General features: G+C 44.3%; 3 protein-coding genes and 1 gene segment (V, D, J or C); 3 read left to right on the top strand and 1 right to left on the bottom strand.

The window, feature by feature from the left end:
* The first annotated feature begins 259 nt into the window (after positions 1 to 259).
* On the top strand, positions 260 to 14,997 carry LOC148140014 (zinc-binding protein A33-like). Of its 2 annotated transcripts, XM_087979190.1 has the most exons (6): positions 260 to 481; positions 2,994 to 3,089; positions 3,622 to 3,855; positions 9,078 to 9,100; positions 9,193 to 9,308; positions 12,699 to 14,997. In XM_087979190.1, exons 1-6 carry the CDS (start codon positions 299 to 301, stop codon positions 13,316 to 13,318), a joined length of 1,272 nt encoding a protein of 423 aa, XP_087835316.1. In that variant the 5' UTR covers positions 260 to 298; the 3' UTR covers positions 13,319 to 14,997. The 2 variants fall into 2 exon arrangements, with proteins under 2 accessions (XP_087835316.1, XP_087835317.1); XM_087979191.1 differs by lacking the exon at positions 2,994 to 3,089.
* Positions 14,998 to 21,951: 6,954 nt separating this feature from the next.
* On the top strand, positions 21,952 to 30,740 carry LOC122541566 (zinc-binding protein A33-like). The gene is made up of 6 exons (XM_087978827.1): positions 21,952 to 22,485; positions 23,723 to 23,812; positions 23,933 to 24,166; positions 27,688 to 27,710; positions 27,797 to 27,906; positions 30,135 to 30,740. Exons 1-6 carry the CDS (start codon positions 21,952 to 21,954, stop codon positions 30,680 to 30,682), a joined length of 1,539 nt encoding a protein of 512 aa, XP_087834953.1. The 3' UTR covers positions 30,683 to 30,740.
* Positions 30,741 to 45,842: 15,102 nt separating this feature from the next.
* LOC122541565 (nuclear factor 7, ovary-like) lies at positions 45,843 to 54,600 on the bottom strand. Its single transcript, XM_043678396.2, has 7 exons — positions 54,148 to 54,600; positions 52,815 to 52,907; positions 52,472 to 52,705; positions 50,210 to 50,232; positions 50,001 to 50,107; positions 46,183 to 46,719; positions 45,843 to 46,088 (listed from the first exon to the last, which is right to left on the bottom strand). The coding sequence occupies exons 1-7, from the start codon at positions 54,598 to 54,600 to the stop codon at positions 46,075 to 46,077; spliced, it is 1,461 nt and encodes a 486-aa protein (XP_043534331.1). The 3' UTR covers positions 45,843 to 46,074.
* Positions 54,601 to 66,578: 11,978 nt separating this feature from the next.
* LOC122541490 (Ig gamma-2A chain C region-like) overlaps positions 66,579 to 71,448 on the top strand; it is a 15,296-nt gene continuing 10,426 nt past the window's right edge. Inside the window, 3 exon segments of the C gene segment in view lie at positions 66,579 to 66,756; positions 68,642 to 69,019; positions 71,432 to 71,448. The exon segment at positions 71,432 to 71,448 is cut by the window's right edge and continues 301 nt beyond it. Coding sequence covers positions 66,720 to 66,756; positions 68,642 to 69,019; positions 71,432 to 71,448 — 432 coding nt within the window.

Raw genomic sequence — 71,448 nt, forward strand, 5'->3', positions numbered from 1 at the left:
TTCTGACTTTTGTCCCTCCAGTGTCTTCTGGCCCTTTCTGATATCAGTTTTTTTATGTTCTTTTTACACAGTCATAGGAAAACATGCTCAGGTCGGGCAGAGTTGGATGCCAACATCCCTCAGGGCAATTAATGAACCAGTCTGGTTTTTCAACAATCTATTTATATTAATCACTACTCCCTCCCTTTTCTGGGCTGTGTCTTACAATGTTGCTGTGGCAATCAGAGACAGGAACTTAAAAGAGTGTTTTACTTTTCAGTGGGGACCATTTCACTTGGAGCCAGAGCAACCCTTTGAGATGGCCAACATATGGGAGAAGCTAAAAAGTGAACAACGGAAGGAGCTGTGCAGTGTCCACAAGGAGAAGGTGAAGCTATTTTGTAAAACTGACAATCAGCCCATGTGTGTTGTTTGTCAAAGTTCAAAAAGCCACCAAAGCCATGAGCTGCTGCCTCTGGAAGAAGCGACTGAAGAATTTAAGGTGAGGAGTTATCTCGTCAAATAGAGAAACAGAATGTAATTGTCATTGACTTGGATTGAGTGTCACTCAGTGCTAAAGGCAGTCCTGATAATGCATTTATATTTCTTTAGTTATTCTGTCACTCCATGGGCTGTCACATGTATCATTGCTACAAGGAGCAAGGCTAGAGATGTTGACGAGTTAGACTGGTGTCAGTCAATTAGCCCTCCAAATGCAAAGCCAAATCTCTTTTTACAGTATGTTTCAGATTAGAAGTGGTTATTATCAGCACATACCTTTTACCAAAGCCTCTCAATCAGTTCAAAATTTCAAGCAAATGCAATAACAGTGAGCAGGAAACTGAACAGGTTCAATCCTCTGGCCATTTTCTGAGTTAATAAGCAAACGCCTTCGAAGTTTAATAAGGAAAAAGTGATGCCATTGCAATCTGTATGAATGCACCATGGCCCAAATGAAAAAGACGTAACAAAACTCTTCCCATTTTAAAGAGGTGCAAGCTTCAAAACTCTAATCATTAAAAAAAGGAAATTTACCCAATTAATTAACAAAGTTGCCACATCTGAAACTGAACACCATCAGATGAAGCAAAGAATAGTGCAAGGATGTAAAAGGTGCAATGGTGTAAATAGTGCAAGGATGTAAAAATGAAAGGGAAGGAAGTCCAACTGATTGTGAGGGGTGACATATGTGGAGAGATTGAATCGATTAGGACTGTACTGATTGGAGTTTAGAAGGAGTTTTCAAATAAATTCTAAAATTCTAACAGAATGACACAGAGTAAACACAGGAAGGATGTTCCCAATGACAGGGGAACCCAGAACCAGGGTCACAGTTTAAGGATATGGGATAAGCCATTTAGGACTGAGATAAGGAGAAAATTCTTTTGCCAGAGAGTGGTGAACCACAGAAATTTTGAATATTTTGGTCAAAATTTTGAATACTTTCAAGAAGGGCTTAGATATAGTTCATAGAGCTAAAGGTGTAGGAGAAAGTGGGAAATTATCAGCCATGATTGAATAACTGAACAGACTCGTGGCTGAATGGCCAGTTTCTGTTCCTATGTCTTATGGTCTTACTGGATAAATGGCCTACTCTTGTTCCTATTTTCTTTGTTTCTATGAAACATTTAAAAAGAGATAACAGATAGAAGTAATGTTAAATGACTGAAGTTAAAAAAAATAACAGCAGAAAGAGACAACAGAAGAAATAGAGAAAGAAACAGCTGAGAATGCTTCCTGAAGGTGTCAGCTTATTGTGCAATTGTGAAATAGTGATAAAGGGGAAAAACAGGTACAGTGGGGAGGTGGAGAGATAGGAAGATGTATCTGTTAGTCCAAAGCATTCCTGAGCTTAGAGATATGGGAAATTGCAACGGATGAGAAGGTGAGAAACCCTTCATGGGTGAGTGAGTCAAACTGGATTCAATCAGTGATAAAACTAGATATCCTCTGACCCTAGGAAGGAATCTTCAGCACCTCTTATCGAGAGATGAATACAATCTGCAACACATTTTCACCGAGGTACAGGAACTGAAGGAAGCCAATGAAATGGGAAGGCTGGGTGGAATGAACTTGTTGGAAGAAACTAAGGGATTAAATCAATAATCACAATTCCACAAGCAGTACTTTGATGAATTTGTTAATAAAACAATCTCATCAGCCTATGGTTATTGCTGTAACTTTAGAAATATTCAGGGTATGAAAATAAATCAGATTTTAAAGACAGACATTTTTGGCTCATCTCCCCCAATTCCTGGGTCCATGTTCAGATGAGTGTGAGAAAAAAAAAACAAGTTAATTCACTCAAGTAAAACAAAGAACTGCAGATGCTAGAGATCAGCAGCAAACAAAAGCTGAAATTGTTGGAGAATCTCAACAGGTCCGTCTGCATCTGTGGAGAGAGAAAGAGTTAATGTTTTGAATCCAGTATAGTATTGCTGAAACCTTAATTGTGTTTCACTTTCCACAGATTCTGCCAGACCTGCTGATGTTTTATTCTTATTTCAGATCTCCAGAATCTGCAGTATTTTGTTTTTATTTAGGTTCCACCATTCATTAGACTTGTTCTGGAATGGAAGGACTGTCCTTTGAAGACAGTTTGGGAAAACTGGGCCTATGTTCTCTCGAGTTTTGAAGAATGAGAAGTGATCTCATTGATACTCACAAACTACTGAAAGAGATAGGAGGCTAAGATGACTCCCCTGTTGGGACAGCACAGAACCGGGGATCAGCTAAAAATAAGGGGGATGCCACTCCAATCCAACATGAGGAGAATTTTTATTTTTACTCAGAGGGTTGTGAGCCTTTGGAATTCTCTCCCTCATTTTAAGGTTAGGCCCTCTTCTCCAGATGTCAGAAACTAGCATTTCTCTCCATCTACCCTCTCCAAACCATGATCAACTTAAAGATTTCAGTTGGATCACAGCTTAATCTTCCATTGAAATGAAAGCTAAGAATTATTGTTACTGAATGGTGTTTGATCTTTGGGTGTTTGTGTAACGTATTTTGACCAGGAGGAACTTCGAAGCTTACTGAAGCCGGTCCAGGACAAGAAGAAAGAATGTGATGCTGTAAGAAATGACTATAAGAGGACGTTAAGCCACATTCAGGTACTTTCTTTTATGATATGCATCACTTTTTGTTTGTCTTTGAAAAGTTGTATGCAGCTCAATCTGCAATGTGAGCCCCTTTTGATGGAATGATCACTTTGTCTCTGTCAACCAGGCATAATCCAGTAACGCAGCTAATGTTCTGGGGAACTGGGTTCAAGTCCTATCATGGCAGATAGTGGAATTTGAGTTCAATAATGACCTGGAAATAAAAGTCCAATAATGACTGTGAATCCATCGTCAATTGTTGGTTCACTAATGCCCTTTAAAGAAGGAAACTGCCATCCTTACCTAGTCTGGCCGACATGTGACTCCAGGCCCACAGCAATGTGGTTGATTCTTAACTATCCTCTCGTATGGGTTATATGTGCTGATGTAACCAGCGATGGCCTCATTCTGAGAATGAATTAAAAAAAATATAGATTTCACATCCGAAAGGAATATTTTTCTCTCTTCTGTTCTTACAAAAAGAATTGCATCACCTTTTTCGCAATTGCTAATTTTCTTCTCAAATTCATCTTTGTTCTCAAAGGATCAAGGTGTAAAGACAGAGAAACAGATTAAAGCTGAATTTGAAAAACTTCACCGGTTTCTCCGTGAGGAAGAGAGGATTGTGTTGAAAGATCTGAAACTAGAAAAAGAGGAAAAATGTCGGGAGATGAAGGAAAGGATTGAGGAGATTACAAAAGAAATCTCATCACTTTCAGTCACTGTTCAGGATATTGAACAAGAGCTGAGGGAACAGGACAGCATTAAGTTCTTAACGGTAAACTGTTTATTTGTCTTTGTACTTTCTTTGACACTATCTTTGAGACTGTGCAGGTTGTGCCACCAAAACCAAGGAGACTGTTTCCTATTTTACTGCACAAAATCAAATTCAGTCAGGTCCATGCTAGGGTTCAGAACTGAAAGTCACAGACCTGAAATGTTAACATTGCATGATATGACTTACTGAGTATCTCCAGCAGCTTTCTACAGTGCATTGCTTACATAGTTGTGTACACAGTTTGGATGCTGGAATCAATGGAACAATTTCAACATTCACAGTTTGATCAGTGAAGCTAATATACAAGAGGATTGCGCTGAAGTATTGGGCAATATTAATGATCTTTGGTAGGAGGAATAAGGTGGGCAAATATTCCTCAGAAAGTAAGGTTAGAAGTGGGAAGTCAAAGCCAACATGCACAGGATATCAAGGGGTTATGGGATAGTGTGAGATGATGGAATTGAGAAAAAACATCATTTATCTAATTCAATCGTGGAGCCAGTTTGATGGGCCAAATTGTCTACTCCTGCTCCTATTTTCACGTGGTTTTATCTGAAGGGATATATGTGTAGTACTTAAATGTGACTTAACAAAGGCTCCACTGAGACCACAGAGATTTAATAGAACTTCTCTACTTCACAACTTTACTTCCTTAAGTTAAAAGTCACACAACACCAGGTTATAGTCCAACAGGTTTAATTGGAAGCACACTAGCTTTCAGAGCGTCACTCCTTCATCAGGTGATAGTCTGACCTGATGAAGGAGCGGCGCTCCGAAAGCTAGTGTGCTTCCAATTAAACCTGTTGGACTATAACCTGGTGTTGTGTGATTTTTAACTCAATACACTCCAGTCCAACACCGGCATCTCCAAATCATGATTACTTCCTTAAGTTTGCCTTCTTAACTTGGGTTCCTTGACTACATTTAGAATCTTCAGGCTGGGATTTTCCCATTGGAGTCTTCTTAGATAATCATCTCTGGAATGTTCCCATACCAATGTGTTAATTGTCAGAGGGATGAATAAATGTGACGGTTAAATGCGTATTGATTGGGCAATGTGTGATGCAAAGGTGCTGAAGGATGGCCCTTTAGCATTGCCCACTGTGGATAGAATCCTTTTGTGTTTTATATATTTTCCCTCCTGTTTCCTTAGTTACAAATAACATCTGTGAAGCTCTGTGTTCCATCTTGAACAATGTGGTTGATATTTACCTGCTCTCATCTCTGCTCTACTCAACAGCCTTGGTTTTTCTCTCTGTGCTGTTGGACTGACCCTTTCTCTATGTCCTCCCTTACTCCAACTATTTCATTGATAAAGAGCATCTACAGGCAACGCAGAAGGCTCAGAAATGAATGATGAGGATGATACCAGAAAGGAGAGGGGATACTGATCAGGAAAGATTTAACAGACTGGGTCAGCTCAGAAAGAAAAGACTGGGCACAATTTGATAGAGGCCTTCAAGATCTTTATGGATTTCATTGGATAGATGGAGAAAAGATGTTGCCGCTTGTGAAAAAGACCAGCATTTTGGTTGATAAATATAATGACAAATAACCCTCGTGACAATTCAAGGAGAATCTTGCTTTGTCAGTGAGCAAACAGAATGTGAAATTTTCTACACGTGCAGTAACTAAGATGAAGATTACAGATACATTCAGAGGGGAAGCTAGATTGCAGATGAGGGAGACACAGGACTGGGCAATGTAATGCTGATGTTAGGTCAGGAAGGGTGACAGAAGATTCCCATGGAGCAGTCCTTTCAATATTGCTGGATCAAAATCCTGAAAATCCCTCCATAACAATGTTGTAAGTCTACGTATACCATATGGACTGCAATGATTCATGATGTGGAGCAGCTGGTATTGGACTGGGGTGGACAAAGTTAAAACTCACAGAACACCGGGTTATAGTTCAACAGGTTTATTTGGAAGCACCAGCTTTTGGAGCTCTGATAGCCAGTGCTTCCAAATAAAGCTGCTGGACTACAACCTAGTGTTGTGTGATTTTTAACTTTGTAATGATTCAAGAATACAGGTCACCATTACTTTCTCAAGGGGAAACGAAGGATGGGCAATAAATGCTCGCCCAGCCAGGAACACCCACATCCCATGAGTGAATAAAGATGAAAAAAGCAGAGACACCTGAATGGCTGAGATGGGCTGAATGGGCTACTTGTTTGCTATAATTATTCTGTTGCTATTAGCAATCTGGTTGGAATGCAGCTCTGTGACTTCTGTCTTACAGTAGGATTGAGGAATTTGTATTATTTTCACAATGCAGTGAGGATGGGGCCAGACCTGTTCTTGCAGTTTACCCAGAACTACTTAGGACAGACAGCACACAAACAGGTAATCTGCACCACAGGCCTCCTCTGGTATTTATGCTGCAATTAAACAGCTCCCTTTTTTCTCATTTTCCTATTTCCTCCAGCTCTATTCCCTTTACACTCTTTTCCCTTTACTTTGAAAATCGATTCACCTCAACAACTTGCTGGGCCAGGGAGTTCCCGATTCCTGTCATTCTCTGGGCCGCAAACCACTTTGGGAATTCCCAATTGGATTTCTTGGTGACTCCCTCATAATGATGACCTTTGTCGTCTCTTCATACAGACATGCAGCCTCTGAGTCGACAGATTTTTCTTTAAAAAGTTGCACTTTTTAATCTAATTCTTTGATAGTTTTGGTCAGCTCTCAGTTGTCTCTTGCCCTCGGGGCCTTGTCCTATTTATCTTTTAGTAGGACTTTTGCAGTTTTAGAACCACCCTGCCTTTGAAGTGGCTGATTTGTGACACAGTCAGTTCTGTCCTTGGATTGAAGGGACAACTTTTGGCCAAGTTCAAGATATGCCAGTTTTTTTGAAAGGTTTCTCTCCCTGAAGTTGAGCTGATTTCTCACCAAATTTTCCCAAACTCTTTTCATTGATAACTTCCCCTGCCCCTGTGGTGTCTCTCATGTCTGATTTCCAGCCAACTTCACCAAACACCATTTCTGAAACCACTGGCCAATCAGCGGCTATCTAGAATGCATCGGCATCACTTGTGCCCATGCCATCTTTAAAAGGCTGTTGTGCACCCAGACCAAGCTCCCCCCATTTGGAGCTGCCCTGAACACTGAGCTGAAATGGCCCCGAGCGTGGAAGGATGGGGGAGAGCAGTGCCCACTCGGTGACGAGGGACCTGGAGTTCCTGCTACACAGCCTGTTACACACGTAGGATATCTCCTGCCGCCCAGACCAGCAGGGAAGGCTGCCATACCAGACCATGGCCAGCCTGCTCCGAGGTTGCCACATGGGTCAGTGCAGTCTCAGTTGTCTGGAGGATTACCAGCATTGTAGGAAAATGCTCAGTAACCTTCGTCACTCTGCCACCACTCTGCCCGTGTAATTATGATACCTCGCAGTCACTCTGTCTCTGCTACTGCACCTACTTCCCACCAAGGCTCATGCTCCACCCCTCTCAGTATTGCCTGTAACATCTTCCATACTCACCCTTATCAAAGATGTGGATGTGCCAGTGCTGGACTGCAGTGCACAAAGTCACAAGTTACATGACACCAGGTCATAGTCCAAATAAACCTGTTGCACTATAACCTGGTGTTGTGTGACTTCTGAATTGTCCACCCTCTTCCAACCCAACCCCCAGTGCAACTAAGTCTGCACATCATCTGTGCTGCGTACTCACTCACTTGGAACACCTCCCTCCCTGCAGCAACATACCTGTATTATCCACTTTCATCTCCTGTCATACCTGCCTCTGTCTTATTCGAGGAGGTAAAACAGCCCACAGTGGGGAACAAAGACGGTAAGTGGGCTGCTCATCGTTCAGCTCCTCACCCATTATGAGGAGAGGATTCTGACTGTGACCATCCCTGGGTAGGGCCCAGTCTGGTATTGGAGACTTGACATTCTGCGATGGGATCACCTGACCAAACGCGATTGTCCCTTGATCTGGCTGAGACCTGCTGGAAACCATGAAAAGCTTCTGGGATTTGTGTCTGTGATACATAGCACTGCAAGACAGCAGTGATATGAATGTGAGATCTCTGGCTGAGGGGCTGATGCACCAAGGGACAAGGTGAGGCAATACAAGGGAGGGATGTTGTGAGGATCAAGGTAAGTGCAGAGTGACTGAGAATTGTGACAGTGAGCAAAAAGCCTGGAAATGCAGCCTGGTGCAGTTCATGAGCTGGATGTGTATTCCTGAACACACAGTGTACTTGTTGCAGCATTACAATGAGAGTTACCAGTGCACCCTGAGGTGCAGCATTGAAGTGCTGAACCATCCTGGAAGTGGATCGGAGATGTGCCACGAGCGTTCTTAGAAGCAGGCATATGTCGTATGCCAACATCCGTGGATATAGGGTATGTGTGGCCGATGCCTATGAAGCTTGCCATGAGATGTTGGTGTCTCTTATCCAACATAGAGGTCATTCATGAGCTGAACCTAGGAGCAAGTGAGGACTGCAGATGCTGGAGATGACAATTGAGACTGTGGTGTTGGAAAAGCACAGCAGATCAGGCAGCATCCGAGGAGCAGAAGAATTGACATTTCGGGCATTTGCCATTCATTCCTGATGTAGGGCCCGAAACATCGATTCTCCTGCTCCTCGGATGCTCCTTGACCTGCTGTGCTTTTCCAGCTCCACACTCTTGATGGTGAGATGAATCTGCCAAGTGTTTGCCCGGGTCTCCTTGCTGTGTGTTCCTGACCTTGATCTTGTTTGGTGTGTTTGGTAGGATGGGGGGCTTAATATTAATGAGGACAGTTGTGCCATGAACAAAGGTGGTTAACAAGCATTAACCCCCCACCCCCCCCCCACCCCCCCAGTCAATTACCTCCTCACTGCTGCCTGGGCAAAGCAATAACATGTTGTACCATTGCTGCCAACATCAGTATGGGCCTCCCTGGAATTATCGCATTATCGAATTATCGGTCCATGCCCACATCATTCATGCCACTGTAAGATTGCCCCCTCTGTCTTTAAGCTGCAGGTTCTGGAGTCAATCCCACAGCAGCACTGTCGAAGGAGGATTCATGATGCGGTTCACTAAGTTATTGATCCGTCTGCAAGTTCTTCCAATCATCCCCAAAAGGAAACAAAGTGTGTATATAGAAACCAAGCAAATTAATTAAAATGTACTCTTTTATGGAACCCATTCTGTTATACCTGTATAATAAAATGTCTTTGTACCATGAATATTAATTGCTATTCTTGTTCCACAGAAAATTCTGGAATCAAAGGAAAGGTATAATTTTACACCTTTGTTTTAAGATTTTTTTTCATGATTCCTTTCTCACCCTGGAATGACCCAACACTGACCTTTGTCTCCTGTTTCAGAGTGAAGCAAACTCTCCCAGAGCCACAGAAGGTTTACCCTTTAATAAATGTGGGCAAGTACATTGGCTCCCTGCAGTACAGAGTGTGGAAAAAGATGCTGACGGTGATTAATACAGGTGGGTGTGAGCTTCCTGACACCAGCTCTTCAACAACTCTCATATTTATGAGCAGAAGGGAACTGTCTCTTTATAATAAATATTTAATTCTCTTTGTAATGAATGCGATTTCATTTCAGTCAGTTTTCTGAGAAAATCCAGAATTGATGGATACTTCCTTTTGCCATTTTTTTTCCCGAATAATGAGCCAGGACCAGAATTTCCAATGCAGTTATTTTTGGAATAGACGTGGGATCTGCTGAACTTCCATCTATCCCATGGATGTGTCCCTGACATCGCCCCCCCCCCCATCCCAAATCCTGAAGTCTTGGCATCGGGAATCTATTTCCCACCTGAATTGGGATTCAGCTTTAGGTGAGAGTGGATGGGTCCAAAATATAAGGGGCAGGATGGAGGTATATTTGCAAACTGAACCTTCCTGCTGCTTTTACAGGAGGCTGGTTTTCTGAAAGTTCACAATCAAACAGTGACTAACTACATTTGGGAATCAAACCTTTTGTATGTCCAACGCCCCCACATCTTTAGTAATATTAGAGACCAGGGACATTGGAAGTAATGAATGACAGTTATTTTCTAAAGCAATGAGTTAATTGTTGGAAAATAAACCTATTAAATGATACATAGATTAAGTTTATTGTTGCTGGATTGACCCATGATTTACCTTCTGCTGTGGGTGCTGAACTAAGTTAAACAAGTGATAAATCAACTGTATTCGGGTGCATTAATATCCTGCTTTCCTGTGTTAAAGATATCAACCCAGAAGTGACTGAATGTCACAGTAATGTTAGACCACATGCCTTTTACATGATTATGTATCTCACAGAACCTTTAAATTTGACCAAATCCATGCTGCATCAAAGAGAAATACATTCAATGAAATCAAATTGTTTTTGATTTTGAAATTTCTGTTGAAACTGAAACAATCCTCTGACATGCTAAACTTTTCCCCCTTACCTTCCTGCTAACCATGTCTGGATTAATGTTGTCTCCTGTTATCTGAAGAGGTAGGTTGATTTCCACACTTACTGAACTTTAAATCCATATATGTGCACTTAATTTACAGTTTGGCTGTAATTATTCAGACAGTGACTGGAAAACACTACAATGCATTTTTGAACTTACTTGTGGGATGTGGGCATTGTTGGCGTGGCCAATATTTAATGCCCATTCCTAGTTGCCAATCAAACAAGAAAGTAGTGCCAATCAATATTGTCCTGGATGGCATCAAGCTGCTTGAGTATTGTTGAAGCTGCACTCATTCAGGCAAGTAGGAAGTATTCCATTACACTCCTGCCTTGTGCCATTTAGATGGTGGACAGACTTTAAGAAGTCAGGAAAAAAGTGACTTACTACAGAATTCCTAACCTGCTCTTGAGGTCACTATGTTTATATGGCTGACCCAATTTTGTTTTTGGTCAATGGATCTTTATTGCAGGGGATTCAATGATGATAATGTCATTGGGCATTCAGGGACTTAATCTGCTACAGGATTCCTAACCTTTGCCCTCCCCTGTGGCCATTGTATTTATATGGCTGGTCCAGGTGAACCCTAAGAATATTGATAGGTGAGGGATTCATTGATGGTAATGCCATGGAATGTAAAGGGACAGTGGTTTGATTGCCTGTTATTGAGATGGTTGTTGCATGGCATTTGTATGGCATAATTGCTCGTTGCCACTTTTCAGCCTAAGCCTGGTAATTGTCCAGATCTAAGTGCATTTGACTGTAGATTCTTTCAGTATCTGAAGAGTTGGGAATGGTGCTGAACATTGTGCAATCATTGGTGAACATCCCTACTTCTGATATGATGATGGAGCAAAGGTCATTGGCTTAAGATATTAATATTCAGCCATAACCAAAATCAAACTGACGTGGTGTTGAAATCTGCACAAATATCTGTTCATCAATGATGAATTTCACTCAATGTAATGATTATGTATTTGGTCAATGAAATATGAATAGTGTTTCTATAATAGTCAGAACACTTTCCTCATCCCATGTTGTTCTCGATCACAATACACTGTGTTATACAAACCCCCCAGAAATGACGAGGAACATTCAGGAAGTCACACTTGCTGAGTATTTCCCCTACTTTGAACTTACTGAGCTGGAGATCTATGCTCCTGCAATATATTGCCAAAGATATTTTGGGCTAAGGAGCCTAAGTGATGAGAACCAATTCTAAAAGTGTGTAAGTATGGAAATATCATCCTGATTACATTTCATGCTCAGATGTAAAATGTATTCTAATGCCACTAAAAACATCTTTTGAAATCACTCAGCAAAGTATATTAGGGAAAGAGTGTTACTAAGCAACAGAGACACACACACACACAAACACACCCAGACACACACACACAGATACATACACACCACACACAGACACAGATACACATGCACACAGACGCAGAAACATGGACATACACAAATACAGAAACACACACACAAACACACACCCAGACACACACACACATACCCAAGCACACAGACACTTAGACATACACATACCGACTCACACAGACACAGATGCTGCCACACAACCACCCAGGCATACACAAACACACTGTCATACACACACACAAACACACACACCCAGATTCATATTCACACCCAGACACACACACTCAGACACACACACACAGACACTCATGCACTCACACAAAAACACACACGCCCAGACTCACATCCACACACAGACACAAACCCACGCGCGCGCCCGCCTCATTTTTCTATGTGTCACCTATGTTCAGTTTGTGATGATTCTCTCAAACACTCTGTTGGCTCTGCCTGCCCATCCTTCCTCTGTTTAGCTTCCATTCCCACTGAGATCAAGGATCTTGTTATGTTCTTGGTGACTTGCTTCCTCTCTGGTTTCATGGAATCTGAGCTAGTTAATAAATCCAATCCACAATCTTCTCTATGTTTCGTTCTCACTTGCATGCGCACACACATGCACACACACATGCACACACACACACACACACACACACAGTGTGCATGCTGTGTCTCTAAAACACTGTCTCTTTCACACATGCTGCATACTTACCAGCATACTGTGTCTCTAGTTTACACACACAGTCTCTCATACATGCACACTCTCATTATCCATTCCTTTGTACACACACTGTGTCTCCCAGAATCAGGGAATCCTGGTACGGAAGCACACAAGTTAATCAGGGGATCCTTCTCCCCCACTTCTCCAACCTCAGTGCAAAGTGTGCCCATGAGGTAAAACCTTTTTCCAGATGGAGCATCCCATTTCCTCCTGTTCTTTCTCAAATGCTTCTCCAGGAATGAATTTCTAATCCTGATTTATTGCTAATTTTTCCAATTGCTGTGAGAGTTACAGTGAGTGTGACTAACACTCTATCCGTGTTCCTCTGTTCCCAGCTCCAATCACCTTGGACTCTAACACAGCTCATCCTGATCTTCTCCTGTCTGAGGACCTGAGCACCGTCAGTTGTAATGGGAAACAACAGCAGCTTCCTAGAAATCCAGAGAGATTTGTTCGGAGTGTCCAGGTCCTGGCATTGGAGGGATTTACATCAGGGAAACATTCCTGGGAGGTGGAGGTGGGGAACCAGACAGAGTGGGCGGCGGGAGTAGTCAATGAGTCCATCAACAGGAAGGAGGCCTTCAGCTTAATTCCAGGAAATGGATACTGGTCTGTGAAGCTGAGAGATGGGAATAAAAACAGGACTGGTGACACATCATCAAAACGCTCAGAGCCTGGTGTTAACATGAAAAAAATCCGTGTCTGTCTGGATTATGAGGGAGGGAAGGTGTCCTTTTATAACTCAGAGAACAAGACCCACATTTATACTTTCACTGGGACATTCACTGAGAAACTCTATCCCTTCTTCAGCTCTTCACTCACTGATGGGAGTAAAAACACAGACCCCTTGACAATCTGTCCACGGAGAGTAACAATCCAGGAAGATGAAGGTTTTGTCCCTATTTTCAAACAAAACAGTTGCAAAGAAGTCCCAAAAATACCGAAACATCATTGATAAATACCCAGAAGTCTGGGAAAACCTTTTGCAATTTTCAAAAAGGGATTAGATAAATGCTTGAAGGTGAACCATTTCCAGGGCTGAGGGGATAGAGAAGGGAAGTGGGACTAATTGGATAGATCTTTCAAAGAGATTTGATGGGCCAAATGGCCTCCTCCACAACAGGATTCCACGAATAGATAATCTCAATTTTGAATTATCCTCACATGATACTTTAATTTCCAAAACATTTTATCTTAGAACAACTAGTCAGTTCTTGGATTCTGTGTCAAGGGGATGCACTTGGTGTTAATTAACACAGGGGATCATAAGAATAGGAGCAGGCCATTGGTACAATCCTGCTCAATTGTGTCAGCAAATTTGGATATTTCATTCCAAATTTTAATTCCATTATCAAAGTCATTGATGAGTATTGTAAATAATTGAAGCCCCACCATAGATCCCTGGGAGACACCACTAGTCATGTGCTGCCAATTTGGGCACTTATTCATTATTCCAACTCTTTGCCACTCAACCATTATTCTTTCCATGTCATTAATTTGCCTTCAGTCTCATTCTTTTCCACCTCAGCTAACAACCTGTCGTGTGGGATTTTATCAAAAGCCCTCTGGAGGTTCACACAAACAATATCCATCGACTGACATCTGTCCAGCACATTTGTCAGCTCTTCAAAAAAAAAATCTCCAAGTGGAAATGAGAATGTTAGTTAGTCAAACTGAAGACTGCATGGGAATGAAGAAAGAGTGTTGGGGTCAGACAAACCAGTCTAACAAGACCCATGATTCACTGTCAAGCTGTTGGGGAGTAGGGGGCTGGTGCAGGAGGTGGCAATGGGGTGGGCTGGAGGACCTGAGTGTTACACCCTGTAGGGTAAGAAACGTCTGTTTCAACATTTTCTCTCAGAATCTTAACGTGGGCAGGAACAGTTATCACAGGGTGGCACAGTGGCACAGTGGTTAGCACTGTTGCCTCACAGCTCCAGGGACCCGGGTTTGATTCCAGCCTTGAGTGACTGTCTGTGTGGAGTTTGCACATTCTCCCCCCCTGTATCTGTGTGGGTTTCCTCCGGGTGCTCCAGTTTCCTCCCACAATCCAACGATGTGCAGGTTAAGTGAATTGCCCATAGTGTTTAAGGATGTGTAGGTTAGGTGCATTAGTCAGGGGTAAATGTAGAGTAATGGGGAATGGGTTTGCGTGGGATACTCCTCAGAGGGTTGATGTGGACTTATTGGGCCGAAGGACCTGTTTCCACATTGTGGGGATTCTATGATTCAACTTGAACACTACCAGTTGAGGCACATAACAATCATAAGAGAATCTATAGAATAGATTGCCGAACTCAGTAGGGGAGCTCCATTGAGTCCTTGATAAAAGAAATCTTGGTTTGTGTAGTTTTCTGGGACAGAGACAATAGGAGTGATCAGACTGGTCTGCTAGGCAAGATGTAGAGGTGCAGATTTGGACTGGGGTGGACAAATTTAAAAATCACACAATGGCAGGTTAATGTCCAACAAGTTTATTTGGAAGTACTAGCTTTCGGAGTGCTGACCCTTCATCAGGTAGCTGTGGAACAGGATCATAAAACGCAGAATTTATAGTAAAATGTCATGTTTCGGTTGTGTCACGAATAAAATTTTGTGTATTGTGTGCACTGAATAAATAACAGAAAACAGACAGCCATCAGGACTGAGTCAAGTATTTGTGTGCAAAAGCTGGCAAATCGTCACCAAAGATATATATTAACACCCAGACACTGCTGAAACTGCCGAATATTTTCAACAGGTTTTGTTTTTACAAATATTGCATGCTTGTGGATTCTCAAATCTCTTTCTTCCTGTGGAGTTCCTAGTTCTACACTCTTTTGGTTTGATCCTTTCTCATCATTGACTTCATACTCACCCACTTTATGCTCCAATTTAGGTTTGCATGAAAAATAACTAACTGGCTATTTGATACTCATGTCATCCTGCTGAAATTTATCAAAGATCCTTCAACAGCACCTTCCAAACCCACAGAATTTATCCTTCCAAATTACTTTGAAGCTTCTAACTGTCACTCCCAATTTAGTACCATCTGCAAACTGAGCTACATGGTTCTCTATTCATTTATCTAAGTCATTAGTAAATATCATGAAAGGTTGAGGTCCTGGAAAGGGCCTGTTTTTTTCTATAGAGAAAGAAAGACTCTTGGAGCATACTGCCTTATTTGGGACTAACTAAAGAAGTTATGAATGTGATTCAATTGATGGATGTCACAGTAATTCTTGAGACAGGAAGGGTGTGGGTCTTGTGGTGAACATGTATTGTTGAGGTAATCTGTACCTGTTGTGACTTTGTCTTTCCTGAATCATTAGTGTGTCCATTGTCTCTATGCTATTTACTGACCTATTGAGAGTTTCTAACATTTTCTGCCTTTATCTCAGTTTTCCAGCATCTGCAATGTTTGAGTTCTTCCTTTCCATGTTGACATGTTCCCTGTTGTTCTGACAATTCTCCAACTTAAACACAAGACCAAATGTGAAATTCTGCAATATATTGGCATGAGTGGGTTTTATCAGAAGTTTAAGCACTGTCGTGGCTCCTTTGATACGATGGTTAAAACAAAGCAAGAAATTTGAATAGACAAAAGAATGTCAAAGTGCCATTGACAATATAAACGTTGTTCCAACTATTGCACTGGTTTTAGCAACACTGAATGATGAGAACTGATTGTTACGTCAACAATATCAGTGTTGATGCAGTGTCTTTTTAATATTCATTTCTGTGACTTGGGCGTTGCTGGCTGGCCAGCATTGATAGCCCATCCCTATTTGCCCATACGAAAGTGATGGTGAGCTGCCTTCTTGAACTGCTGCAGTCCACTTGCTGTGGATTGACTCACAATGTCAGGAGGGAGGGAATTCCAGGATTTTGACCCAATGACTGTGAAGGAACGGTGGTATATTTCCAAGTCAGGGTGGTGAGTGGCTTGGAGAGGAACTTGCAGGTGGTGGTTTTCCCAAGTACCTGCTGCCTTTATCCTTCTAGATCAAAGTGGTTGTGGGTTTGGAAGGTGCTGTTGAAGGACCTTTGATGAATTTCAACAGGACGACATGAGTATCAAATAGCCAGTTAGTTATTTTTCATGTTGTAATGGAAATATTTTCAATGGAGAAAGAGACACTCAGCTTGATGTTGGCTCCCCAGCAGTTTGAATGCAGCATGTTCCACAATTCTGGACTGACGGGTATTTATATAGGATTTTACAATCCTTTAACCTTCCTGGACGCATTCTTACAATAAAAATCTGAGACTACTTTATTGGACTTCAATGCTATAGCCAGATAACTTAAACAACACTCATGGAACAAGAACAGACAATTTTGTAGCAGTTACTTTGTCAAGAGCAAATATGGATGCAAACAATACCATGGGCTTGTGCAGAACATAAGGCCAAATCTACACTAAATCATTTCATGGATAACTCCCTTTTTTATATCTCCTCCTAACAATCCTTTACATTATTGAACATTCTTTATGTGGACCAGGGCTTCCTGGTTTCTGAAGAAGGGCTTATGCCCGAAACGTCGATTCTCCTGTTCCTTGGATGCTGCCTGACCTGCTGCGCTTTTCCAGCAACACATTTTCAGCTTCCTGGTTTCAGCCTTGCAAACGTCACCCAGCATTCCTTTGTCCTTTTAAATATATTAATTGTGTGCAGACATATCTGACAACTACAACATTCATTGATCGGCCCTTGTCATTCGAGATTTGATGACTGGTTTAGCAACCCAGCACTGACCCGAGGCCCTGATTGTGCAGTATAACTACATCAGAAATTAGCGAGACTCAGATTGACAAACACTTCATGAGCCATTCTCATTGCTACCAGTAGATGGCAGATTTGATCCACTTATTTACTGTGTATTGTACTCGCAAAGAGAACTCTCGACAAATACAATTCAACAAACACATTTCAGGTTTTTGATAAGGAGAATGCAATTAATGTGGACTTTCAAAAGGTGTTCAATGACACAGCAGGTTGGTTGACAACGTTAGAGCTCGTAAGCAGGCAATAGCGATAAGGGTAGGAAAAAATTGATAGTGACAGTAAAGGAATGGTAGTGAATATTTGTATCTTAGCTGTACAGGACATAATCACAGTGACGCAAAACATAGAAACATGGTGAACTACAAAAGGGAATAGGGATTAACTTCAAGAGCATGCAGGTAGGACAAGCAATAAGCACACAAGGGACAGGTTAAGTTCAATGCAAAGGAATGTGCAGTGGCTCATGAAGAACAAGTAGAGGCATTGTAAAATAAAGACTCAACCCGAAAGGGAATGCAGGAGCTGAGGGTATATTTACAGAACTAACTGGACATGGCAGGACAATCAGGAGAGGTTGAATAGGTTAGGGCTGTTTTCCCTGGAGAATCGGAGGCTGAAGGATGACCTTGTAGAGGTTTATAAAATCATGAGGGACACGGATAGGGTGAATAGACAAAGTCTTTTCCCTGGGTTGGGGGGGGAGTCCAGAACTAGAGGGCATAGGTTTAGGGTGAGAGGGGAAAGGTATAAAAGAGACCTAAGGGGCATCTTTTTCAGGCAGAGGGTAGTGCATGTATGGAATGGGCTGCCAGAGGAAGTGCTGGAGGCTGGTACAATTGCAACATTAAAAAGCATCTGGATGGGTATATGAATAGGAAGGGTTTTGGAGGGATATGGGCCAGGTGCTGGCAGGTGGGACTAGATTGGGTTGAGATATTTGGTTGGCATGGACGGGTTGGACCAAAGGGTCTGTTTCCATGCTGTACATCTTTATGACTCTATGACAGATAAAGTGAATAACAATGTGTGCGATGCTGGGCTTTAAAAGAACGGAACATCAGGTCCAACAGGAAGTAAATTGTAATAAAGCTGAGCAAAACACTGACTCAACACCACGTGAAGTATTGTGTCCTGTTCTGAACACCACTCCAAAGGAAGAACATACAGGCATTTGAGAAAATACAGATGAGATTCAGAAAAATGAAGTTGCGGGAGATTGGAGAGATGGTGATACTCTCCATGAAGGAGAGAAGGTTGTGAGGAGATTTGATAAGAGGCATTAAAACCTGAGAGGGGTCTGGATGCTAAATAGGAAGGAACTGTTTCCATCGTTAAAGGGATCATACAAAACAAAAGATTTAAGATAAATGGTAAATAAAGCAACAGACACACAGGGAAAAAGAAATTAATGGATTGTGTGGTTAGGATCTGAAAAGTTTAAGAATGTGAGAAAGAAGGTTCAGTGAAGTACTCAAGAAGACAACTGGATTCTTATCAGAAGAGGGAAATGTGTAGAGTGATGAGGAAATGGTCCAATAGGCAGTAGGACATGGTGAGGTCTTCCTGCAGAAAGCCAGCCCCTATACAATGGGCTGAGCGGACTTCTTCAGTATCGTAACCATCCCCTCAGTCCAAATCTATATGAACTTCACCAATGGACTTTGCCAGATTTATGCATCTCCGATAATACGCTTCAACCTCCAGGCACTTTGCATTTGTTATTTCAGCCGGCCGTCCTCAGATCAGCTCCTTCTAGATATCACACCACCTCACCAAGGGTAGGGTACCAGATATCAGACATCCCTCAGAGGTAGGGTACCAGGTATCAGACCATCCCTCAGAGGCAGGCTAACAGATATCAGCCCATCCCTCAGAGGTAGGGTACCAGATATCAGACCATCCCTCAGGGGTAGGCTACCAGATATTTAGGGCGGCACGGTGGCACAGTGGTTAGCACTGCTGTCTCACAGCGCCAGAGACCCGAGTTCAATTCCCGCCTCAGGCGACTGACTGTGTGGAGTTTGCACGTTCTCCCCGTGTCTGCGTGGGTTTCCTCTGGGTGCTCCGGTTTCTTCCCACAGTCCAAAGATGTGCAGGTTAGGTGAATTGGCCATGCTAAACTGCCCGTAGTGTTAGGTAAGGGGTAAATGTAGGGGTATGGGTGGGTTTCGCTTCGGCGGGGCAGTGTGGACTTGTTGGGCCGAAGGGCCTGTTTCCACACTGTAAGTAATATAATCTAATCTAATCTAATCTAATATCAGACTGCCCCTCAAGGGTATGCTACCAGATATCAGACCGTCCCTCAGAGGCAGGCTAACAGGTATAAGACCAGCCCTCAGGGGTAGGGTACCAGATATCAGACCGTCCCTCAGTGGTAGACTACCAGATATCAGACCATCCCTCAGAGGCAGGCTAACAGATATTAGACCATCCCTCAGGGGTAGGTTACCAGATATCAGACCACCCCTCAGCGGTAGGCTACCAGATATCAGACCACCCCTCAGGGGCAGGCTACCAAATATCAGACAGTCCCTCAGGGGTAGGCTACCCGATATCAGACCGTCCCTCAGAGGTAGGTTACCAGATATCACTCCGCCCCTCAGAGGTAGGGTACCAGATATCAGATCGTCCCCCTGAGGTAGGGTACCAGATATCAGACTGCCCATCAGAGGTAGGCTACCAGATATCAGACCATCCCTCAGAAGTAGTGTACCAGATATCAGACTGCCCCTCAGAGGTAGGCTACCAGATATCAGACTGTCTCTCAGAGGTAGGTTACCAGATATCAGACCGTCCCTCAGAGGTAGGCTACCAGATATCAGACCATCCCTCAGAAGTAGTGTACCAGATATCAGACTGCCCCTCAGAGGTAGGCTACCAGATATCAGACTGTCTCTCAGAGGTAGGTTACCAGATATCAGACCGTCCCTCAGAGGTAGGTTACCAGATATCAGACCGTCCCTCAGGGTCAGGCTAATAGATATCAGACCGTCCCTGAGGGGTAGGGTACCAGATATCAGACTGCCCCTCAGAGGTAGGCTACCAGATATCAGACCGTCCCTCAGAGGTAGGTTACCAGATATCAGACCGTCCCTCAGAGGTAGGTTACCAGATATCAGACCGTCCCTCAGAGGTAGGTTACCAGATATCAGACCGTCCCTGAGGGGTAGGGTACCAGATATCAGACCACCCCTCAGAGGCAGGATACTGGGCAATTCCCACCAAGTCTCCACCAAAACCTCAACCCATTCGTCTGGATTGTCCTTGTGTATGAGAGGCTGCCATCATGTGCAAGGCTCTCCAGCACTGCCTGTTCTAGGAACAGTGTGTTCAAATTCTGCCTGGGTAACTGGAGGGAATTCAAATTTAATTCATAGACTCTACAATTACAAATCTTGACTCGGTAAGAAAAACCGTCACCGGTATTGTTGTTAAAAAAAAAACTGAGAGAAGGAAATCTGTTAGTCCGATCCAATCTGCACTACTCCAGACGCACAGCGATGGGCCAACTCTTGACTGCCCGCTGAAAACAGGCCACTCATTCAACAGCAGCATGGCATAAGCTACAATTAAATACTGGTCCCATACCATGAATGAATACAATATTGTGTGCAATTCTGGTCTTTCTGCAATATGAAGGATGCTGTGAAACTTCTAAGGGTTCAGAAAAAATTTACAAAGATGTCACCAGGGTTGGAGGGTTTGAGCTATAGGGAGAGGCTGAATAGGCTGGGGTTGTTTTCCCTGGAGCATTGGAGGCTGAGGGGTAACCTTATAGAGGTTTATAAAATCATGAGGGGTAAATAGACACTTGCACACTTGCACACTTTGCCCAGAGAAAAGCAGCATTAATGGTTCAAGGCAGGTATGGCTGAAGAGCTAGGATTATGTGCTGTTGACAAAGAGAGTGGAGCAGTGAGGAGGACCGATGCTGAGAATGCTCAGAAAACAAAAACAGCAAAGGGGGCGTTGATAATATTCGACCTGTGGTACAGATGCAATGAGGGTATTAATGGCAGAGAATAGCAGCAAAGAGGTGGGGACGGAGTGGAAAGGATCTCTGGAGCTCTGGATTATTGATGTTGTTGATATACCACCTTCTGCACACAGAGGGGTCTCGGAAATATCCAGCTTTTTCCTCAACTGAGGCTAGCCTGTCACCACAGGACCCTCAATCATGTCCAACACTTCTGCCCTCACCTTTTCTCTTCCCTCCACCTCAGCAGCCACCTCACCAGCCCGCACATTCAAAGGACCGTAAGATGCCATTTCCATTGTCTCCAGCGAGATCCCACCACCTGACACATGTTTCTCTGGGATGTGGGAGTTCAGAACTAGACGGCAGAGGTTTAAGGTGAGAGGGGAAGTATTTAAAAAGGACCTTAGGGGCAACATTTTCACGCAGAAGGTGGCGCGTGTATGGAATGAGTTGCCAGAGGAAGTGGTGGAGGCTGGTATAATTACAGCATTTAAAAGGCATCCGATGGGTATATGAATGGAATGGGTTTATGTTGAATGCGACTAGATGAACTTGGGATATCTGGTCGGCATGGATGAGTTGAATTGAAGGGTCTGTTCCCCTGCTATAACACAAACAAAGAACTCAGTTGTTAGAAAAATAAACTCTAATCGACTTCTTGAAACAAAATAGAGTCAGCAAATCGCAGGAAGCCAATAGAATCGCTTAGCTCAAGGACGAATACTTTGTTACTGTGCGTCAGGGTCATTGCAGGAGTTAGTGGCGCGGCTGCTGCCAGGGAAAGGGGCAATTTCAGGAGCAGCGGAAACTAACGCTGCAATTTGAGTGGGAGGTGTAGGCCATGACTTGTAGGCAGCAGGCGGAGGGTCTGGCCGAGTACCTGAACTGCCCGATCTGCTTGGACCTGTTCACCGAGCCGGTGATCCTGGAGTGCGGCCACAACTTCTGCCAGGGATGCATCCGGCGCTACTGGGAGGACAGCGAGGCCAGCTCCTGCCCCGAGTGCAGGGAGGTTTTCCGGGAGAGGACGCTGCGCCCGAACCGGGCACTGGGGAACCTGGCCGATCGGGCTCGCAGCCTGATCCAACAGCAGGAGGGTGGAACCGGAGCCCATCTAGCGGGCCAGGCATGGAGGGAGCAGGAAGCTGCAAGCAGCCCGTGGCCAGGTCCCCAGGAGCCCGGGGCTGCAGATCCGTCTCCTGGGACAGAACCCAGGCTGCTCCCCTTGTACTGCTGGCAGCACCGAGAGGAGCTGAAGCTGTTCTGTGAGACCGACAAGGAGCTGATCTGTGTGATGTGCCTGGACAGCAGAGGGGGTCAAAACCACCGCTCCCACAACTTCATGCTCATCAGCGAAGCCGTGGAGATGTACAAGGTTGAAAAAGTGTTTTTTTTTTAATTAAGAAGTTATTTTACAGAATCAAAAATGCTGGGAATTCTGAAAGAAAATAGAAAGTGTTGCGGGGTGAACAAAAACCAAACTGCCCAATTCTAGTCAGATCTGTGTGGACAGAGAGCCAGATTCAGGGAGGAATCCAATGTGACTTCTTCAGAAAACATCGGAACACAGAAACAGGAGTAGGCCATTCGGCCCTGTGAGCCTGTTCTGCCATTCATTCTGACCATGGCTGAGCATCCAACTCAATAGTATGTCCCTGCTTTTCCCCCATATCTTTTGATCCCTTTAGGCCCGAGGGCTACATCCAAATCTATCTCAAAATCATACAATGTTTTAGCATCGACTGCTTTCTGTGGTTGCAAATTGCAGAGGCTCCTCACTCTCTGGGTGAAGACATCTCCCCTCATCTCAGTCCGAAATGGTTCACACCATACCCTTAGACTGTGAGCCCTGGTTCTGACTCCCGGTCAGTGGGAACACCCTTCCAATCTCTCCCCTGTCTAGTCTTGTGGAAGCACATATCCCTTGTATTTAACAGGACACTGCTGTAAGACTGTAAGGCCATGTAGGAGGAGAGCTGACCATTCGGCCCATTGAATCTGCTCTGGTGTAATTTTGGTGTATGCCCTATTTTGCCATGGCTGGGCCGATAACAAGGGGCAAACTTAACTTCATGCCAACAGCCAGTCAATGGAGAGCATTATGATTCTTGATTGAAGCCAATGGCTCCAAAGTTGAAGGGCTTCAGTTACAGACAGAGAGAGAGAGAAAATGTTCCCACTCAAGAAAGAATTGAAGATGACAGGGCGCAGATTTTAAAGTAATTAGTCGAGGAAGTCAAAACAACAGGAAAAGAGAAAAAGTTTCTCACAACATGAATGGATCAGGAATGCACTGTCTAGGGAGAGTGGGTGGGACAGTTGAGTTATTTGGAAGGGAAATAGATCCTCATCTGAAAAGGAAGGATGTGCTGGGTGACAGGGAGTAAGTGCTAAGTACTGTCCTCATTTGGAGAGCTAGTACCAAGGACTGACTGGCCTCCTTCCCCACTGTAACAGTTTGGTGCCTCTGTAACAATGGCCCACTCCTGGCGGTTTACATGAGGTTGGAGTTCTGTGGGTGTGACAGCAGATCTTGCCACATCCTCGAGTGGCATTTCCCCCACGTTTCAATTTGTGAACAAACTCATTTGCCCTCTGCATCTGAATTTCAGGAAAAACTAACATCCCTGTCTGACATTCTCCGAGCCAAGTCCACCCTCCTGGAAGCTAAACTAGCACAGAAGCATGTTTTGGAGGTCGGGGTAAGTTTTTCATCTGTCCTTCTTTATCGCACTTCTCTTCTTGTACCTCTCTGCCTCTCTTGTCTGCCACCCTCTCCTCCTTTTCTCTCTGCTGTGATGATAAAGTTGTCATCCCTGTAGGATCAGGCGAGCCAGCTGCAGCAGTTTGTTACTTTGGAGTTTGCGAAGATGCACCAGGTCCTCATGAGGGTGGAGAAGCGACTGATTTTAGAACTGAAGGAGAATGTGGAGATGATCTCGGACAAGCTGCAGAGAAACCTGCAGGACATCCAGCAGAATCTAAATGACATCCAGGAAAAGCTGTCGAGATCACAATCCCAGCTGGACCAGGAGGATACCATTGCCTTTTTAATGGTAGGTGTCACTGTCTCCCAGAGCAGTAAATCCACCCTCAACCCTTTTCAAACAACCAGTGAACAACATGGGGGAAAAAAAAACTTTTTTTCTTTCCCTCCACCTCCATCATTCCTTCTTTGTATTGAGCTTCACCCACAGCTGGGAGCGAGGGAACACACTAGCTTCACTTCAGACCCATGTGAGGACCAGTTCCTAGCATTGGTGACTCAATCATGTGAGTCAGCTTAGTTTTGCAAAGACAACAATGTAGCTTTGCATAGTGCCCAAAATCAACCTTACCATAAAAACACTGACTTCCAACCAATGAATAAGGTTGGGGCAGATGACCAATTGATGGGTTTTGTCCCAAATGTAGCACTGGCCTCAAGATGTGTCAGCCAACGAAGTATTATGCTGTAGTGTAGTCACCAGCCTAATGAAGGAAATGCAGCAGCTGATTTGTACAAAGCAAGATGCCATGAAAGTAATGTATCATTGACCAGATAATCCTTTTGATTAACAGAAAACTATTAAACTGGCCACCGGGAGATAACTGTGCTGGTCTCCTCCAACATAATTCATATCAGGATGTCTTCGGCCTAAGTGCACAGGCAGACAGGCCTGAGTTTAACACCACACCCAAAAGACATGTATTCCCATAAAAACTCAATCAAACCTCTACACTGAGGGAATTCTGGAACTAGATGGTGAAGGCAAATAGTGAGAGATAGGACATGAAGAGGCCATTCAGCCCCTCAATCCTGTTCCAATATTCAGCTTAACCATAGAACATTGAATATAGAACAGAGAATAATACAGCACACGAGAGGCCCTTTGGTCTTCAATGTTATGCCAACGTTTCATCCTACTGTACAATCAAGCTAACCTACATACCTTTCATTTTCCTATCATCCATGTGCCTATCCAAGAGTTGCTTAAATGTCCCTCATGTATCTGACTCTACTACCACCACTGGCAGTGCATTCCACTCATCCACCACCCTCTGTGTAAAGAACTGAACTCTGACATTTCCACTTCCTCCAATCATCTTAAAGTTATGCCCATTTGAGATAGCCATTTCTGCCCTGGAAAAATGTTTTTGACTATTCACTCTATCTGTGCCTCTCATCATCTTTGTCAAAAGTTTGATGCTGGAAAAGTACAGCCAGTCAAGCAGCATCCGAGGAGCAGGAGAACCGATGTTTCAGGCATAAGCCTTCTTCACTTTCTCCCTCTCATCATTTCGTACACCTCTATCAATCACCTCTCACACGTCTTTGCTCCAATGAAAAAAGCCCAGCTCTCTCAACCTTTTTTGATAAGACATGCCCCCCAGTCCAGGCAACATTCTGGTAAATCTCCTCTGCAACCTCTCTAAAACATCCACATCTTTCCGATAATGAGGCGACCAGAACTAAACACAATATTCTAAATGTGGTCTAACCAAGGTCCAATTGAACTGCAGCATAACATCATGGTTCTTGAACTCAATTCCCCTGCTAATGAAAGCCAACACAGCTTGCACCTTCTTAACAACCCTATCAACTTGGGTGGCAACTTTGAGGGATCTATGGACGTGGACCCCAAGATCCCTCTGTTCCCCCTCACTGCCTAGAATCCTGCCTTTAACCCTGTGTTCTGTATTCAAACTCAACCTTCCAAAATGTGTCACCTCACACTTTTCCAGGTTTAACTCCATCTGCTACCTCTCTGCCCAGTTCTGCATTCTGTCAATGTCTTGTTGCAACCTACGACAGCCTTCCACACTATCCACAACTCCACCAACCTACATGTCATTGTATCATGGCTGATCCTCCATCTCAATGCCACTTTCTCACAGTAATCCTATATTTGTTGAGGTCTTTAATATCCAATCATCCCTCTCTTGATAAAACATAAAACAGCCCAGGCTTATCCAGCCTCTCCCTATAGCTCAAACCCTCCAACATCCTTGTAAATCTTTTTTGAATCTTCACAGGTCTTGGAGTAGAGAAAAAAAGATTCAGAAGAAATTTCTCTTCATCTTAATCCTAAATAACCTACTGTTTATCCTGAGATTGTGTCCCCCAGTTCTCGATCCCTTTGTGGATGGGGAGGCGGGAGCCAGTTTCTCCAGATCTGCCCTGTTTAGCTTTGTGAGAAATCTGTTATCAGTTCTCATTCTTCAAACCTAAAGAGAAGGCAGTCTCAATCTCCTCAATCTCTCCTTCTCTGATCCACGAAGAGTTGGTGAAATGCAGAGTTCTGGTTGGAGATGTTGCGACATTCTTGATGTGTTTAACTGAGCATTTAATTTTTACACAGTCTCTCTCAGTGTGGAGTAAGGCAAGACTCAATGGCATCTATTTATGCTTTGGAGATGCTGCAAAGACTCAGTGCGATTACTGCACAGATTTGCTGGCACAGGTTCAATGGGCTGAATGGCCTCTTCTCTGCTGTGCGAATCAATGACATATCCTGAGGGCAACTGTTCAGCAATGAGTTCAGGAAGGCCATAGAGTCATAGAGATGTACAGAACAGAAACAGACCCTTCGATTCAACTCATCCATGCTGATCCAATATTCCAAACTAATCTAGTGCCATTTGTCAGCACTTGGTCCATATCCCTTAAAACCCTTCCTATTCATATATCCATCCAAATGCCTTTTAAATGCTGCAATTGACCAGCCTCCACCACTTCCTCTGGCAGCTCATTCCATACACGCACCACACTCTGCATGTAAAAGTTACCACTTAGCTCCCTTTTAAAACGTTTCCTTCTTACCCTAAATCTATGCCCTCTAGTTCTGGATGCCCACACTGCAGGGAAAAGACCTTGTCTATTTATCCTATCCATGCCCCTCATGGTTTTATAAACCTCTATAAGCTCACCCTTCAGCCTCCGACATTCCAGGGAAAATAGCCCCAGCCTATTCAACCTCTCCCTATTGCTCAAATCCTCCAACCCTGGCAACATGTTTGTAAATCTTTTCCTTTCAAGTTTCACAACAACTTTCCAAAGGAAGAAGATCAAATTGCATGTAATAGTCCAAAAGTGACCTAACCAATATCCTGTACAGCCACAACATGATGTCCCAAAGCCTATACTCAATGCTATGACCAATAAAGGAAAGCATACCAAATGCCTTCTTCTCTATCCTATCTACCTCCAACTCCACTTTTAAGGAGCTATGAACCTGCACTCCAAGGTCTCTTTGTTCAGCAACACTCCCTAGGACCCAAAGGGGATTGGAAATCACTCCCCACACGCAAGAAAAACAATTGAAAGATTCATATCCAGCACTGATTCCTGTTTGACGAAACGCTATGGAAACAAGTTGAGAGGGGTAGGATGGATGAAGATAAGATCACAGAACAACCGTCATAGTTCAATGGCAGAACAGGTTGGAGAGAGAGGGCAGAATGGCTTCCTGCCATTTCTGGATCCCCGTGGCTCTGGTTATGTTCAGTTTTAGCATATGAATCATTCCCTTTCTTTCTCCCCTGATGTCATTATCCAGTGGAACTCAGCTCCCCCTGTTTGTTGGTTGTGTTTTAGGATCAAGCTGAACAACACATGAGGTATGTGCTGCCAATGACTCTCTGTGACCTGACACATCCAGCTGTCCTCACTTCCAGCGTGTAATGTTGCTGTTCTCTGTCATCAGCGAGGACTCAGGCCAGCTTCTCCTGGCCACTGACTGCTTGCCGATGGGAATATTCCGAGGACCTCTGCAATACAGTGCCTGGAAGGAAATGGCAGAGAGCATCAGTCCAGGTGAGAGGTTTTCCTCCTGGAACCATTCCAACTCTCACTCATTTGGGACATTGTCTGGGAAATTGAGAACCTTGGTCTGATACGTTAATAATATTGTGTCTGATTGAATGTATCTCGTGAGCTGTTACAACAAGTGAACATCTACCAAAAGTTACAATGTCCCTGCCCTCAAGGCTGAACGATGACCCTATTCACTGCAAGATTCTCCACCAACATCCGGCATTTGAGAACAAATCTAAAACATTGTTACAACTGTGTATGTGTTGTAACTAAGTGTGCTTAACATTCGTGTGTTGACATGTCATCAAGTTTTCATGTTTCCTTTTTGAATGACAAGATGGGGAGAAAGGCTCGCTGTGTCAGTTTGAAATGGAGCCCTTTTAAAAACATGCGTCCAGATATGGACTACTCTTTGTGCTCCTTCTCAAGGTCTGACCTTATCCAGCTCATCCCAAAAGTGGGAATTTTACACAGAGTTGGGAGAAGTGCCCAGGTCGGTTTGAGATTCACCAAACCCTTGACTGATTGAACCCATTCTGTTTGTGGTATCTTTTCTTGGTCAACCACCTTTCAGCCTTGTGCTCATGAGGAAGAGACCTTCACTTAACACTGCAACTGGGAAGTTTCACACTGAAAGCAAACTGGACGGTGAAGGCTGGAAATCTGAGTTCTGATGAAGGGTGACTGGACTTGAAGCACTAACTCTGCTTTCTCTCCAGGTGCTGCTAGACCTGCTGAGATTCACCAGTAACTTCTGCTTTTGTTTCTGTACAGGTTGCGTGGTCGATGGTATAGATTTACTGCTTCACAGTGTGGGGTCACCCTCTGATGGTGTGTGGTCAATCTCTGATAATGTGGTGTCACTCTTTGGTGGTGTAGGGCCACTCTCTGATGGTGTGGGGTCACTCTCTGATGTTGCAGGGTTATTCTCTGCACTTGTAGCCATGATGTTTATGTGGCGAGTCCAGTTGAGTTTCTGGTCATTGATAATAATCTTGTAAGGCAAGGATTCAGTGATGGTAACACCACAGAATGGCAATGGGTAGTGGTTCGATTGTCTCTTATTGGACATGGTTATTACCTGGCATTGCATGGCAAAAGGTTACCTGCCACCTGTCAATCCAAATCTGAGTATTGTCCATATCCTGTTGGAACCACCATCATTAGTGGTTCATTTCAGATTAGGATGACTCACTTCCACTCCCAGGGTGAGCCTGTGGCTGGCAGTATGGACCGATGGGGCTTCCTCAGGCTTGGGGTAGAATGTGATGATGGAAAGGGGTGGGTGGGGCAGTGCACTGCTTACACTGATTTTGCCTCCTAATTCAGGTCCAGTGGCCTACGCTGTCCATAAATTGAACATGGGCTGCTTCAGCATCTCTAATAATACTATTTAACCTTGCATGTCCCTCTTGTGTTACTCTTTAACTCCCTCCTGTCATTGATATATCCTTCCATTTCTAATCCATTTTGTAACTTGCCTTGATTCTCACGTGTGGAGTTACTGGTGATTGTGAGATGGTTTTGTGGAGAATGAAACAGCAATTAGGTGCTACAAAAACATACTTTTCTGGGAGAATATTTGCGGCAGTAATTTAATAAATATTTATGTTTTAGCAAGGGAAAGTGGAAAGGTATTGGCCTGATATTGCCAGGTAGTGCCAGCTCTTCCAGTCAGACGTTGGCTGGATCATTTGGCACACTCTTCACAAAGGTGTCACATCCAAGACAGCCCAGCCACTGATAGCCAACAGCTGCTGCTGGTAATGGTCCAGATCGACCTCTCCTTTCTTGTCTCAGTCCATTACCATCTCCTTTTGCCTTTCACCATCATCGCTTTCCTCATTTCATCCACACTGGCCCAGAGTTTTCCTGTTGTTTTGTTTTGCCCCAACCCCATTTCCCCGCCTCTGCATTTGTTAAAGTCTGTGTTCGACCAGCTTCACCTTGAACAGTTTCTCGTTCTGAAAAAAAAAAGGTTTACTGATGGGACCGAAAACATTAACTCTGTTTCTCTCCCTCCACAGGCATGCTGCTGGCTGCTGAACACTAATCACAATTGCTTTGTTACATTTCAGATTTCAAGGATCTGCAGTGTATTACTTGTGAGTAAAGTATAACGTAATGTTTGTTGAATAAAGCCTTTCAGATTTTGGATAAATCGAAGCTGAAGAGTTGCAGTCTGCTTGGTTTCTTGTGTTATCTCTCTCTCTGTTTCTCTCTCCCAGTTCCGGCTTCAGTGACCCTGAATCCTGAGACAGCTCACTCCTGGCTCCTCATTTCAGAAGACCTGACCACTGTCAGATACGCAAACCGGCAGCAGGAGCTCCCCGACACCCCGGAGAGGTTCAACCCATCTCTCTGCGTGCTGGCCTCCCAAGGATTCGTGTCGGGGCGGCATTACTGGGAGGTGGCCGTGGGAGAGAGCTCCGAGTGGGACGTGGGAGTGGTGAAGGAGTCCATCAACAGGAAAGGGGATATCACGGCCATCCCGCAGGCCGGCTATTGGATCGTCTGGCTGAGGAACGGCAACGATTACAAGGCCGGCTCAGTGCCTCGCACCCCCCTGAGACCCAACGCCAGGCCCCGCAAAATCGGCGTCTACCTGGACTACGAGGGTGGCCAGGTTTCCTTCTACAATGCGGACGACATGTCCCACTTGCACACTTTCACTGACCTGTTCACCGAGAAACTTTACCCTTTCTTCAGCCCCTGCCTGAGCGGGCACGGGGAGCGCTCCGAGCCGCTGAAAATCTGCCAGTCCAGATTTCATTAAAGGCTGAAGCGCTGAGTCCTGGTGGTTCCCGATTTATTACTGACCTTGCCTCCCTCAATCTTTCTCTCCCCACAGCTCAGGCATGGACCCGTTTTGGGGTGAAATCTAGCACAGGGCAGGGGAATGTGGCCCGTTCGGTCTGTGGTACCACCCGCCCAGTGGAGCTGGTGCCCATACCAGGCAGCGGGTGCCCACCTGTTGGTGCTGCATTGTCACCTGTCTCCCTCTGGCTGTGCTGCTCCTGATGGTCTTGTCTGTTTCTTATCGCTCACTCCTCCCTTCATCTGCTTCCACGCGCCTTTTCTGAAGCAACTTTCCTCAGTCCCTCTCTCCAAGGGCGCATGGTTTAACATGGGCTGCAGCCAAAGTCACCTCCGCCTGATTTACACGTTAGCCCTCTAACCCCTTTGGCATATGCTATTGGTATTAGTTCCAACCGATATAACCCACAAGGCCTACTCTGGTGATTCTTTGATTCCTAATTCCTTAAAATCCCCGTCTTCCTGTTCAGAAAGCCATCTCTTCCCAGTATTCTCCTGGCTTCTCTTAACCCAGCAGCATTCTCGCTCAGCCCGTCTTCTCAGTCCGACTGCTTGTGTTCAGAAACAGAAAACTGCTCCCTTTTTTTCCTGTCTGTCAAAGTTTAAAACCTGGTTCTCAACTTTCCATAGGTACTGGCCTGTGCCTCCTTCCCCGTGACAATGAAATCAATGGACCAAGCAGAGTTTGGGGGTAATCAGCAAATTTTCAAGACATGTTTTCCCTCCAGTTAAGGGGAACATTTTAAAACCTAAGCACTTATAAAGTCTTAACATTTCTCCCACTCCCTCATCCCCTAAGCATTAGCAAAATACATTATTGTTGTGTTGATTTTTCTTCAAAATTATAAAAATACAGCAAATGGCAATGTTGTGAATATTTTAACAACCAGCTTATTGCACATACATGTAACATTAACCTGGTGCTTGCTCACTCAAAAGATTGTTGCTTTTCATTCTTTATGTTTCCACATAAAGTCTGAGAGATTCTGTATGTCCTGGCCCCTGGGATAGTATTTGTGATGGACTGAAAGGTCTGAAAGTTTGTTTGGTTGGCTTAATTTTTTTGAGAATGTAATTGTTGAGTGTCAGCAAACCAGCTGGTGTTGGATATTGAAGCCGTGAGCTGTGATTCAAGGGAAATCCCTTGTAGTATTTCTCACACCTTAGATTCAGCAACTCACTGTCTTCTTTAAGATGAGGCACTGAGTCATTACCAGGTTTATCACTTTTTAAAAGTGATTTTGAATCGGTCGGCCTGCTTTGTACAATTCAGTGAGCCTTTCTGGTTTCACAGGAGCCGGCCTTCATTCCATCATTAAAAATCTACATCATTACTGGACAAATAATGAGTTATGAGCAAGTCATACACCTGATAGAATCATGTGCAATATTTTAAAAGGGATTCAAACCAAGAATTGGGAGCAGGAACGCTGAAATCCTCCCTGGTTGCCGATTATGCTTTATTGCCTGTGGTGGAACCCTGAGCAGGAGGGCAAGATCTGGATTTCTCTGCTAAACTTCACTTACCCTGAAGGGATAGTCAAAAACAGAGGGGTGAAAGCAGCAAACACAGACTCATAAAGGCAGAGAGATGTACAGCACAGAAACAGACCCTTCAGTCCAAATCATCCATGCCAACCAGCTATCCCAATCCAATCTATTCCCACCTGCCAGCACCTGGCCCATATCCCTCCAAACCTTTCCAGTTCATATACCCATCCAGATGCCTTTTAAATGGTGCAATCATACCAGCCTCCACCACTTCCTCTGGCAGCTCATTCCATACATGCACCACCCTCTGCGATAAAATATTGCCCCTTAGGTCTCTTTTATATCTTTCCCCCTCACCCTAAACCTATTACCCCAGGGAGAAGACCTTACCTATTTATCCTATCATAGCTCTCATGATTTTATAAACCTCTATAAGGTCACCCCTCAGCCTCCGACGCTCCAGGGAAAACAGCCCTAGCCTATTCAACCTCTCCCTATAGCTCAAATCCTCCAACCCTGGCAGCACCTTGTAAATCTTTTCTGAACCCTTTCAAGTTTTACAACATCTTTCTGATAGGAAGGAGATCAGAATTGCACATAATATTCCAAAAGGGGCCTAAACGATGTCCTGTACAACCACAACATGACCTCTCAACACCTGTACTCAATACTCTGACCAATAAAGGAAAGCATATCAAATGCCTTCTTCACTATCCTATCTACCTGTCACTCCACTTTCAAGGAAATATGAACCTGCACTCCAAGATCTCTTTGTTCAGCAACACTCCCCTGGACTTTATCATTAATTGCATAAGTCCTGCTTAGATTTGCTTTCCCAAAATGCAGTACTCACATTCATCTATATTAAACTCCATCTGCAAATCCTCAGCCCATTGGCTCACTTGATCAAGATCCTGAGGTAACCTTCATCACTGTCCACTATATCTCCAATGTTGGTGTCATCTGCAAACTTACTAACTATGTCTCTTAAGCTCACATCCAAATCATTTATATAAATGATGACAAGTAGTGGACCCAGCACTGAGCCTTGTGACACTCCAATGATCACAGGCCTCCAATCTGAAAAACAACCCTCCATCACCACCCTCGGTCTTCTACAGTTCTGCATCCAAATGGCTAGTTCTTCCTGTATTCCATGAGATCTAACCTTGCTAATTAGTCTCTCATGGGAACCTTGTCGAATGCCTTACTGAAGTCCATATAGATCACATCTACTGCTCTGCCCTCATCAATCCTCTTTGTTACTTCTTCAAAAAACTCAATCAAGTTTGTGAGACATGATTTCCCACACACAAAGCCATGTTAACTCTCCCTAATCAATCCTTGCCTTTCCAAATACATAGACTCCTGTCTCTCAGGATTTCCTCCAACAACCTGCCCACCACCAACAGCAGGCTCACCGGTCTATAGTTCCCTGGCTTGTCCTTACCACCCTTCTTAAACTTTGGCACCACATTAGCCAACCTCCAGTCTTCTGGCACCTCACCTGTGACTATCAATGATACAAATATCTCAGCAAGAGGCCCAGCATTCACTTCCTTAGCTTCTAACAGAGGTCTAGGGTACACCTGAACAGGTCCATGGGATTTATTCACTTTTATGCATTTCAAGACATCCAGGACCACCTCCTCTGTAATTTGAACATGTTTCAAGATGTCACCTTCTATTTGTCGACATTCGATATCTTCCATGTCCTTCTCCACAATAAACACTGATGCAAAATACTCATTTAGTATCTCCCCCATCTCCTGCGGCTCCACACAAAGGCCGCCTTGCCGATCTTTGAGGGGCCCTATTCTCTCCTGAGTTACACTTTTGTTCTTATTGCATTTATAAAATACCTTTGGATTCTCCTTAACTCAGTTTGCCAGAGCTATCTCATGTCCCCTTTCTGTCCTTCTGATTTCCTTATTAAGTATACTCCTACTGCCTTTATACTCGTCTAAGGAATCACTTGAGCTATCCTGTCTATATCTGACATATGCTTCCTTCCTTTTCTTAACCAACCCCTCAATTTCTTTCATCATCCAGCATTCTCTATATCTACCAGCCTTTCCTTTCACCCTAACAGGAATACACTATCTCTGCATTCTTGTTATCTCATTTCTGAAGGCTTCTCATTTTCCAGCCGTCCCTTTACCTGTGAACATTTGCCCCCAATCAGCTTTTGAAAGTTCTTGCCTAATACCATCAAAATTGACCTTCTTCCAATTTAGAACTTCAACTTTTAGATCTTGTTTATCTTTTTCTATCACTACTTTAAAACTAATAGAATTATGGTCGCTGGCCCCAAAGTGCTCCCCCACTGACACCTCAGTCACCTGCCCTGCCGTATTTCCCAACAGTAGATACATCCACATGTTGAATCAAACAATTTTCTTGTACATGCTTAACAAATTCCTCTCCATCTAAACCCTTAACACTATGGCAGTCCCAGCCTATGTTTGGAAAGTTAAAATCGCCTACCATAACCACCCTATTATTCTCACAGATAACTGAGATCTCCTTCCAAATTTATTTCTCAATTTCCCTCTGACTATTAGGGGGTCTATAATACAATCCCAATAAGGTGACCATTCCTTTCTTATTTCTCAGTTCCACCCAAGCAACTTCTCTGGATGTATTTCCAGGAATATCCTCCCTCAGTACAGCTGTAATGCTATCCCTTATCAAAAATGTCACTCCCCCTCCTCTGCCTCCCTTTCTATCCTTCGTGTAGCATTTGTATCCTGGAATATTAAGCTGCCAGTCCTGTACATCCCTAAGCCATTTTCTGTAATTGCTATTGTTCCTAACCATGCCCTGAGTTCATCTGCCTTTGCTGTTAGGTCCCTTGCATTGAAATAAATGCAATTTAATTTTTCAGTCCAATCTTGTTCTTGCTTTGTCCCTGCCTGTCCTGACTGGTTGGCTTGCTTCTTTTCTCAACTATACCAGTCTCAGTTTACTCCCTTTCCTCACCGTCTTCCTGGATCCCATCCACACCCCCCACACCCCACCTTACTAGTTTAAATCCTCCCGAGCAGCTCTAGCAAATCCCTCCCAGCATATTAGTCCCCTTCCAAGTTAGGTGCAATCTAACCTTCTTATACAGGTCACTTCTGCCCCAGAAGAGATTCCAATGATCCAAAAATATGAATCCTTCTCCTATACACCAGCTCCTCAGCCATGCATTCATCTGCTCTATCCTCCTATTCCTACTCTCACTAGCTTGCAGTACTGGGATTAATCCAGATATTACTACTCTCGAGGACCTTCTTTTTAAATTCCTGCCTAACTCTCTGTATTTTCCTTTCAGAATCTCAGCCTTTTCCCTTCCTATGTCATTGATTCCAATGTGTGCAATCACCTCTTACTGGGCCCTCTCCCCCTTGAGAACATTCTGCACCCTCTCTAAGATATCCTTGATCTTGGCACCAGGGAAGCAACACACCATTCTGATTTTTCGCTGCTGACCACAGAAACATCTGTCTGTACCTCGGACGCGAGAGTCCTCTAACACAATCGATTGCTTAGAACCCAACGTATCCCACATTGCATTAGAGCCTGTCTCAATACCAGAATGGATGATCATGTTACATTCCCCTGGGAATCCATCACCCCCTACATTTTCCAAAACAGCATACTTGTTTGAAATGAGATAGCCACAGAAGACTCCTGCACTACCTGCCTACCTCTTTTACCTTTCCTACAGTTAATCCATTTATGTGACTGTATCTGTGACTTTTCTCCCTCCCTATAACTGCCATCCATCACACCCTCTTGCTCTTGTAAATTCCTCATTGCCTCTAACTGTCACTCCAACTGATCCATTCGATCTGATAGGTTTCGCAATTACCGGCCTTTATTGCAGTTATAATCCTCAGTAACATGTAAACTCTCCCTAAACTCCCACATCTGACAAGAAGAGCATATCACTCTACTATGGGCCACTTTTGCTTCTTCCAATCTGCAGACCCATAAAACAGCCCCATCCTATTCCTCTGCAAAACGCTCCTCCAGGCTAGCTTAATACGTATGACTTATATTTTTAAGTTTAATCAAGAGATATATCTCAATAAAACATATACTCAACCCACTCTATTCACTACTGCAGACTTATAGCAAGGCCCCAAGGCCACACTTAAATCTATCCATTTGTCTGTCTCTGTGCTGTGACCTCTCCCATAGAGGTTCCTCCAAGATTAGTTGTGAATTTCACCGTTGGTTAATTTTCCCAGATGCACTCCAATGTCCAGCGATACATGAATTCAAACAGCAAAGGCAGTAACTGCGCAGGTTCACTGCTGTGTCAGGTAGCAGTGTAGGTTTCTTTCTCTCTCTCTCTCTTTCCTGCACTGACCTCACCATGTGCTGCCTTTGTCTGTACCTCTCCCTTTTAAAAGTGCCGTTATTTTGACTTTTTCTTCTCCAAAGTTTCAAAACAATGCAACAGCATATAAAACAGCAATTGCTGCTCCTGGAATTTGAGGAAATCACCTCCAACACCTAAACTACCTCAAAAAGGAGCAGCCTGTTACAGTCAGAAATTTTTCCAGTCCTCCATCTCATCACTGTGCCCCCCTTTGCCTATAAAATCCAGGCTGGGATTTTTCAAGGACCTCAGCCAGTAATTTATGGTCAATGATCATGTCGTGCTCAGCTTTCCAATCTCTTCCCTGACCTTTAAGCTTTGCCAAAAACAAGACCTCTATTGGTTGCTGCCTGCAGTGATATCATCTTGTTAGGAGTATCACAAACGTATTATCACGGTGTAGAACCAGACGATGAGCCAGCACAGAAGGAGGCCACAAGACAGGGAAGTAGGACCTAAGGTCAAGGCTTGGCCACAGAACCTACTGTTTCCATTCACTGCATGTATTTCTCCACATTCCTATTTTGTTGGGAGGTGGACTTTATCTCAGGAAGTTTGGGCATTTTTAGGGGATTAAAGCACTTTATATCAATGCTTCTATATTTGATCGTGACTTGTTCAGATCAGCAGGAACACAAGACTGCTGCAGGTCTGTGTGAATACAGAAACAGGCATTGGGAGCTAGCTATTCAGAGGAGAATTGGGCAAGTGATTCTCAATACCCATTTGCCTGATGGTTACAGTTCCATCAACATTCAGAAAAACTCAAAACCATCAAGAACAAAGCTTTATTGACAGCCCACCCACCATCTTTAACATTCACTTTCTCAACTCTGACACTCAGTAGCAGCAGTGTGTACCATCTACAAGATGCACTGCAACGTCTCCTCAGTCAGCAAACTCACAACTATTTCCATCTAGAAGGACAAAGGCACAGGTACATGGGGACACCCCTTTCTGCAAGTTCCCTGCCAAGCCACTCACCATGCTGACTTGGAAGTATATCGCTAGGTCAAAATCCTCGAATTACCTCGCTAATGGCATTGTGGGTCAGCCCACAGCATATGAATACAATGGTTCAAGAAGGCAGCTCACCACCAGCTTCTCAAGGGCAACGAAGGACAGGCAATAAATGCTGGCCTAGGCAATGGAGCCCACAAACCACAAACAAATTAAAAGAAAATTGTTTTTCGCAAATTGAACTCCAAATACTGTTATACATTGAAGCTCATTTATGTTCAAATAAAATCATAATTGTTGTCAATATTGAGTCAGCTTCATAATTTTGGAAAAACAATCCGAGGGATCATCAAATTTATTACAAATTTAAAATATTGTGGCAGATTAAGACAAAAACAATAATTTATATTTAATGGGTGGCACAATGGCTCAGTGGTTAACATTGCTGCCTCACAGCGCCACAGACCTGTGTTTGATTCCACCTGGGGTGACTGTCTGTGTGGAGTTTGCATATTCTCCCCATGTCTGCGTGGGTTTCCTCTGGGTGCTCCGGTTTCCTCCCACAATCCAAGATGTGCAGGTCAGGTGAATTGGCCATGCTAAATTGCCCATAGTGTTAAGTGCATCATTCAGAGTGAAATGGGTCTGGGCGGGTTACTCTTCAGAGGGTCGATGCGGACTTCTTGGGCCCAAGGGCCTGTTTCCACACTTTAGGGAATCTAATCATATAGTGTCATTATCTCAATAAAATAGATTTTATAGGAGTGTAAACACACAAAGGTTTACACTGAGCCAAAGGAGATGACATCCAACCAAAATCTTAGTCAACACAAGTGATTTTTAAGTGAATTTTAAAAGAGTAGGCAATAGCAGGCAGGAGAGATTCCAGAGGTTGAGTCTCAGATGGTTGGATACACGATGATGGATTGAATATGACTTGATACAATTTAGGACACAGGCAACAGAGTTTTGGATTATCTCAAACTTATGGAGTGTGCAAGTTGAGAGGCTGAGCTGGAGAGTATGAGAGTAACATGTTCTGGAGATCAGGCAGACATTGAGGACAGCTTCAGCAGAGAAGGAGGTGAGGCAGGTCAGAGAATGGCCATAGGGTTGTTGTGTTATCGGACAAAATGAATGTTGACATCACTGCATAAAAGCGTCAACAACTATCCCTCTCTCTCCGCCCTTTACCGTGGAAGTAAGTTCAATAATTGTTTTTCATTCAAATTTTACAACTTCAGAACGCCCCCTGGTGTAATAAATGTAAATTCACTATGAATTACTGTATGTTGCTTCTGCAAGTATGGCTTTCAAACATTGTAGTGCGTGATATTATCTCAGATTTTTAATTAATATCTTCTGAAGGAAATATTGCAAGGAAACAGCTCATGCTTCACATTTTTCAGGGAGTTCAGCAAAATGTTTATTTGCAGCTTTTATTAAGGAAGACATAAACAGAGGCAGCAAAGATTGAAAGAAAAAGACAAAACAGATATGATACTCTGAGAAAACTCCAGGTCGGGTTTAAGGAAGTCTTGACATTGATGTTACAGTTTCTGCCTGGGTCCTTCTTAACGGAATAGGAAATGTGGAAAATAGGAACCAAACCTTTAATTGGACCACCATATGGACTATCATTCCAACTGCGAGAATTAGTCAGTGCAGGAACAGGACATTCAGTGCATTATTACTGTGCCGACACTTTGAGACCACTGTCCCATTCCAATCGATATTTCACTCTGAAAATCATTCATCCCTGAAACTGTTGAAGCAGTAACTGCTTTGAATGTCCTTAGCTGCTGTTATCGCTCTGGTGTATCAACATTGGAAGAATCGGAGATGCTCAAATTAGCCAAAGAGACTAGAGTATGAGAAGGTGTGAGGTGGGGGTGGGGTGGACTGGATGCTTCTTATTCAGATCTGTGATTCTGGACTAAACAGATCAATAGATCCAAACCCTCCAAGTGATATCTGTCTCAGACTGAGGCTCATCAGGTATTTTGTATCTATGTTTCTTCATGAGTCTTTCTGAGGCTTTAAGAGGTGAATTCCAGAGACTGAGTCCACAACTGAAGCTGACGCTCCTGCCAATGCGATGTTGAGGGAACACTGAGTCTTGTTTGAGTTCTCCCTTGTACTGGTACTCCAATAGTCCCTGATGCTATTGAGTTTGTTAGCATGCACTCAGCATATGTCTTTCCATTGCATTGTGTCAAATTACAATAGAATTGGATGATAGTGCAGTTCTGATGGGGAGCTGCATTGACGAGCACATTAGCTTCAGGTCTCATGTGAAACTCAAAGCTTTGGAAGATCGTGCAGAGCACTATTGGAATTTTAGCAGGAGTTATCACCCACTATCTTGGACAACATTTACTCTATTGTCAAGCCCTCTTAAATAAAAACTGCCACTATTTTGTTGGCGAATGTTGGGTCTTGCTGTGTTCAAACTGAGTGCCGAGTTTCCTATATCACATCAGTGACTGCGCGGAGGTGTGTCATTGACTTTAAATGTCAAGGAGTTGTGAAAAGGTGCCAGAAGAGTGCAAGTCCTCCCCTTCTTTGTTGCGAATGCGTTGTGTATTTTCGGACCAGTGACAAACTGGGAATTTCATTACCAACCAACGGAAACTGGCAGCTCAGTGCCCGAGAGGTAACACTAAATTCGTTCTGATAGGTTAATAGAGCGAACCAATCACTGACAGCCGGAAGAACACGTTTTTGATTGGTTTGGCCCATTACCGAGAAACTGAATGAGAATGGGTTTGACCGGATTCTCATAAGCTTCTTGATATTCGGTTTTCCAAAATAAAGTGCTACCCAAGCGCTTTAAAGTGTATCACATTCTGTGGAGGGGTTTCTGGAATTTTGCTTTTAGTTTAGCTAAGGAAAATTTCGGGGTTGAGAGTGTGTTGTTGGAAAAGTACAGCAGGTTAGGCAGCATCCGAGGAGCAGGAAAATCGACGTTTCCGGCCCGAAACGTCAATTTTCCAGCTCCTCGGATGCTGCCTGACCTGCAGTGCTTTTCCAGCAACACCCTCTCAATTCTGACCTCTCGCATCTGCAGACCTCACTATCTCCCTGAGGAAAATTTCGGTCCATCTTTCCATCGAGTCACACATCGTAATGCAGCCCTGTGCACAGCCACACACTGTCCGCTGTGTTCAGTGCAGTAATATAGCTCGGCGTACAGTGACACTCTGTCCATTGTGTTCCGCACAGTAACATACACCTGTGTACAGTCACACGCTGTCCATTGATTGCAGCATGGTAACGTAGCCCGTGTACAGTCACCCTGTGTCCACTGTGTTCAGCACTGTAGTATAGCCCCGTGCACAGTAACACACTGTCCACTGTGTTCAAAACGGTAATGTAGCCCCGTGCACAGTCACACTATGTCCACTGTGTTCAGCACGGTAAAATATCCCTGTGCAGTCACACACTGTCCACTGTGTTCAGCATAGTAATATTGTCCTGTCTACAGTCACACTGTCCACTGTATTCAGCACAGTAATATAACCATGTGTACAGTCACGCTCCGTCCATTGTGTTCAGCACAGTAATATCGTCCTGCATACAGTCACACTGTCTGCTGTGTTCAGCATGATAATATAGTCCTGTGTACAGTCACACACTGTCCACTGTGTCCAGCACAGTAATATAGCCCTGTGTACAGTCACACACTGTCCACTGTGTTCAGCACAGTAATATAGCCCTGTGTACAATCACACACTGTCCAATATGTCCAGCAGAGTAATATCACCCTGTGTATAGTCACACTCTGTCCACTGTGTTCAGCACAGTAATATCACCTGGTGTACAGTCAAACTCTGTACAGCACAGTAATATAGCCCCGTGTACAGTCACACTCTGTCCACTGTGTTCAGCACAGTAATATAGCCCTGTGTACCGTCACACACTGTCCACTGTGTTCGGCATGGTAATATCACCTGGTGTACATTCACACTCTGTCCACTGTATTCAGCACAGTAATATTGCCCTGTGTACCGTCACACACTGTCCACTGTGTTCGGCATGGTAATATCACCTGGTGTACAGTCACACTCTGTCCACTGTGTACAACACAGTAATATAGCCCCATGTACAGTCACACTCTGTCCACTGTGTTCAGCACAGTAATATTGCCCAGCGTACAGTCATACACTGTCCACTGTGTTCAGCATGGTAATATAGTCCTGTGTATAGTCACCCTCTGTCCACTGTGTTCAGCACAGTAGTATTGTGCTGTGTAGTCACACACTGTCCATTGTGTATAGGACAGTAATAACACTCTGTCCATTGTATTCAGCACTGTAATGTAGCCCGATGTACAGTCACACTCTGTCCATTGTATTCAGCATAGTAATACAGCCCTGTCTACAGTCACACTGACCATTGTGTTCAGCATGTAGCGTAGCCCTGTGTACAATCACACTCTGTCCACAGTGTTCAGTGCAGTAATATAGCCCTGTGTACAGTCACACTCTGTCCACTTTGTTCAACACAGTATTGTAGCCCAGTGTACAGTTGCACACTGTCCTCTGTGTTCAGCATGGTAATGTAGCCCTGTGCACAGTCACACGATGTCCATGTGTTCAGCACAGTAATGTAGCCCTGTGTACAGTCACACTCGGTCCACTATGTTCAGCACAGTAATACAGCCCTGTGTACAGTCACATGTTGTTCACTATGTTCAGCACAATAATATCGCCCTGTGTACAGTCACACACTGTCCACTATGTTCAGCACAATAATATCGCCCTGCGTACAGTCACACTGTCCACTGTGTTCAGCACAGTAATATAGCCATGTGTACAGTCACACTCTTTCCACTGTGTTCAGTGTGGTAATATAGCCCTGTGTACAGTCACATTCTGTCCACTTTGTTCAACATGGTATTATAGCCCCAGGTATAGTCACACACTGTCCACTGTGTTCAGCAGGGGTAATGTAGCCTTGTGCACAGTCATACTCTGTCCATTATGTTCAGCACAATAATATTGTCCTGTGTGCAGTCACACTCTACCCATTGTGTTCAGTGCAGTAATATAGGCCTGTGTACAGTCACACTCTGTCCATTATGTTCAGCATAGTAATATAGCCCTGTATACAGTCACACTTTGTCCACTGTGTTCCGTACAGTGATATAGATCTGTGTCCAGTCACACTCTGTCCATTTTGTTCAACATGGTATTATAGCCCTGTGTATAGTGTTTCTCTGTTTATTGTGTTCAGTACAGTAATATAGATCTGTGTACAGTCACACTCTGCCCACCATGTTCAGCACGGTAATGTAGCCCTGTGCACAGTCATGCTCTGTCCATTGTGTTCAGCACAGTAATGTAGCCCTGTGCACAGTCATGCTCTGTCCATTGTGTTCAGCACAGTAATGTAGCCCTGTGTACAGTCCCAATCGGTCCACTATGTTCAGCACAGTAATACAGCCCTGTGTACAGTCACACATTGTCCACTATGTTCAGCACAATAATATCGCCCTGCGTACAGTCACACTGCCCACTGTGTTCAGCATGATAATATAGCCCTATGTACAGTCACACACTGTCCACTGTGTTCAGCACAGTAATATAGCCATGTGTACAGTCACACTCTTTCCACTGTGTTCAGTGTGGTAATATAGCCCTGTGTACAGTCACATTCTGTTCACTGTGTTCGGCATGGTAATATCACCCGGTGTACAGTCACACTCTGTCCACTGTGTACAACACAGTAATATAGCCCTATGAACAGTCACACACTGTCCACTGTGTTCAGCACAGTAATATAGCCCCGTGTACAGTCGCACTCTGTCCACTGTGTTCAGCACAGTAATATAGCCCTGTGTACCGTCACACACTGTCCACTGTGTTCGGCATGGTAATATCACCTGATGTACAGTCACACTCTGTCCACTGTGTACAACACAGTAATATAGCCCCATGTACAGTCACACTCTGTCCACTGTGTTCAGCACAGTAATATTGTGCTGTGTAGTCACACACTGTCCATTGTGTACAGGACAGTAATATCACCCTGCATACGGTCACACTCTGTCCATTGTATTCAGCACCGCAATGTAGCCCAATGTACAGTCACACTCTGTCCATTGTATTCAGCATAGTAATACAGCCCTGTCTACAGACACACTGTCCATTGTGTTCAGCACGTAGCGTAGCCCTGTGTACAATCACACTCCGTCCACAGTGTTCAGTGCAGTAATATAGCCCTGTGTACAGTCACACTCTGTCCACTTTGTTCAACACAGTATTGTAGCCCAGTGTACAGTTGCACACTGTCCTCTGTGTTCAGCATGGTAATGTAGCCCTGTGCACAGTCACACGATGTCCATGTGTTCAGCACAATAATGTAGCCCTGTGTACAGTCACACTCGGTCCACTATGTTCAGCACAGTAATACAGCCCTGTGTACAGTCACACATTGTCCACTATGTTCAGCACAATAATATCGCCCTGCGTGCAGTCACACTGTCCGCTGTGTTCAGTATAGTAATATAGCCCTGTGTACAGTCACACTTTGTCCACTGTGTTCGGTGCAGTGATATAGATCTGTGTACAGTCACACTCTGACCACTTTGTTCAACACGGTATTATAGCCCTGTGTATAGTGTCTCTCTGTTTATTGTGTTCAGTACAGTAATATAGATCTGTGGACAGTCACACTCTGCCCACCATGTTCAGCACGGTAATGTAGCCCTGTGCACAGTCATGCTCTGTCCATTGTGTTCATCACAGTAATGTGGCCCAATGTACAGTCACACTCTGTCCATTGTGTTCAGCATAGTAATATAGCCCTGTCTACAGTAAACTCTGTCTACTTTGTTTAACAAGGTATTATAGCCTGTGTATGTCCATTGTGTTCCACACAGTAATGTAGAAATGTGTACAGTCTCACTCTGTCCATTGTGTTCAGCATGGTAACGTGGCCCTGTGTACAGTCACTCTCTACCCACTGTGTTCAGTGTAGTAATATAGCCCTGTTTACTGTCACACTCTGTCCACTTTGTTCAAAATGGTAATGTAGCCCTGTGTACAGTCACACTCTGTTCATTGTGTTCAGCACAGTAATGTAGTCCTGTGTACAGTCACACACTGTCCATTGGGTTCAGCATGGTAACATAGCTCTGTGTCAGTCACGCATTGTCCATTGTGTTTGGCACAGTAATATAGCCCTGTGTGCAGTCACATACTGTACACTGTTTTCAGGACAGTAATATAGCCCTGTGTACAGTCACATTCTATCCATTGAGTTCAGAATAGTAATATAGCCCTGTGTACAGTCACACACTGTCCATTGTGTTCAGCACAGTAATATCGCCCTGTATAGTCACACACTGCCCACAGTATTCTGCACAGTAATAGCACCCTATGTACAGTTACTCTGTTCACTGTATTCAGCACGGTAAATCGCCCAGTGTACAGCCACACTCTGTCAATTGTGTTCGGCACAGTAAAATAGCCCTGTGTACAGTCATACTCCGTCTGCTGTGTTCGACTCAGTAATGTAGCCCTGTATACAGTCATTCTCCGTCTGCTGTGTTTGACTCAGCAATGTAGCCCCGTGTACAGTCACACTCTGTCTGCTGTGTTCAGCACTGTAATATAGCCCCATGTACAGGCAGACTCTGTCTGCTGTGTTCAGCACTGTAATATAGCCCCGTGTACAGTCACACTCTGTCTACTGTGTTCAGCACTGTAATATAGCCCCGTGTACAGTAATACTCCATCTGTTGTGTTCAGCACTGTAATATAGCTCTATGTGCAGTCATACTCCATCTGCTGTGTTCAGCACTGTAATATAGCCCCACGTACAGTCACACTCTGTCTTCTGTGTTCAGCACTGTAATATAGCCCAATATGCAGTCACACTCTGTCTGCTGTGTTCAGCACTGTAATATAGCCGCGTGTATAGTCACACTCTGTCTGCTGTGTTCAGCACTGTAATATAGTCCTGTGTACAGTCATACTCCATCTGCTGTGTTTAGCACTGTAATATAGCCCTGTGTACAGTCATACACTGTGTGCTGTGTTCAGCACTATAACATAGTCTTGTGTACGGTCACACTCTGTCTGCTGTGTTTAGCACTGTAATATAGCCCTGTGTACAGTCACACTCTGCTGTGTTCAGCACTGTAACGTAGCCCTGTGTACAGTCATACTCCATCTGCTGTGTTCAGCACTGTAATATAGTCCTGTGTACAGTCACACTCTGCTGTGTTCAGCACTGTAAGATTGCCCTGTGTACAGTTATTTCGTCAAGCTTTTAACATCCAAGGCCTTTTCAAACCTTAATTTTAATAAGCCTGTTGTGACGGGTGGAAAAGGGAAAGTAAGCTGAGCCAGAAATCAGTGAGGAGGGGTCAACATATTCTTCAAAGTCTTGTTCTGGGATTCATATCCAGCTCAGCAATGGGCATAGCAATGGCTTTGATACCGGATTAGTCGTCAATAGTCCAGAGAGATCTGTTCAAATCCCATTATAGGCAGTTCAGTGGAATTTAAATTCAATTAATGAAATAAATCTGAAATTAAGAGAAAAAAAAAGCCAGTATCAGAAACAGTGACTGTGTATTTACAGAAAGAAATGAACTACAAGAACTTTTCACCGATAATGACCTTTCATGGAGCAGATTTTGAGTGGTTCTGTGTTCTCCCCATGACCACTCAAGCAAGGACTGAAGAAAGGGTAAAGTTTCTCAGTGAAGATGTCGATGAAGGTGTGGAGATGGAACATGTTGTCTGCATTGTAAAATGACACCTGCCCCTCCTCGTAGTTCAGGTAGACCCCGATCTTCCGGGGCTTGATGTCCACGGTCAGGAGGGTACGTGGAAATGTGCCAGCTTTATACTCACTCCTCCTCAGCCACACGATCCAGTAACCAGCCTCTGGCATGGCCGTGATATCTCCTTTCCTGTTGATGGATTCCGTCACCACTCCAAGATCCCACTCAGCGCTGTTTCCCACCTCAACCTCCCAGTAGTGTTTGCCTGAGTTGAATCCCTCCGACGCCAGTACACACACACAGGGATAAAACCTCTCGGGTGTCTCAGGGAGAGACTGTCCCCTATCTCCGTATCTTACGCTGGTCAGATCATCGGACAGGATGAGCCAGGAATGTGCAGTATTGGGATCCAAAGTCAAACAGGTTGGAGCTGGAAGACAGAGAGACAAAAACAGAATGACATTTGAATTATCTAATCACAGAACAGCTATTACCTATCAACACAATTCCATCAGTCACTGATAGTTTAAAAAACGTTCACCCAGAGATGTCTAGGGGTCTGGAATGCACTGGGAGAGTACTGGAGGAGAGAAACCTCACAACCTTTCAAAAATACTTGGATGAGCACTTGAAACATCATAATATTCAAGGCTATAGGCCAAGAATCGGAAAGTGGGTGCAGATTTAGGGTAGATTTCTCTTGGTGTTGAGTCGATAGACCAAGAGCCTCTTCTGTACTGCACAATAAATCTGTGAGAAAAAGACTTTGAATGAAATCTCTCGCCGATCACCAAGACTTGAAATTATCCCAGAGAGGAACGAAGAGTAACTTCACAGACTGGGAATTCTGTAAGGAAAGCAGGGATGTCTTTCAGGAGCAAGTGTGTCTTGCTGCAGTTGTACAGAGTCTTGGTGAGACCACACTTGGAATATGCTGTGCAGTTTTGGTTTCCTTATCTGAGGAAAATTGTTTTGGCGATGGAGGGAGAACAGTGAAGGTTTACCAATTTCTTGGGATGGCAGGACTGACATTGGAAAAGAGGTTAACTCAGTTAGGATTATATTCACTGGAGTTCAGAAAAACTAAACCTATTAAATTCTAACTGGCCCAGACAATAGTAGGTCAGTGAAGAAAGGCAGGGGAATCCAGTATCAGCACTCATAGGATACAGAGTAAACAGAGGATACAGAGGATACAGAGGATACAGAGTACAGGTGAGGAGAAACATCTTCACCCAGAGAAGGGTGAGCCTGTGGAATTTGCTACTGCAGAAAGAAGGTGAGGCCAAATTATTGTATGATGTCCAGTAGGAAATGTGTATAGCACTGCTAGTGACTGCACAAGGTCAGACAGCTGGATCTCACAGAATATGAGCTCCCTGACTGGGGCTGTTAACCTGGTACAATCAGGGAGCCTTGCCTGACAGATATAAACAGGAGGGTCAGACATCCTGTTCACTCTGAGAGCTGGTTCTGAGGGACTTGGATCAGTGTCAAGGGCTGTCCATGTGTAAATAAAGAGTGACTTGGTGAGTGGATACCAGCCTTTTTGGAGTTACTTCAAGTACACGGGGATCAAAGGTTATGGGGGAGAAGCAGGACCAGGCTGTCGAGTTGGATGATCATAGGGCCGAATGGCCTACTCCTGCTCCTATTTTCTACTTCTCCATGTTTTTCAGAAATGCAGCACGGAATGTTATTGATTTGGGAAGGTTTTATTTTGATTAACAGCGAAACATTTTCATTGTTTGGGAGTCACCAATAAGAGAGGAAACACTGATTAAAGACTGAGATAACCTTTATAACCAAGCTGTAGAGATAGGGATTTTATCATTTGTCCTACTTTCTTTCATGGGAAATACAAATGGGGAGGAAGGGTGAAAAACTGGTTGCTGACACATTAAAAGCCTATTCCAGATATTTTTAATAATACTGTTGAGATTTGAAACTAGGCTTCCTGGCTCAGAGACAGGACACTACCACTGAAACCATAAGAGCTCTGGAATCATATTGAATCCATCGTCTATTATGCACCCCACCTGATACTTAATTCCACTACCTCCTACAGAATTAAGTTTCAGGCACGTGGCAGAATATGACGACCGATATGTTTTTGCTCTTCCTTAACATCCAATTTCATTCACAATGGAATGTAATATTGAATCTGACACAAGCTCCTAATCCTCCACAAGTCTTTCACCTGACTGAGCATTAACTGATTTCTCCCATGAGTTTTTTGGAGGAGTTATGTTTATTAATTTTCTCCACCCAGATCAACACTGGAGAAAGGCCCAGCTCACACTCGGAGAACAGAGGGCAACGTTAATATCCATTTTGAGGACAAAACAAGAAAACATTGAACAAATGTTATCATCTTGACTGATGCAAGCACTGAACTGTTAATGCATCTATGTAACTAGAAGGAGCAACAAATTGATGTTTACACTGGGACTGAATGGGCTAAAAGTATTTCATGGACACTTGCTTTGGTTACAGCTGCATCTCAAGCACATTTCGTTCTGCGAGCCAACAATGTTTATTTTTAATCGGTTTTAATGGTTATTGAGTTTGGGAGAACAAGTCGTTATTGAAGAGCTGCAATACTGGCACTCCTTGTATCTGCTACAATGAAGGCAAAAAGAAAATTTCCTTTCTATTCAACATGAACTATTGCATAACCTTGAGGCTTAGAAAAACACAGAGCACCAATGTCATTCCATTATCATCAAAACAAGACAGAGATTTGCAACATGTGGACTCACGGCTTGTTACAGAATTGACTGATTCTCAGTTATAGTCATACAGCACAGAAACAGACCCTTTGGTCCAACCAGCCCATGCCCACCATAATCTCAAACTAAACCAGACTCACCTGCCTGCACTTGGCCCATTTCCCTCCCAACATTTTTTATTCATATACTTATCTAAATGTCTCTTAAACGTTATAACTGGACCCAAATCCATCACTTCCTCTGGAAGTTCATTCCACATATAAACCGCCCTGTCCAAATAAAACTGCCCCAATGCCTTCTTTAAATTTTTCTCCTCGAACCTTAAAAATATGCCCTCTAGTCTTGAAATCCCCTGCCCTAAGAAAAAGACACTGCTATTCATCTTATCTATATCCCTCATTATTTTATAAACGTCTATCAGATCACTTCTCAACATTCTATGCTCCACTGAAACAAGTCCCAGCCTATCTAGCCTCTCGTTATAACTCAAACTCTCCATTCCCAGTAACATCTCAATAAATCTCTTCTGAACCCTCTCCAGCTGAATAACATCCTTCCTGTTACTTGGAAGACCAGAATTGGACTCAGTACTCCAGAAGTGGCCTCACCAAAATCCTGTACAACCTCAACATAATGTCTCCATCCCTATACTCATAGGACAGTGGTAGGGTTAGAGTTAGGGTTAGGGCAGTGATGGCAAGCATGTTAAATATCTTCTTAACCACCCTACCTATATGTGATGCAAATTTAAATGAATTATGTACTCTCTGTTCTACAACACAAGTTGCTGTGTCCAGCAGTTCCTATAATGAGTGGAGGTAGGGAGACAGTTTAAAAGAAATCTATTGAACATATCTAAGGAAATTGTTCAACATTAAAGAGGCAACGATATCTGATCTCTGCATAGCAATGTGTATAACATAATAATAGTTCATGTTTGAAGTCTTTTTCCTTCTCAAACTCAAGAAGATCTCCTTACCTGGGTAGATAGTGCTGATCATTTCTCTCCAAACTGTGTACTGTAATGGTCCTTTGAACAGTCCCAGTGGCTGATTTCCACTGATTAATATATGGTGACCGTCTTCACTAACAATAGAAATGTATTAATCGGCATTACAGAGTGACTTTAAAGACTATTAGTTTTACTTTTGCTAGATATTTAAAGTTTCTGTGAGGAATTTCCCATACCTCTTTTGTCCCCAAGCTTCTTCCTAAATATAAAACAGAAGAGGTATCTGAGCTTGGTATTGTACAGTACTCATGAAACGTTAGGACAGAATGGAATAGAATCCCAAAATAGCTGAGAGCAATTACGTCATTAAATTTGATGACACAAATACTTCCCATGTACAGCTTATATCGGAATCAGGAATTCTGTCTCCCAACAGGCTGTGGATCCAATTAGATATTTCAAGATGAGTTGACAAAATGTTATTGTGTGAGAGTACCAGGCAGCATGGAGCTATGTTGAGTAAACAGGGTGAAGATACTAATTAACCGTGTTTGAAGTGAATGGCACAGCGGATATGAGGCTCAGTGGCCTTATCCTGTTCGAAGGCACAAAGAAAAACCTCACTGAGGAAGTGACACTGTTCTTAGAACTTCTGTTGACACAAGAACCCACTTTTGTAGCCTCTTTATTTTAGCCTGAATAACATCCTTCCAGGGTCGAGCTTGACAGTGTGGGCTCACACAAGGACAATCATTTCTGGGTCTCTGACATGACGCATAAGATACTGGCACATAAATGTCTTAGTTTCAGCTCCAGCAACCACCTCAACACTGCCATTTCTTCATCTGGTCGGTCCACTGTATAGACATAACTTTGCAATAGTTATTAAACTTTTATTCATTCATGGGATGACGGTGTTGCTGGCTAGGCCAGCATTTATTGCCCAGAGGGCAGTTAAGAGTCAACCACATTGCTGTGGGTCTGGTGTCACCTTTAAGTCAGACCAGGTAAGGATGGCAGTTTTTTTCCCGAAAGGACATTAGTGGACCAGATGGGTTTTTCCAACAATCAGTGATGGATCCATGGTCATTATTAGACTCTTCATTCCAGATTTTTTAAAATTGAATTCAAATTCCACTTATCTGCTGTAGTAGAATTTAAACATGGGTTCTCAGAACATGACCAGTTCTCTGGATTAACATTCAACTAGGTCATCCCTTCTCCACTAAGGGAGCAATCTTAACCTTCCTACCAATCAGACAGTAGTGCGCAAGGCCTGTTTCCCATTCTACTCAGTGAACTCTAAATGATGCGATGTTGGGCAGGGTGTAAAACCAGTCTGCTATCTATTCTGCTCTGTTACATAAAAGCATTCAGGCCTTCAAGGTGACCCCACTGTTTTGAAAATCGCAGCTAGTGCAATTCCAGTCTTAGTTCCACTCTCCTGGCCATGCTCTTCAGTTTGGAAATTAGCTTCAACACTATTCACAATCTCAGCGAGGTTCAGGTGGGTGACATTACAATCACAGAGTTATTTGGGTGACACGGTGGCTCAGTGGTTAGCACTGCTGCCTCACAGCGCCAAAGACCCAGGTTCGATTGCAGCTTCGGGCAACTGTCTGTGTGGGGTTTGCACCTTCTCTCTGTGTCTGTGTGGATTACTTCCGGGTGCACCAGTTTCCTCCCACAATCCAAAAATGTGCAGGTTAGGTGAATTGGCCATGCTAAATTGCCCATTGTGTTCAGGGATGTGTAGGCTAGGTGCATTAGTCAGGTGTAAATATAGGGGAGGGAATGGGTCTGGGTGGGTTACTCTTCAGAGAGTCGTTGTGGACGTGTTGGGCCGAAGGGCCTGTTTCCACATTGTATGGATTCTATGGAAAAATACAAAGCCACTGAGGGCTCTTGTGGCACAAAACTGGTATCTATAACCCTGAACAGGGAGACCAGGGTTCAAGTCCCACCTGTTCCTGAGATGTGTTCCTGCCAACATCCTAAGACAGACCGATGACATAATGTGCTTGGCACAGAACGTTATGGTTATAACTGTGGCTGTCATGGAGATGTTTAGAGAGAATTGTATTTATTAACCATTGATGAATGATGTTTGAGAGGGCAGGTAACCTCAAAATCCATTGGAGGAATTGTTTCACACATTTTGTTTTGGCAACTTGATATTTTTTTCCTGAATCATATTCACATCGAATGAGACCATTCAGCCCACTGTCTGAATGAGCTTCTCACTCAGTACCATCCCCCTGCCTTCTCCCCGTAATCCTGCACATTCTTCCCTTGCAGCCTCAGTCCCTTCTGAATGTCTCACCTGAAGCTGCCGTCTCCACCACACTCTCGGGCAGTGCACTCAATAAACAAAGATCATGTTTCTCTGTACTACACAAACAAAATCACAAAGTTTCCAAATTTCATTGAGCATTTTGAAGCTGTTAGGATTTTAAACCTTACAGATACTTCCCCACTCCCTACGACCCCCCTGGTACCTCCAAGAAGTGGACTGATGCTCGCTGGTCCATTTTCGTGTGCAATCGCGACAGTTTTCGCTGAACAGAATCTAAATGATTTTTTATCTCTTGAAGGTTCTTTTCCATCACTCCTGAAAGGTTGTCTTCATGGTCCTTCAGCTCCCGAATCAAACTCTCTTCTCTCCTGTTCAGGAACTGGTGCATTTTAGCGAATTCGGAAGAGATAAGGTTCTGCAGGCTGGCTGATTTCTCCTGCAGGAACAGAGCAACACAACAAAGCAGATAGAGTGTAGTGCTGGGACAGCAGGTTATGGAGTTGGGGGACAGATGGAGAGTGCAAGGAGAGTGCAAGTGAACTTACTCCAATTTCCGAAATGCCCTGTTTCTCTTTCAACTTTGCTTCTAGGATGATGATTTTCTGTCTCAGGTTGTCCAGGGATGTTTTCAGTCTTTCCTAGGATCATAGAGACATAGAATCACAAAGCACAGCAACACACCATCAAATCTGCACCAACCTATTCACAATAATCCCATCTTGCAGGCCTGTAGCCTTGAATGTTACGACATTTATATTGCACACCAAGCAGTTTTTAAAGATTGTGAGGATTTTCACTAAAACTAGTCTCCTCGGCAGCACATTCCAGGCCCCACCATTCTCTGGGTGAAAATATTTTTCCTCAAATTGTCTTTAAATCTCCCACTTTTCATCTTAAAACTTGGCCATTTGCTACTGAACCATCTTCTAAGAGGAGCAGCTGCTTTCTATCCACCCTGTCCATGCTTCGCATAATCTTCTACACTTCAATCAGATCCCTGCTCAGCCTTCTCTCAAAACAAGGTGAAAACAGCCTTTTTTCGAGAAATGTTTATTTGTATGGGGTGGAGATTGGAGGGGAGATTCAGGCTGATATCATAGGCAGGGCTGCAGGGATGAAAGATTATTGTGGGGGGAGAGTTGGGAGAAGTGTAGAGTTAAGGTTAAGATCAGATCAGTCATGATCTTGCTGAATAGCGGATTAGTCTCAAAGGGCCAAGCAGCTTATTCATGCTCCTGGTTCAATTTACTAGCAATTCTCAGTGGTCAGAGTAACATCCACTTTCACTTGTGGACTGGAGTTCTGGATAGGGCTGTGCAAAGGGGGAAGAGAGCCATGAGCTTTGTCCCATCCTGTCCACCCCAGTCCACTGGGAATCTCTCTCCCGCGCATCACCCAATGCTGGCAAAGTGACAGAGGAAGTTACAAAGTTTACCACCACCCGGACATCATGGTACACCTTTGGAGCAGGTGGGATTTTAACCCAGGCCTCCTGGTCCAGAGTTACGAACACTACTACTGTGCCACAAGTGATAACCTACCCACCGGGAACGGGTGCGATGGACAACACCTTCAAGTCTGAGGGGTGGGAGCTGTATCTGGAGCTCCTGGCCTAGGGGCAGGAGGGCAATCTGAACGCACCAATTAAAGTTAACGTGGGCAATGCTGAATGGCATTCCTAATGAAACGCTAATGCCCGAAACACTGACTCTCCTGCTCCTCATATGCTGCCTAACCTGCTGTGCTTTTCCAGCACCACACTCTCGAATGCTGAATGGCCCTCTCCCTCAGAAAGGCATTCTCAATTCGGTGAGAAATCTGCCCGAGTTAGACTCGCTCTGACTGTACTGAGAACCCAGTTTTTTACTTGCCCTTTACCTTGTATTTGATGACAGCTTCATGGATGAGCATGAAGTCATGGAACTTGTGGCTGTGACCCCCTCTGCCATCCAGGCACATCACACAGATCAGCTGGCGGTCAGTCTCACAGAACAGTTTCAGTTCCTCCCGGTGCTCACTGCAATAGAGGCCGAAGCCAGGCTCTCCCCCCGGAGGCTCTGCCCAAGGAGTGCGCTCTCGAGCCGGCTTCAGGTTCCTCAGCCTGTCGGCCAGGTTAGCTAGGGCCCTGTTGAGTTTGAGGTGACTGCCTTGGGACAGAGTCAGACACTCCGGACAGCAGCCTCCCCCTTCTACCTTCTCCCACTCGCTCTGGATGCAGCCCCGACAGAAGTTGTGGCCGCACTCCAGGATGACTGGCTGTTGGAACAGCTCCCGGCACAGGCCACACCGCAGGTACTTGCTCAGGCTCTCTGCCTGCTCTTTCGATGCCATCTCCCAGCTTCAGGGTTTCCCTGCCCCCACTGAGCACCTCTCCTGAGTGAGCACCCCCAAGTTCCCGCCTCTCTAACTCCCTCTCCCTCACTTCTCCTCTCTATCCCCCTCTTCCCCACCTCTCCTCTTCTCTATCCCCTTTCCCTCTTCCCCGCCTCTTCTCTGTCCCTCTCTCTCTCTCCCCCCACCTCTCCTCTCTCTCCCTAAACCTCTCCTCCTCTCTATCCCCTCCACCTCTCACTCCTTCACCTCTGCTCTTCTCTATCCCCCACTCCCTCTTCCCCACATCTCCTCTCTATCCCCCTCTCCCTCTTCCCCACCTCTCCTCCTCTCTACCCCCTTCTCCCTCCTCCCCGCCCCTCTTCCTCTCAATACCCCTTTCCCTCTCTGCACAACCTCTCCTCTATTCCCCCTCTCCCTCTTCCCTACCTCTCCTCCTCAAGGTTTTAGCACCTCACCTCCTCTCTATTCTCCCCTCCCACTTCCCCACCTCTCGACTGTGTCTCCTCTCTGCCTCTTGCAGTTGATGTTGCTGTATTGTGCATCAGCACCTACTGTCTCAAACAACACAAGTAAACTGGCAACAATGTTGCCAATTCTGGTTGGACATATTTCTTCCTGCTTCTCATGGTCCCTCCCCCAAAACTCCTCCTATCGGTCACAGTATTCACTGTGGAGGTCACAAAGCATTGGAATACAGCTCAATCAACACTCAAGAAGCTTGACACCATTCAGGTGAGAGCTGCCCACGGGATTGGCACCGCACCCAAACGCATCCACTCCCTTCATCCCAATGCTGAGCCACAGAATGTACCATCTACAACTTGCACTGTAGAAATTCACCAAGGCTCTTTAGACAGCACCTTCCAAACCCAAGTATACTGTTAAGGTGGTAGAATATCACCACATTGGTATTCCAGACTCCTGTGTTAAGGTCAGGGCTTGATGTTCTGGGCAGATAGTGAAAAGTAGAATTTAGTAATGGCTGTTGATTGTTGCAGAAACCCATCTAGTTCATTAATTTGCTTTAGAGATGGACAACTGCTGTCCTTACCTGGTCTATATATGTCTCCATTCCCAATGCTGGCCTAGCCAGTGACACCCACATCCCACGAATGAATAAAATAAGAATTGTGAGCTCCAGAATTTGGACACCTTGTGACATAATATCTGCTCCTGACCCTTGCCTGGACCTGATCTTTGAGGAAGGGTGCATTTGTAATGTGGCCAGCAGATTAATTATCAGAGGGTGATATAATGATCACAAAGGTGTTCCTCACCCGAAATCCATTTTCTGTCTCACTCATAAAAATTCTTTACTCTGGCAGCTCAAGAGGGAAATCATGAGGGCAAAAAGAGGACATGAGATAGCTTTGGCAAATAGAATTAAGGACAATCCAAAGGGTTTTTACAAATACATTAAGGACAAAAGGGTAACTAGGGAGAAAATATGGCTCCTCAAAGATCAGCAAAGCGGCCTTTGTGTGGAGCAACAGAAAATGGGGGAGATACTAAACAAGTATTTACTGTGGAAAAGAATATGGAAGATATAGACTGTAGGGAAATGGATAGTGACATCTTGCAAAATGTCCAGATTACAGAGGAGGAGGTTCTGGGTGTCTTGAAATGCATAAACGTGGATAAATCCCCTAGACCTGATCAGGTGTACCCTAGAACTCTGTTGGAAGCGAGAGAAGTGATTGCTGGGCCTCTTGCTGAGATACTTGTATCATCGATAGTCACAGGTGAGGTGCCGGAAGACTGGAGGTTGGCTAACGTGGTGCCACTGTTTAAGAAGGGCGGTAAAGACAAGCCAGGGAACTATAGACCAGTGAGCCTGACCTCGGTGGTGGGTAAGTTGTTGAAGGGAATCCTGAGGGACAGGATGTACATATATTGGGAAAGGCAAGAACTGATTAGGGATAGTCAACCTGTCTTTGTGTATGGGAAATCATGTCTCACAAACTTGATTGAGTTTTTTGAAGAAGTAACAAAGAGGATTGATGAGGGCAGAGTGGTAGATGTGACCTATATGGACTTCAGCAAGGTGTTCGACAAGGTTCCCCAAGGGAGACTGGTTAGCAAGGTCAGATCTCACGGAATACAGGGAGAACTAGCCATTTGGATACAGAACTGGCTCAAAGGTAGAAGACAGAGGTTGGAGGGTTGTTTTTCAGACTGGAGGCCTGTGACCAGTGGAGTGCCACAAGGATTGGTGCTGGGTCCACTACTTCTCATCATTTATATAAATGTATTGGATGTGAGCATAAGAGGTACAGTTAGTAAGTTTGCAGATGACACCAAAATTGGAGGGGTAGTGGACAGTGAAGAAAGTTACCTCAGAGTACAACATGATCTTGATCAGATGGGCCAATGGGCTGAGAAGTGGCAGATGGAGTTTAATTCCGATAAATGTGAGTTGCTGCATTTTGGGAAAGCAAATCTTAGCAGGGCATATACACTTAATGGTAAGGTCCTAGGGAGTGTTGCTGAACAAAGAGACCTTGGAGTGCAGGTTCATAGCTCCATGAAAGTGGAGTCACAGGTAGATAGGATAGTGAAGAACGCATTTGGTATGTTTTCCTTTATTGGTCAGGGTATTGAGTACAGGAGTTGGGAGGATATGTTGCGGCTGTACAGGACATTGGTTAGGCCACTGTTGTAATATCGCGTGCAATTCTGGTCTCCTTCCTATTGGAAAGATGTTGTGAAACTTGAAAGGGTTCAGAAAAGATTTACAAGGATGTTGCCAGAGTTGGAGGATCTGAGCTACAGGAAGAGGCTGAGCAGGCTGGGGCTGTTTTCTCTGGAGTGTCGGAGGCTGAGGGGTGACCTTGTAGAGGTTTATAAAATCATGAGGGGCATGGATAGGGTAAATAGACAAAGTCTTTTCCCTGGGGTTGGGGTGTCCAGAACTAGAGGGCATAGGTTTAGGTGAGAGGGGAAAGATATAAACGAGACCTAAGGGGCAACATTTTCATGCAGAGGATAGTGTTTGTGTGGAATGACCTGCCAGAGGAAGTGGTGGAGGCTGGTACAATTGCAACATTTAAAAGGCATTTGGATGGGTATATGAATAGGAAGGGTTTGGAGGGATATGGACCGGGTGCTGGCAGGTGGGGCTAGATTGGGTTGGGATATCTGGTCAGCATGGATGAGTTGGACCGAAGGGTCTGTTTCCTGTTGTACATCTCAATGGTTCTATAAACATTGGACTAAATAAAGGAACAATAACAGATTCCTCAATGGTCTGGTTCAATAACATATCTAGCAGGTATATATTTACAGTGAGATTATAGGACTCTTTTATATTAAAACTATGAAAATCATTGCTTCGTGTAAATTTGACCTCAATTTATCTGTCAAAGATGCTGTGATTTTCTAATTTTGTTTGAACTATGAACATCAATACATCAATACAAACTGAACACGGATGTTTATCCAGGTCACTTCAAGGTTTGGAAGGCTCTACTGCATTGGGACTGTTTTGTTGTAACTTTGAATTGTTATTTTGTTTATTGGCTACTGCTATGGGGATTGAAAACATCCTGGAAGATTCCAAAGTGTTACTTTTGAATTTCTACAGAGGCATCGAACAACTGATAGTGATTGGGAAGCTGGTTTAATATCTGATCCCAGTTTACATTTTCATTGACTGTAACAGGATGGAACAGCAACTTGGAAGATATGTAAGGTGCCTCAGAATCCCAGTGAACACCACAGCGAAACTGCCAAATCTACCGTCTGTCACTGTCTTATCTCCCCAACATCTATAGTACCCCCACACCAGCCTGTACCAGACTTGGGGGTGAGAAATTTGGCAGGTGGTGGGTCCAAGTGTCAAGATTCCAGGCTGAAACTTCAGTGCAGTACTGAAGGAGTGCTGCATGTTGCATTCATGGTTTTTACATAGTTGCTGACCATTACTCAGAAGTTACTTGCATTGCAGCTTTTTATCTTGTGCTCATCAGCCCTAAAAACCAAATTCAGAAAGGCAACAACAAATTAAACAGGGTGAGGAGATGTTACTGAGTGGTTGAATTGTGGTTTGGATGAAACCACTCACAGCTCATTTGTATGCAACGCTTTGTCTTTTTTTAACTTGATCCAGTGTTTTTGGCAAATGCAACATGAAATTTAAAAAAAAACAAGAGCTTCCCTTTACTTCTTGTTTCCCCTTCTCTGGCTGAAAAACTCTAACTTGTCCATCTTCTTTTCTCCAGTCCTGGTGAGAGGTCTGAAACATTATGCTGCTCCAGATTGGCTGTATGCTCCCAGCACCTTCTGTTTTTATTTCTGATTTCCAATGTTCACACTTTGTTGTTTTTAATTTGGTGCCAGCATTGAAATTAGACTCCCACAGCATCATTAAAAGGCACCACCACAGATACAGAGTCTACATTAGGCAGGAATGTAAGAATCATTATAATTCTGTCATGGAGAATTGAATAAATGTAGTGAGATTGCACCAGTATTTTTACAATCGTGCTGTTTTTCTAAGACATTATTAGTAACTAAAGGAAATACAAAATTATCTATGAATAATCAATGATTCATCTCACCAACAGCATCAGGGGCACATGCACATTGTGGTAATTGATTGAGTGGAAATGTAAGCATTCATGATTTGAAGAATTGGTCACCAATTTGAGAATGTGGAAGAAAGTTGGGGACTACAGACAGCTATCAATGGTGGGAGAACAAGGAGCAAACAGAATATTGGATAATGCATTACAGGAGTGTAGTAAAGCTGAGACATGCACAATAAATGGCAACACTGGAGTGAAATGTAAAGGAACAGAGGGACCTGAGAATGCATATCCAACAGATATGGAGATGACAGATCACTGGAGGTACCAGGACAGGTAGATAAAGTGGTTAAAAAGGAATATGGGTTACTTTCCTACTTTAGTTTCAACAGATGCTTTCATTAGCTGAGAAACAGAATATAAAGAGTAGGGAAATTGTGCTACAACTGTGGATAGGTCATAGCTAAAGGACAATATAGAGTTCTGATCACTGCATTGCAGGATTAGAGACAATCCAGAGGTCACTTAGAATATTTCTACAAATGAAGTATTTTAGCAATGAGGAAAGTTTGATTGGGTCAAGGTTGTGTTCTCTGGAAGAGACAAGAGAGAAGGGAAATTTCCATTTGCTGTTTATAAAGTTGCAAGGCCTAAATAGAATGGATATTTGCTGTTTTTTTTCTAAGAATCCTGGCGAGAATACATTCATAGTCATTCGTAGGGGGTCAGTGGGACTGAAAAAATCTTTTGTTGTAGAGCTCAGTGCTGAGGGGGTGGAAGAGGCAGAAACCCCATTGTATTTAGAAATAACAACTCTTTTATGTTATTACATCCAGGTGAGAGGGAATGGCTCCTCTCTTTTACTCATTGGAATGCAGCAGGGCTTTGATTTTAAAAATACTGCATTTGCCAATTCATAGAAACAGAAAAATAAAAAAATTGGAACAATAGTAGGCCATTCGGCCCTTTGAGCCTGCTCCACCATCCAATATGATCACGTCTGATCATCCAACTCAGTCCCCTGTTCCTGCTTTCTCCCCATCATCTATGATTCCTTCAGTCCCTACATCTATCTCTGAACTCAATACATCTGATTTCTAATAAATTGTCTAGAACTTTGCTTTGTCAAGGGGAGGTCATGCCTGACAAAACTGTTAGAATTCTTTGTGGATGTAACTGGCAAGTTAGACAAAGGAGAGCCAGTGAATGTGATCTATTTGGATTTCCAGAAGGCCTTTGACGTGGTGCCGCTAAGTAAGATAATAGACCATGGTGTTAGGGGCAAAATACTGGCATGGATAGAGGACTGGCTGACTGGCAGAAGGCAGAGAGTAGGGATAAAGGGGTCTTTTTCAGGATAGCAGCCAGAGTCTAGTGGAGTTTTGCAGGGTAATATGTTGGGACCACAGCTATTTACGTTATATGTTAACAATCTAGATGAAGGAACTGAGGACACTGTTCTTAAGTTTGCAGGTGGAAGGACAGATAGTGTTGAGGAAGCAGGGAGGCTGCAAAAGGACTTGGACATGCTTAGCAAGTGGGCAAAGAAAGGGCAGATGGAATACCATGTGCAGAAATGTGAGTCCTAATTTAGGATTCCCTTAAGGTTAACATGCAGGTTCAGTTGGCAGTTTGGAAGGCAAATGCAACATTGTCACTCATTTCAAGAGGGCTAGAAAACAAAAGCTGAGATGTACTGTTGAAGCTGTCTAAGGCTCTGGTCAGACTGCATTTGAAATATTGTGTCCTGTATCTAAGAAAGGATGTGCTGGCATTGAAGGGGGTCCAGATGAAGTTGACCAGAATGCTCTCAGGAATGAAGGGCTAGTCATATGAGGAGCGCTTAAGGACTCTGAGTCTGTCCTCGATGGAGTGTAGAAGGATATTGGGGGATCTGATTGAAACTTACAGGATACTGAGCGGTCTGGATGGAGTGGACATGGAGAAGAAATTTACACTTGTAGGAGAGATTTGGACCAAGGGTTACAGCCTCAGGGTGAGGTGACAACCCTTTAGAATTGAGATGAGGAGGAATGTCTTCAGCCAGATGGTAGTGAATCTGTAGCATGAGTTGCCATAGCAGGCTGTTGATACCAAGTCATTGAGTGTCTTTAAGACAAAGATAGATAGGTTCTTAATTATAGAGTCATTAGGTCACACAGAATGGAAACAGTTTTGAAATCCCTTAGCTTACGAAAGTACACTTACTATTCATCTTATCCATGCACCTCATGATTTTATAAACCTTGATAAGTCACCCCTCAACCTCCTATGCTCCAGTGAAAAAAAGTCCTAACCTATCCAGTCTATTTCAATAATTCAAATCCTCCATTCCTGGCAACACACTGGTGAATGCTTTCTGAATCCTCTACAATTTAACAATATCTTTCCTATAACAGTGCGACCAGAAATGAACCCAGTATTCCAGAAGATGCCTCACCAACATCCTGCACATGACGTCCCAACTCCTATACTCAAAGGTCTGAACATTGAAGGCAAGTGTCTTCATGCCTTCTTAACCACTCTGTCATCCTGTGATGCAAATTTAAAAGAATTATATACCTGAACCTCTCGATCTCTCTGTTCTACGACACTACCCGAGGCCCAACCATTAATTGTATAAATCCTGTTTTTGTTTGTTTTACCAAAATGCAATACCTCGCATTTATCCAAATGAAACTCCATCTGCCACTCCTCAGCCACTGATCCAATTGATCAAGATTCCTTTGTAATCTTAGATGACCTTCTTCACTGTCCACTATACCACCAGTTTTGATGTCATCTGCAAACTTACTAACCATGCCTCCTATTGCCATTCTCATCCAAATCATTTGTAAAATTGACAAACAACAATGAACATAGTACCAATCCCTGGGAAACGCCGCCGGTCACAGGCCTCCAGTCTGAAGACTAACCCTCCACCACCACCCTCTGTCTCCTGCCATTAAGCCAATTGGCAAGCTCACCCTGAATCCCATGCAATCCAACTTTACTAATTAATCTACTGTATCAAAAACTTTACTAAAGTCCAAGTAAATAACATTGACCTTTCTGCCTCATCAGTAAGGGGATCAAGGGTAACTGAGAGAAGGCACGAGAATGGGGTTGAGAAACATACCAGCCATGATTGAATGGTGGAACAGATATGATGGGCTGAATGGCCTAATTCTGCTCTTATATATGATCAAAATGGCAGAACTTTTTCAAGTTAAAAAGTAATGTGTTTATTATATTAAGCTAAAATATACACATGTAAACATATTAAAAATATAGAACTACATTTTACTGGCATGGTGGCTCGGTGGGTAGCACTGCTGCCTCACAGCTCCAGGGACCCGAATTCAATTCCACCCTCAGGCAACTGTCTGTGTGAAGTTTGCACATTCTCCCCATGTCTGTGTGTGTCCTCTGGGTGCTCCGGTTTCCTCTCACAGTCGAAAGATGTGCAGGTTAGGGTGGATTGGCCATGCTACATTGGTTATAGTGTCCAGGGAAATGTAGATCAGGTTGAATGGCCTTGGCAAATGAAGGGTTACAGGAATGGGATGCTATTCAGAGGGTCAATGTGGACTCGATGGGTTGAAAGGCCTGCTTCTACACTGTAGGCTTTCTATGATCTTCATCCTAATTTCAACACACACATGAGATGGAGAAGTATGAGTTGACGGTCTGTAAGTAAATTGCAATGGAGATTGAAGTCTTTTATCAGTTCTTTGTTTGCTTGGAGCATTGTAGACACAGTCGAAGTCAGCAGACGGAGTGCTGTCTTAGGTGACATTAGAGGGAGAGAGAGAGAGTAGGAACCTCTCTTACATCTGCTGCTGGGATCTCTAACCTTGGACAACACACACAGATGGTGCCTGGTCACACCATTTCTCCCGAAATGCCAACAGAGATTTGACTATCAATTGTAAATTCCAAAAGGTGACTTTGATTCTCTCCCATTTGCAAAGAAATCTTTAAAAAAATCACATTCCAAAGTTACCCCGGGGTCTGCCAGAGAGGAACCCTTGGAGGAGAGTAGGTCAAGAGGAAATTTGATCGAGATCTTCAAAACCACAAGGGGTAAGATGAAATATTTTGGAAGGAACTGTTGCACTGGTGGAAGTGATTGGGAAACAGAGGACACTGACTCTCGGTGGTTGGCAAGAGTGAGACAAATGTTATCGCACACACCTAGTGTCTGTCTGGCAATGCTTTGGAACTGATGGAAGCTGATTCAACCAAGGCTTCCATCACCAAAACAGGAACGATCTCCAGGACTAGGAGCTAATGGCAAAAGTGTACCAGTCGGTGAATTCCTCTTGCAGTGACTGAGCACAGACATGATGGGCTGAGTGTCCTCCTTCTGTGCTGTAACCATTCTGTAATTCTCTGGTCAGCTGCATTAACAATTAAGCATGTATTGAATTAAGAAGATACAAATTAGACACCTGAGTTTTGAAGAAATCTATAGGCTGTGATAAATATGTCAATGTCAGCAAATACCTTCAGCTCCATTTCACAATGACTTGGGTGAACTCTGGTACATGCCCCGTTAACACATGAGCTTAGACAGAGTAACTGCTGATAGTAGAGGGAGCCCCTACACCTCTGCTACACATTTCACTTTGTTCATTCTGCAGCCTAGGCACTATCTGACCAAGTTCAGATGTCGACAAACTTTTGTAATCTTTCACTGGACCTTCAACGTTCAACTATTCACTGCTCTGACATGTTTGTGTCAGTAAATTGAACATTTTATTAAAAGTTCCAAAGTGCAGCTTTATTTTTGGAATAGCACTTTAGTTTGTGAACAATACTGAGCTTGCACATGGGACTGGAACGATAAATTAGTTAGCAGGTCAGTTGAAAGCTCAATATTCGGAATGATATTTGTGCAGCTAATGACCCCATCCCATTAACTATTAACTGAGGTGATCACTCATACAGCCAGTGACATTGATTCCAATGTATGCTGATCTGAAAAGAGACAAATAATTTTGCTGTATCAGCTGAGGGGTTAGAGAATGTGGCCATTTGGCCCAGCAAGCACATTCTGTTAATCTCTAGGATCACAGTTGGGCTGTTTCTCAGTCCCATTACCTGCATTTGCTGCATATTTATTATTGCCCATTGCAACAATTGATGTTACTCTTGAACATTTCAATTAACTCCCCAGTGATCACTGCCTTCTGGGCCAATGGAATGCTGTATTTCCACCACTCTCTGTACTGTTTCCTAATTTACTTTTATAACATGTGTCCTAAGGTGTTTCATAACAATGTTACTAACACAATTTAACACCCATGGATTGGACAAAGACATCTTCTTACAGGAGACTGAAGTCAGGTTTCTTTCCTCACTTGTGAGATGCTGACATCACTGGTGAGGCCAGCATTTATTGCCCATCCCTAATTGCCCCTTGAAAAGGTGGTGGTGAGCTGTATTCTTGAACTACTGGAGGCTTGGATTGTAGGGGCTGCAGGGGTTCGGAGGAGGTTTAAGGGTTTTGACAGTGAAGGATCAGTGATATATTTCCAGGTCAGGATGGTGAGGGGCTCGGAAGGGAACTTGCAGGGATTGATGTTTCCAGGTATCTGCTGCCTTTGTTCTTCTGGATGGTGGAAGTGTAGGTTTATAAGGTGCTGTTTAAGGAGCCTTGATTAATTAATACATTTTGCAGATAGTACCCACTGCTGCTACTGAATGTCAGTAGTGGAAGGAGTGGATGCTTGTGGATGTGATGCCAATCAAACGGGGGGTTGCTTTGTCCTGGATAGTGCCAAGCTTCTTGAGTGTTGTTGGAGCTGCACCCATCCAGACTAGTGAAGAGTATTTCGTCACACTCCTGACTTGTGCCTTGTAGATGGTGGGCAGGCTTTGGGAAATTGGAGTTGAGTTACTCATTGCAGTACTCTGATCTGCTATTGTTGTCACAATGGTTATATGTCTTATTTCTGGTCAATGGTAACCTCCAGGATGTTGATAGTGGGGGATTCAGCCACGGTAACACCATTGAATGTTTAGGTAATCCAAAGAAATGAGAGGCGCTGGTGGGAGCGATAGTGGCAGAGGGGTCATGTCATTGAGCAAGAGGCCCAGGTTCATGCTGTGGGAACAGGGGTTTGGCAGTGTGGTGAATATAAATTAATAAATTTGGGATATAAAGTTAGATATGGTGAAGGTGTAAATTGTTATTGATTATTGTAACAGCCCATCTGATAGTGCTCTTTAGGAAAGGAAATCTGCCATCCATACCCAGTCTGGCCTAGATGTTACTCTGGGCTGGAACAATGTGTACTGAGTCTAGATTAGAGTGGTGCTGGAAAAGCACAGCAGGTCAGGCAGCATCCGAGGAGCAGGAAAATCAAAGTTTCGAGCAAAAGCCCTTCATCAGGAATAGAGGCAGGCTACCTGCAGAGTTTCCTCATTCCCCCTTCCCCCACCTCACCCTAGCTCCAACCTTCCAGCTCAGCACCGCCCTCATGACCTGCCCTACCTGCCTATCTTCCTTTCCACCTATCCACTCCACCCTCCTCTCTGACCTATCACCTTCATCTCCACACCCATTCACCCATTGCACTCTTTGCTACCTTCCCCCACCCTCCCTTCTGACCTACCACCTCCATCCCCACCCCCATTCACCTATTGTACGCTATGCTACTTTCTCCCCACCCCCATTCCCCTCTTATTTATCTCTCCACCCTGCAGGCACCCTGCCTCTATTCCTGATGAAGGGCTTTTGCCCGAAACGTCGATTTTCCTGCTCCTCGGATGCTGCCTGACCTGCTGTGCTTTTCCAGCACCACTCTAATCTAGACTCTGGTTTCCAGCATCTGCAGTCCATGTTTTTACCTAATGTGTACTGAGTGGCTAGTGAGTCACAACCTCAGAGTATACAGTTCTGAAGAGGCCCTTCAGTCCTTCAAGTCTGTGCCTTGGCCCTGACCCTCGAATGTTATGACATTTCAAGTGCTCATCCATCTAACCTCTGCTTCCCACCTGTGCTACCCTCACAGACACTGCATTCCAGGTTCCCAGATCCCGCCGTGTGTCAAATCCCCTCTGAACTTCCTGCCTTTAAAATTCCATCCCTCTCCTTAACCCAGTCCCGAATAGCTCAACCCTCATCCAGAGGCTCTAAGTTTGTTCCAGTCTTGGTGAAACTTTACCCATTTAATACGTCAATTCAGCATTAAAACGATGTCCCAAAAATACTTGCAGTGTTTTTCCACATGATCCACATGTTTATCCTTCAGAACGACCGGAAAATGTAACAAACGCAACAACGCACTTGTTCCAAACCCCAGGAAATGAAAATAATTCAATGACCAGCTAGGGCTTAAGAGGAAAGTTTCCATGTTCAGTACGAGATACCGTTGGAGTTATTTACGCCAGACTTCATGAGTGAACGATTAACCTGCACAATAGCCTGTTGCAATAAGTGGATCAGGCTGGGGAGGGGTACACGGCAGGTCAATATTCAGCAGTTGCCTCTCTCTTACTTTCAGTCGAGCAACCAAATGCCTCTCTGTCACCTCGAACAGCTTAAGCTCCAAGGCTAATTGTAATTGCCATTTGCGAAGATTCTGCCACAGAGCTTAGAGAATGTGGTCGCTTCTGCTCTTATTCGCTGCCCATGCAGGTAGGCTGCCAACTGTGGGTGTCGTCGGCCTCTTTGACTTTTCTCCTCCCTTCCCTTCGCCCTTCCCCCTCCTCTTTGGCCCTCTTGAAGGCACGTGAGACTTAAGGGGACGATGGGTCAAATTCGATCTTCTCACCACAGGTTGGTGTGGGTCTGGATGGCGATGGGAGACAGACAGGAACGTGACCCTATCTGTCATCCCCTGGTTTTGTCTCTACATCCTCACTAACCAACCCCCAACCAACAAACATAATGGGGCTCACTGAATGGGGAGCAGAGACAGTGTGGGGGGAGGGGGAGGAGGAGCTCCAGCACGATATTAGCTCCCCCTACACTGCTTCCGGATGTGGCTCGGGGTTAGAATCTCATTTCTGACCCTCGCTCAAGCTCAGAGTCAGTAGTTGGTGCCTGGACGATTGGGGCATTTGTCGTACTGTCAGCTTTTGAGAGAGAATTGGACAATTAACCAAAGAGAAAATAAAATTGCAGTAGTTTGGGGGTAAGCTGGGGGGAATGGGCCAAGCTACATTCCTGTCGCGGAAGGCCCACATGGAAAAACTGGGCCGAGTAACCACCGGAACCATTCTGCAATTCCATTCCATATCTTCCATCTTGTTCACCAGAACCAGACACAGCAGAGTCTCAGTCCACAGTGGACTGAAGCCCATACTCTACAGAAAACTCTCCCGAATACACTTCAGGAAGCTTTCTGCTGGCATTATACCAGTCTCTATATTCGGATACTTCAAGTGCATTATTCCCTCTGCTTATTCTAGTCCTATCATTTTCTTGCAAATTTGTCCCTCTAGACCTTTCCCAATTCCCCCCAGAAAGCAGGATGAGGGCAGAGCCTAGGGAAAAAGGAACAAATTGGAGTTCAAAAGGAATAATCTGTGGGACACCCCCCAGTGCCAATGTACCAGTGCATGCAGCAGTGGGAAGACTGTGCAGAGAGCAAATGCAGGAGGGAGGATTTTGGGTTCATTGGCTGTTGGGGTCAGCTCAGGCCTGACAGTTCACTCCTGAGAGAAGCAGCATCGATCTCCTTGTAGGGCCAGCTTGCTTCGCAGGTAGGGCTTAAACAAACACCACAGTGATGGGCAGATCAGGAGGTAATGTCAGAGGTGAAATGTACACAGAGATTTGGTAGAGACAGGTAAAACTAAAGGAGTATCTTTACCTTTACCTCCATCATGTACAAGATGGAGGTCACAGTGAAAGGGAGTGGAATACACCAGACTCAGTTTGCTGCACATGAATAGTGTGTGATAAACAAGATCCCCAGGTTACAGGGACAGTTAGACCCATTGAAATCTGATGGTGGGACAACAATGGAGACCTGAATCAGAGAGAGGCAGGACTGGGAGTTAAAGATTCCTGGGTATAAGGAGTTCAGGAAAAATGGGAAAGGATGAAAGCAGAAAGGAAGGTAAGTCTGGACATGACAGTGTTGGATAGAGGGTTATCCCAGAGGCATCAAGGACAGAATCTGTTTAGTTAGAGCTCGGAGACAATAACTGCATCATAACATTACGTGGTGTATTCTACAGGGGACCGACAATGGGAAAGGTATAGAGAAATCTGCAAGGAAATGACAGATGAAATGCAATTATCCAAATGTAGACAGCATAAAGGAGAGAGGACCATGGGTTCCTAAGATATGTTCAGGAGAAGTTTCTACAGGGTATGGCTCAGTCCAGAAGCCCATTGCTATCAAGTTCTTGGATAAGACCTGATGGTTGTGAAACACACGGTGTATAAATACAACACCTTCTGTAACTCAATGCATTAAAACAAACCATTCAGCTTTCACACTTTTGCAAATGACTTTAAATCTGATTGACAGTGAGTTGACTCATGAGTGTGGGTTTTTTTTGCCTTGCAGGTCCTTTGGCAGCTGATGACACTCTCTATATTTCGCCCATATCTCTGAGTCGCTGGGAAAATGAAACAGTGACGTTGAATTGTTTCACCACCAGGACTGTGGATAATTATTACCTCATCTGGGGATCCGCCAAGCCGGGGGATCTCATGATCTCGTGGATTCTTTACTGGACGCCAGGATCGAGCATTGCTCTTTACCCGTCCGTGGTAAGCGATCGCTTCATTGGCTCCAAAGACTGGACCAGCCAGAAGTTCTCACTGACAATAAAAGGCCTCCAACAGGAGGACTCAGCCAGATATTACTGTGGCAGCTCCAACACTTACTTCCCATTCAGCACAGACTGGAGCGGATGTGGAGTCACGCTCACTGTAAAAGCCGGTAGGTCAGTTTTTGACCCGGTCTCTCTATACACCTTGCTGTCTAACAAAACCTCAGTATATAATCCACTGGGGCAGTGTCAAGTTGGGAGTGGAAAGTGGTATTGCCTGGTCAAGGGTACCAGCCTTCAAACCTTGTCTATCCCATCGCTGCAGCCTGGTCCTTTAGGCTCCTTCCTACCTGTGGACAGGGTTCGCCTGGCCAATATTCAGATTCAGTCATACAGCATGGAAACAGACCCTTCGGTCCAACCAGTCCATGCTGACCATAATCCCAAACTAAACTAGTCCCACCTGCCTGCTCCTGGCCCATATCCCTCCAAACCTTTCCTATTCATGTCCTTATCCAAACATCTTTTAAACATTGTTACTGTTCTGCATCCACCACTTCCTCAGGAAGTTCATTCCACACACAAACCACCCTCTGTGTAAAAAAATTTGTCCCTATGTCTTTTTTAAATCTCTCTCCTCTCACCTTAAAAATGCACCCTCTCATCTTGAAATCCCCCATCGTAGGGAAAAGACAACTACCACGAACTCTATCTTCATCTCTCATTACTTTATAAACTTCTATCAGGTCACCTCTCAACCTCCTATGCTCCAGTGAAAGAACTCCCAGCCTATCCAGCCTTTCTTTATAACTCAAGCCCTCCATACCCAGCAACATCCTGGTAAATCTCTTCTGAACCCTGTCCAGCTTAATAACACCCTTCCTATAACTGGACACCCAGAACTGGATACAGTATTCCAGAAGAGGCCTCACCAATGTCCTGTCCAACCTCAACATGACTTCCCAACTCCTATACTCAAAGGACTGAGCAATGAGAACAAGTACCTTTTTAATGCCAAGCTGATCTCAGAGTTGATCACATAGGCCTCTGACTGAGTACACTTTATTTTCCTGTTTGGCTGCAAAACAGACCCAGGGCCAGGGAATACCGAATTGGCTCTGCATTGAATTGGCTCTGCACCTGTACAAAGACAACCCTTCCCCCTGCTGTCCTGAATGTCTGTACCCAGTGACGTTTCAGAATACCTTTCAGAGGGTGAATCAGCCTAACTTTGTGTGAACACCCCTCAGGAAGTGCACTTTAAACTTTCAACCTACCTACATTAGCTGCAGAGCAGTTCCCAAATCAGCCCCTTACTGCAGTGGTATGTTAGCTCGTGACCTGACCGATAGACAAACACTTTGGCTGATTTGATTTTGACCTTAGCTCTACATTCCTGCATAATCCCTGATAATCTTTATCTCCTCTGCCTTAAAGATACTTAAACATTTTGTATCAAATCCTTTCCTCTCTCGGTTTTAAATGGGCGCCCCCGTATTGTTAACTCTGACCCCGAGTTCTACATTCTCTCACAAGAGGATACGTCCTGTCCACACCCACCCTGGTCAAGGCCCCTCAAGATCTTGTATGTTGCAATTTAGTCACTTCTGGCTCTCCTGGACTCCTGGGGATACAGGCTGACACGGTGATGGTGGTGGTGGTGGGGGTGGGTGGTGTTCTGACCGGTGAGAACACCCAGGAGGGGTTTAGTGAAATGTCAACTCCTGGTCCTATTTAAACGGGCCTGATATTCCAATCTGACCTGGCCATTTTCACCAACCCACCATTAAACAGTTTTTAGGGTAGATCACCGGGCAATGCTCAGGACTGGAACTACGAGCTAATCCCCTGCCTTCTGATTATCCGGGAACATTGAGCCACTGCGTCAATGAGAAACACAGGACATGGGAGTGGGAGCAGGCCATTCGACCTCATTGAGCCTGCTACACTCGCCAGTACGAACATGGCCCATCCAGCTGTCATCTGAACCTCAAATCTCTTATCCCTACACCCCTGCCCACCCCCCCCCAATCACTGACACGCTGATCTATCTTACAGTCACTCAGCCTCAAATCTATTCAAGGACCCAGCCTCTGCTACTCTCTGGGGAAGAGAGCTCCACAGAGTCAGCACCAGCCAAGAGAGGAAATTCTCCTCAAGTGTCTCCCAGGTTCTGGTTTACCCCAGCCCTACTCCTCCGGATAGGCACCTCTCCCAGTTCACCTCCAACTCTTCAATAAGATCGCCGCTCATTCTTCTAACTCCAACGTTACAGACCTCGTCTGTCCCATCCTTTCCTCATTGTCTAACTTCCTTGTCCCAGGAATGAATGGAGTGTGCCCACTCTGAATCAGTATCTCTCACTGTTACATCCTTCCAGCTGTGCCCGGGTGACAGCACTCCCAATCCCAGGAGGTCTCCTGTGCCATACCAAGCTGCACTTTGGTTCCCTAGGCCACCAGGCTAATGCCTTACCACCTTTGAACATGGCAGAGGTGTCCGAGCCTGGCACAGTGAATCTTGGTGATATCAGTGTCAGGCCGGTGTTGAGTCGCTAAGTAACAGATCCATTTCCATTTCAGCTCCCTCAGCATCTCCT

The sequence above is a fragment of the Chiloscyllium plagiosum genome, unplaced genomic scaffold, assembly GCF_037043375.1.
Source record: "Chiloscyllium plagiosum isolate Xiang-an unplaced genomic scaffold, Cpla_swu_hap1 HiC_scaffold_35, whole genome shotgun sequence".
Taxonomy (NCBI): Eukaryota; Metazoa; Chordata; class Chondrichthyes; order Orectolobiformes; family Hemiscylliidae; genus Chiloscyllium; species Chiloscyllium plagiosum.

What these genes read in the sequence shown, in the direction of transcription:
- LOC148140014 (XM_087979190.1), top strand. Translation starts at nt 299, where the DNA reads ATGGCCAACATATGGGAGAAGCTAAAAAGTGAACAACGGAAGGAGCTG. An exon ending in ATTCTGGAATCAAAGGAAAG is followed by an intron (nt 9,101 to 9,192) that starts GTATAATTTTAC and finishes CTCCTGTTTCAG; the next exon opens with AGTGAAGCAAACTCTCCCAG. An exon ending in GCTGACGGTGATTAATACAG is followed by an intron (nt 9,309 to 12,698) that starts GTGGGTGTGAGC and finishes CTCTGTTCCCAG; the next exon opens with CTCCAATCACCTTGGACTCT.
- LOC122541566 (XM_087978827.1), top strand. Translation starts at nt 21,952, where the DNA reads ATGACTTGTAGGCAGCAGGCGGAGGGTCTGGCCGAGTACCTGAACTGC. An exon ending in AAGCCGTGGAGATGTACAAG is followed by an intron (nt 22,486 to 23,722) that starts GTTGAAAAAGTG and finishes TCTGAATTTCAG; the next exon opens with GAAAAACTAACATCCCTGTC. An exon ending in CAAGCTGAACAACACATGAG is followed by an intron (nt 27,711 to 27,796) that starts GTATGTGCTGCC and finishes CTCTGTCATCAG; the next exon opens with CGAGGACTCAGGCCAGCTTC.
- LOC122541565 (XM_043678396.2), bottom strand. Translation starts at nt 54,600, where the DNA reads ATGGCATCGAAAGAGCAGGCAGAGAGCCTGAGCAAGTACCTGCGGTGT. An exon ending in AGGGCATTTCGGAAATTGGA is followed by an intron (nt 52,706 to 52,814) that starts GTAAGTTCACTT and finishes CTGTTCCTGCAG; the next exon opens with GAGAAATCAGCCAGCCTGCA. An exon ending in GATCAGCACTATCTACCCAG is followed by an intron (nt 46,720 to 50,000) that starts GTAAGGAGATCT and finishes TCTGTCTTCCAG; the next exon opens with CTCCAACCTGTTTGACTTTG.